Genomic DNA, 72,089 nt, shown 5'->3' with positions numbered 1-72,089 from the left:
ATTTCATATTATGTAAATTTCATATTATGTATATGAAATTTCATTTTATGTATATCTTACCATAATAAGAAATTAAATGGAAGAGAGAAAAAAGGAAAGGAAAGGAAGGAAGGAACAAAGAAAGGGGTAGAATAAGGGGGGCAGAGGGAAAGAGGAGAGAAAGATAGAAAGGAGAGAGAATTCCCTGGCTTGAATCCTAGTTAGGTTACATATTATATGTAAATTTTTTTAGAAAGTTACTTGACCTTTCCCAGTCTCATTTTCTGCTTTTTAAAAATATCTAGTTTTTAAGTTTATTTAAATTTTGTATTAAGTATGTATGTAATTTATCAGTCATCATACTAATGAACAAAATCAGTTGTTTCAAGATTTTGTGGTAACTTACAAACATAAAATGGCACAGTAAAATTAAACCTATATTTTAATGTGTTTGTACACAGCTTGATATAGAGAACACATTTCATATTTTCTTTTGTAACACTTAAACACTTAGTTCACTAGGTGTTTTGAATTTTATTTGATCCAGAGTGGTTTACTCAATTTTACTCACTGAAATAAAAAGAGGTTTAGGAATAACTTAGAGAATTCAAACTATTGCAACGTTATCTGTTTCTAGATTTTAGTTTAATAAATGGAATCCCTTTATTTAAAAAAAAAAGTCTTCAAGAAGATTATGATCTCCACAAAGTTATGTAAGAACTAAAATGGAAGACTCCCAAGGATGAACAGAGAAAGAATTTGAATATTCCTAGGACAAATATAACACTGTGGTACTGTGCTTGTCATTAAGAATACACAGAAAACAAAATATGACTGTATCTTCCAAAACTCAAAAACACTGAACCAACTGGGAACCTGAAGAAGTGAAATAATGTTGTTAGCAGCCTCCAAAATATCAGATTCTTCAAGATTAACAGAAATCTCTACAGGATGACTGTGGGGAATAACTTGCCAGTGACACTCAGAGCCAAAAATGTATTGAATATGTCAATGTTGTCTTAAAGTTATTCTTTATTTTAATTCAGGCAAAAATGCCAAATTCTTATTGAAGAAAACCCATTTGTAAAATTTGCATCTTATTCCTGGAACAATTTAGCTTTTTATTGCCACTGTTTACATGAAATGTACTATGATAAAAATGGCTTTCATAAAAGTTGCAAACTTCCAACCACCTGCTGTGTGCTGACAGCAGTAGCTGCAATTCTGCTCCTACAAAATAATATTCAATTGCAATATCTACTATCAGATCCACAAATTGTTTTCTTAGGTTATGTGGTTTCGTTGGAATACGACCATACTTACTAATTCTCCTTTGCCATCTCTCAGTCTTCCCAGCATTATTCTCCTTGATTGATTCCAACGAGGCATGGGGCAAGCAGAAATGAGATCCTGTTTGGAAACCTCATTTTCCTGGAGTTCACATGGGGAGCAGCAACTGGAAATTGTAAAGTTTGGAGAATCTGCAGATGGAAATATGCCCAATGATAGAAAGTTCACTGTAATATGGAAATGCCCTCCTGCCAGTTCAGGTGTTTCTGTGCCATTTTGCAGGCAATGTTTCAGTACAAAACTTGGAGTTGATGGACTGAGATGTCAGAAAGAAAGGGCTTAAGAAGCCCCCAAATTAATTTGGTGGGAGGAAGTACTTGTATGGATAACAAATATTTTCTCCATATACCAAGGCATCTTATTATTTAGAGGAAATGAAGAGGAAAAAGAAAGGGAGGGGTAGATTATCTTCAGTGAAATTTCTAAAGCACAAATCCTCCATTGGTGATCACAGAGCAGCAGTTAAAGTGACATATGTCCCAAGGGATCCTGAAGCCAATAAAAATGGTTTCAGCAATCCAAGAATATGTGCCTAGATGCATATGGGGAGACCACTGGGAATGGTACTTGCCCTGTTTAAAGGATGCAATTGCTTCTCAGCTCCTGCCCATCATTGCCAAATTAGTATGAGCCCACATTCCAGATCCTCAGATATTTTTTCTTCTTTTATAAGAAGCCAGGAATTTTTAATTTTATGTAAAGTATTCCAAAATTCCAAGCTAAAGGTCAAGGCAGCCTGGGTGCTGTAGCCGGAGAGTAGAGTCTTTATGGTCACAGAATAGAGAAGAGTAAAGAATATATTTGCTGCTTCCATGTCCTGGCTACTGTAAATAGTGCTGCAATGAACATTGTGGTGCATGACTCTTTTTGAATTATGGTTTTCTCAGGGTATATGTCCAGTAGTGGGATTGCTGGGTCATATGGTAGTTCTATTTTTAGTTTTTTGAGGAACCTCCATACTGTTCTCCATAGTGACTGTATCAATTTACATTCCCACCAACAGTGCAAGAGGGTTCCCTTTTCTCCACACCCTCTCCAGCATTTATTGTTTGTAGATTTTTTGATGATGGCCATTCTGACCAGTGTGAGGTGACACCTCATTGTAGTTCTGATTTGCATTTCTCTAATGATTAGTGATGTTGAGCATTCTTTCATGTGTTTGTTGGCAATCTGTATATCTTCTTTGGAGAAACGTCTATTTAGGTCTTCTGCCCATTTTTGGATTAGGTTGTTTGTTTTTTTTGATATTGAGCTGCATGAGCTGCTTGTGTATTTTGGAGATTGATCCTTTGTCAGTTGCTTTGTTTGCAAATATTTTCTCCCATTCTGAGGGTTGTCCATCAACAGATGAATGGATAAAGAAGATGTGGCACATATATATAAAGGAATATTACTCAGCCATAAAAAGAAATGAAATTGAGTTATCTGTAGAGCGGTGGATGGACCTAGAATCTGTCATACAGAGTGAAGTAAGTCAGAAAGAGAAAAACAAATACTGTATGCTAATGCATATATATGGAATCTAAAAAAAAAAAAAAAGGTTCTGAAGAACATAGGGGCAAGACAGGAATAAAGATGCAGGCATAGAGAATGGACTTGAGGACACAGGGAGGGGGAAGGGTAAGCTGGGACAAAGTGAGAGAGTGGCATGGACATATATACACTACCAAATGTAAAATAGATAGCTAGTGGGAAGCAGCCGCATAGCACAGGGAGATCAGCTCGGTGCTTTGTAACCACCTAGAGGGGTGGGATAGGGAGGGTGGGAGAGAGACGCAAGAGGGAGGAGATATGGAGATATATGTATACGTATAGCCGATTCACTTTGTTATACAGCAGCAACTAACACAACAATGTAAAGCAATTATACTCCAATAAAGATATTAAAAAAAAAAAGAATATATTTGCTGGATTGGAGGGTGTGTGTATGGGGGGGTGACAGGAAACAAATAATGAGGAAAACACATACTAATTTCTCATTCCTTTAAATGGTAAGGTGTACTTTCCATCTCCACCTTCCTGGAAGAAAAAAGGAAGCCATTTATAAAGAAATTCAACCAATATTTGAGGAAGTAGATATTACAAGCCCAATGAACAACATATCTTAAGGCATGGGTATTTAACTACCATAATAAGTTCCATAAAATATAAATATTTCAATATAGCTAGAGAATAGAAGGAGCTTATAAAAGAATTCAAAAAGGAAGGAAAGACCAGGTCATGATTAGGAGTCTGGGTTCCATCCTGAAGGGGATTCATAGCAATAAATTTGTGTTTTAGAGAAGAGCTAAATCTGCACATTATATGTGCAAAATACCCCAAGGTGAGCATGCTAATGCAGATAGACTCGTTTAGATCTGAAAGGCAGACCACCTTCAATACCCTTGAAGGATCCACGAATTAGTCTAGGGCCCCAGCCTCTTGTCTGTGATTCCTATAGGAAATTGGACAAATAGCATGCTGATGTCAACAGAATCTGTTCACTCAAAGTGTCCTGATCTTTGTCATCTCAATATGTCCTAGTTCTGAGTGAGTCCTGTGATGTGCAACCAAATCCTAGTCCTTTTCAAGATGACTTTCTTTACACACACACACACACACACACACACACACACACAGCACAGAGTGCATTATTCAAAGTATGACAGTGTGTTTGTGTGGTAAAATAATAAAATGTATAAGTAAGCGACGTGCTGTTGGTATAGTAGGACAAAAAAAGAGATGTAGGTTGGCATGGCTTGAGAAGTCTTTTCAGAGGAAGTCAGAAGTGAAACAGAGCTTAAAGAATAAGAAAAAAATTAATTAAATGAGAGAGAAATAATTTTCAGGCAAAGAAAAGTTCATGAAGAAAGATTTGGAGTGAGGGTTGAGTAGGCACAAGGAGGAGATATGTAAGGTTCTTAGGAGAGTGACCAGAGCATTGAAAGTGTTCGATAAATATTAGTCGTAGAGTCAAAATCAATTATGTTGAGGTTTTTGGGTAGTAAAGTGTGCTGGGACATCCTGAATAGTGCAACATGAGGAGACTGATAAAATGTAGATCTGGGCCCTCCAACCTAAACCTGCATCTCTTGGGGAGAAGTCTAAGGATTTGAATTTTAAAAAGATATACATAATTACAGCATATCTGCTGAAGTTTAATAATTAATCTATTATGAAAAGCCTGGAACCAATTAGTGACTAAAGACTAATGCATGAAAATAAATCACCTTGTTTCTATAAATAAGAAGTTGATGGTAGCAGAGTAATCAAGTGAAATAATGTGGTTTTGGTGTTAGGCAAACCAAGGCAATTGGATTAATTTTTATATTTTGGTTCCCTCATAAGATAAAATAAAACAGATAAAATTATTGTTTAAATTATATTAAAGAATATAATAATATTTGCCTGTAACTTCTGAATGAAGGTGAAACGAGATGTGTCTCTTGCATATAAGTGGGTATTAAATAGGGGTTCATTATTATTTGGGGATATTTTGTGTGAAATAAATGATAAACAATATTTAGGAAAAATTAATTTAATATTAATATTTTAATATTTAGGGAAAATGTTAAATGATTAGACTATTTAATGGGCTACTCTTTTTTTTTGCCACACCCTGTGGCTTGTGGGATTTTAGTTCCCTGACCAGGGTTGGAACCCAGGCCCCAGCAGTGAGAGCGCTGAATCCTAACCACTGAACTGCCAGGGAAGCCCTAATGGGCTACTCTTTTAAAGTTACACCCCCTCCATACCATCTTGCTATTTAGAAATTAGACAATAGTTGAGTTAGAGCCTAAAATCAAAACATTTCTCAACTGTTAGAGTGGAAAGGATTAGTTTCCATTCTTTTCCAGCAAAATTTAACATTGAGAGTATTTGAAGTACTATTATTTCCCTAAAGTATGGGATCATTTTAGGATATAAATCATATTTTACCCAGAAAAGTTCAGATCCACTTTAAACCTAGAGTGCCAGTTTTCTTTGTTAGATTTAATTCTAAAGATAAAAAAGAATATGTGAAGGCTCTGAATATTAAGCAATATAAAAAAAAGTCCTATTAAATTTTCATCCATATCCCATTGTCTGTTAGAAAATTCTCCATACTGGACTACACCATCTCTGTTAAGTGTTTATATATTTTCTATTTCTCTCTGCACTTCCCCAGGCTTCATCTTTATAAGGCCAAAACAAATGTTCAATTCTGTTTAAAAATAATGAGAATCAAGGTTGACTAAGTAAGATCTAACTGGTTTTAAAGATTGAAGTCAGTAAAAATTCTAGTTACTTTGAGTACATTTTAGTGACAGATTAGCCAAAAATCATTAGCCAGTTAACTTGTCTATTGATTGAATAGAATGCTATTAATTCTTATTAATAGAGAAATAAATCAGCTTTTTTAAAAAGAAAGTTTGGACAAAGGGAGTAAATGTGGCAATATTGTATGTTTTCCTAATTTCCACTTCGAATGTACTGGACCAATGAAGGGGATTGATTGTATTTCAAGTACCATGAACATTATCTAGTTCCCATATCCTGAGTACTGTAAGCCATAGACTCCAGAGGAAATTTAAGAAACTTCAAATTTTCACAGAAATCCAGGAAGATTAATTCAAGTCAGGTAGCCTGGTCAACACCTTGTACATGACCAGGAAATAAGAATGCATTCAAGCGATATGACTCTGTGAACTCCACTGGGAGAAGAGAGATTTCACCTGAAGTGGGGAGGGGGGCATGTATTGCTTGCAATGAACTGTTGAGCTCTTCTATATCATGGCTTTTTATAGTCTTTTGGGGCCACAAAAAGACTGAAAGTCATGATTATTAATAACAAAATAATTATAATAACCTGGTTCAGTATTGCATGTAAACATTTCATTGGATTATTTAAAACTTACAACAAACTATATCACTGATTACTATGTTTTAGGGGAAAAGTAAAACATTAATAGCCAGCATGCAATGGGTTAATGGCAGGGATGGAAGAAAACTGTAGAGAAGATTCAGAATGTGTCTTTGACCTTTGTGACTCCTCTGGATCCCCAAACCATATATGACAAGTTTTGTTACACAGCAAACATCAGTTTGCTTATTTTTAAAAATACTGCAATGGCTACTTCAAGATGTTACATCAAGATGAATAAAACAAAGTACGTAGCAGAACACCTGATTCACAGTATATGATGAATAGTTTAATTTCCAGTTCTATTCCTTTCTCTTCTGAGGAAAGTTATGTCATTCTCTCTTGCTGCATTTTAGTTTGCCTTGTACTTCTCATGGCATTAACATTGTCAAAATTTTATTCAGCACAGATTGGAGACCAGTCCTTGTGTTAAATCTTAGCTCAGCCACATAGCTAGTTAATACCAGACATGTTATATAATCTGAGACTCTTGTTTTAGTTGTCAGCAAAACAGCAGTAAATGAAAGAACATGAATAAAAGTAGAATTAGCAGCATCTTAGTAACTCTTTATACCCAGCCTCACCTTGCAACCTTCCACTGTTACCATCTGTCACATCTGTGAGTAGCCCCATATGCAAAGGAATTGAGTATTAACTAATAAATAAGATAATTAGTTTTCTTTTTATATGTTAGCTACTAACTCATTTTTTCAGATGTTATGTTATTATTTCTTTGCTAAAATGTAAATGTTACAGCTAATCATTCAGATGGTAAGAATTTCGGACTCCAATCTGGGGTGCTGCAAAGGGTAAAAGAGGGTTTATTAGGAAACACACTATGTGATTGGTGATTAGTTAATGTTGCCTCCTGGTGAATTTGAACTTTAGAGTGGAAATATCACTGGATAGAAAGTGGGATGGCTGTGTAAGAATTGATCTTCAGGGAAAGACAGTGAAAAGTAAAGACTCCTTTTGAGTGTTTTCTGGTTCCTAGAGAGCCTAGGAATGGTAAGTGCCTGGGTTTCCATTAAGGAACTGAACAAAGAGGCAGGGAAGACAGCCATAATTTGACCATCTTCACAAGAAAACAAAAAACAAAAACATTGTTATTCGTCCTTTGCAAATCACTTGATATGATATGATTGAAAGAGCAAGTTCTTGTGCATCAAGCACAGAGAATGTGCTTGAAACCATGCTCCACTATTGTGTGACCTTGGTGAACGTACTCTTCCTGTGTAAGCCTCCTCATTTAGGAAGACTCAATCCTGGATGTGTGTGGAAGGGGGAGGGGGGAGGGGATGATGTCAGCAATATGGCAGAGTAGAAAGACAATATTCACATTTTTGAAAATTTGATTAAAATGTGTCCTAGTGTATACTTTTAAAAATTCATTTTATTTGGAATCAACTAGGTTTTTCAAGTCTAGATATCCATTTTCTTCACCACATTTGGAAAAAATATTGGCCATTATTTATGTAAAAACCTTCTATCCCTTTCTTTGTCTCTTCTGAGACTCTCAGAATGCATATCTTGGTTCTTTTAATGGTATCCCATAAATACCTTAGGGTTTCTTCACTCTTCTTCATTGGACACATGCTCTACTCTTCTCTTCCCACTGAGGGAGAGTCTGACAAGTTATATTGGCCTTTGTAATATGTACGCCAGGTCCCCTGGAGCAATAGCATTCTGCCCAGACCTATTTTATTCTCAACAACTCCCCAGGCCTCTGGTTGTCCTTACCAGGGCTCTTAGCAAAATGGAAGTAGTAAAATTTTTCCTTTTAATTATTAGGAAGGCTCAGCCCAAATATAATGATACACCCTACGCAATGCCTGAGACATGTTAAATACTCATACAGTTTGGACTGTCTCACCTAACTTTTCTTTATTTACATGTGCCAAGAAAGGGGGCTGAACCTAATTTTTTTCTTTTTTTACTTTGTATTTATTTATTATTAGTTTATTTATTTATTTATTTTATTGAGGTATAGTTGATTTACAATATAGTGTTAGTTTCAGTTTACAGCAGGGTAAATTCATTTTTTTAAAAATGAATTCATAGTGGTTCATTTAAAAAACTTTATTTTTTAAATGAATTCATAGTGGTTCATTTTTATTTAAAAATTTTTTGGCAGATTATATTCCATTATAGGTTATTAAAAGGTATTAAGTTAATGGGTATAATTCCCTATGTTATATAGTAAATCCTTGTTACTTATCTATTTTATGTATAACAGTTTGTATCTATCAGTCTCATATTCCTAATTTGTCTCTCCCCTGCCATCTCTTTGGTAACCATAAGTTCATTTTCTATGTTTGTGATTCTGTTTCTGTTTTGGTATATATATTCTTTTTTTTTGGATTCCACATATAAGTGATATCATATAGGGTTTGTCTTTCTCTGACTGACTTATTTCACCAATCACAATATTCTCTAGTTTTATCCATGTTGCTGCAAATGGCAATATCCTATTCTTTTTTATGGCTGAGTAATATTCCACTGTATATACATATATCACACCTTCTTAAGTCAATCATCTGGTGATGGGCACTTGGGTTACTTTTATATCTTGGCTCTCATAAATAGTGCTGCTATGAACATTGGGGTGCATGTATCTTTTCAAGTCAGAGTTTTGGTTTTTTTCTGTATTTTAACTAGGAGTGGAATCGCTGGATCATATAGTAATTCAGTTTTTAATTTTTTGAGGAACCTCCATACTGTTTCCCATAGAGGCTGCACTGATTAACATTCCTACAAACAATGTAGGAGGGTTCCCTTTTCTCCAAGTCCTCTCCAGCATTTATTATTTGTACACTTTTTGATGATAGCTATTCTGATCAGTGTGAGGTGATACCTCATTTTGGTTTTGATTTGTATTTCTCTTATAATTAGAGATGTTGAGCATCTTTTCATGTGCCTGTTAACCACCTATATGCCTTCTTTGGAAAAATGTCTATTTAGATCTTCTGGACATTTTTTGAGTGGGCTGTTTGTTTTTTTGAGGTTGAGTTGTATGAACTGTTTGTATATTTTGGATATTAACCCCTTGTTGGTTGCATCACATTGCAAATATTTTCTCCCATTCCATAGGTTGTCTTTTTGTTTTGTTGATGGTTTTCTTTATATCTGAAGTATCTGGAACAATCTCTAGTACTCATAAAAGATCTCTTAACTAAAATATGTAAAAACTCTCATTTATTAAAATCAACACTCTTAGATATGGGCTAATTTTGGCCATGATTGTGGAAGGAAATGGAATCAACTTTGCAAATTCATTTCCTTTGTTGACTTGTCTGTTTGAATGCTCTACAAACAATATGTCGTTTAGTCCTTACAACAAACAGATGTGGTTGATATTAAAGTTTTTGTTTTTCTTATGAATGCTCAGAAAATTTTTGATAATTCCTTAATTTCACTTAAAATTTGCATACTATATACTTTAATATCTTAGAATTTTTGATCAATATACCACTAAAAACTTCATTCTAATATTTGGGAAATAATTTGAAATAAAATTTTTATTCATAGTGAGTGCTCCCCTCTTGATATTTTTCCTCTTCATATTCTCAAGTTCATTCAGTCAACTCTTCTTGAGCGTTTTCCTCTAAATATTTTACAAACTCATTCCCTTTTCTCCCATTTTATTATCAGTAAGCTGATTCAGACTCTGTCATCTTTCTCCCACACTTCTTGTGTAGCCCTCAAATCTTGGCCCCTTTACATGCAGCCTCACTCTCTCTAATTCATCTTCAATACTTTTCCCAGTGTGTCTTACATAATAAAAATCATGAATAAAACTGCTAAGTGATCCTCTTCCTTTGGAAATAAGTACTCTTATCTTTAGAAATCACCTCTTCTGGATTAGACTATGAACTGTTTGAGAAGGGATTTTTTTTTTTTAATTGAGGATATGGTATTGAAGGTTATATTTGGGATTTGGAAGCAGATAAAATATATTTGTACCTGAATTCAAATACTCAACCCCACACTAGCTGTGTGTTCTTGAATAAATTGCAAAGTTTTATTGTCCTCACTCCCTGGCCCATTATAAATAGAGACGATAATAGAATCTACCTGTCCAGAGTTTAACTATGCTACTCCATCATATTGTTGACTTGGCATTCATATTGCTTGGCTAAGTGGTCTGCTGGGGCCTTACAATTACATAGCCCCTCATATAAGTGCATGATCTAGATAGCAGCTCACAGAGATACAAGTAAATGTAAGCGCCCAATGTGACTTCCCTACAGCCTTTGGGATAAAAAGTCTTCCCTACCTTCCAGGGCCTTCCCCTCTGTGCTTGTTAGATAGGACCCCCATGGAGCTTATCATACCTGCACTTTTGATTTGAATTGACCAGTCCAACCTTAGACTGAGAATTCCATGGCACTCCACCCATAGAGATTAATAAAGACATGTGCCCTGGACCCTGCCACTGTCTCTGACTACACCTTTGCCTTGACCTCCCTGTGTGGCCCCTCAAGACATGCCTTGTACTTTCTCCAGAACCAGTGAGTAGTAAATTCTCTATTTCATTTCCTTGTGGTCTTTTGTTGAACCCAAACACACCATCTGACACCCTGGGGCTCTATTTAACTTAAATGTTAATTTAACAAAGATCACAGCACTACCTAATAAAAGTTTTGTAATAGTTAAGATGATTCACATATCACCATAGAAGACTTTCTGACACACCAAAAATTTAAATAGGTATTAGCTGTCATACTGTAATTCTGGCTATTAGAATAGTGAGTCACAATATGGTAATGAGTGGCACAGCTTTGGGATACAACAAGTTTTAGAAATAATAAATATAGATATAGTAGCCTTCATAATTGAAAAAAAATAATAATCATGTCTACTTCTTCAAAGTACTCGAGTATCCAAGCATATAATTGCTTTATGATCTTAGAGAAGTTGTCCCCATTTACCCTCTCTTTTCCAATTCTTTTATGTGCACCTTTATTCTATGGAAATAAGCTCAAGTGGCTGGCTCAGAATTAGGATAAGAAATTGAATCTCGGGGCATTTCATTACTACATAATCTTCAAGAGTGTTATTCACTAAGTTCAAGCTTTACAAAGAATTATCTCTTAAGTGATTAGATATATGTTTACTAAACTTAAGGAAGCATATTTAAAAAAAATTTTTCTCCAGGAAAAATACGAAATAATAAAAACAAAAACAAGAAGGTTAAGAATTGAAGAATACTGGTGTAGATAGTGGAAATACACCGCAGTAAGAGAGAGCCACATAAATCACCAAAATTGCATGCTGACTTCTGTTAAGTCTCAAAACTATGATAATTATTAGGCTTCTTAAAAAATTATGCCATTCTCATTGTGTGATTGTTTTTGTTCCTGTTCCATAACTATTATCTCTCTGCTCTTTGGCAAGTAATTCAAACCTTTGAGGCTTGACTTTGTAATCATACTCTCTAGAACTTCATTAGATTCAGTTTTGTGCCTGTCCTAAAAATGGTACTTTTTAAAAGTGTTGCTTCCCATCTACTGAAGATCAAATGCAGCAAAACCCTCTGACCTTTGAAAATGTGGGTGTAATAGTCAGATTGAAGGACAGAAATCAAACAGGAGATGGATGAAATAAAATCTGTTTTATGACAAGCATTGATCTTTTCTGTAGCTGCAAATTCCCAGGAAAGTTTTCCTTGATTTCCAAGGTCATTAAACAACAGAATAGAGACAAAGTCAAACTAACTCTATCTGCATTCTGGGTGAAGATTTTCCATTAGTCTGGCAGCTCAACTACATATCAGGTGTGTGACTTTGGGAGAACTTTTCTTTCCTCTTTAAGAAGAGTGTGACTGTTCAGTTTGATAATTTTTTTCAAAGGGATTTCTATTTCTAGGATTACAATTTAGGAGCTGGTCTATGGCAAGGGTTCCAGGAGTGATTAACAACATTTTGGATACCATGTCCTATTGGAGAAGAGGAAAGAGGGCATGTAGTAGGCAGAAGGAGGGTGATTGATAAGCATGAAGAGATTGGTCTATGTCTCCTACTCCTCCCTCCAATCTTATAAATTGGTTTTATGGCTTGTGCATGTTGCTTTTTCAAAGCATTTATAACTCCCCTACATAAGCAGAAACATGTGAAGGATGTTCTTGAGAGATTCAGAATTATTGTCATAAAGAAGAAAGTGTTAAATGACTCCGTCCTATGCCAAACTCCTCTCTCCTGGGTACAGGTCTTCATGGGACAGGCCATGACTCAGAGTATGTGGAAAGGATTGTGGAGATCTGGGTCACTAGTGTGTGTTGAGGGGAGAGTGTGCTAGGTAGTGCTGAGGTCAAATTAACATAGATGATAGTAGGGAAAGGGAAACAGATGTGGGCTTCATTGCCTAGGAGCAGAGCCAGATGGGTGTTGGAAACCCCAAAAAAGATGAAATCCAAGGACTATATGTAAGATTGGGGTCTCAACTATTAGCTCTTAGCTGTGTGATTGCTTTGGTGGGTAAAGCAGTTGGATGGATACAAACTATAATTTTATTGATATAAAGTTATCTGGTAATTAACTATAAAATATCTCTTCACCTGTAAAAAGTATTGTCTGAGAGGCATCCTGTTTCCCAGCGGATCCTCATTTAAAATGCAAATGCTTTAGCTTATCCCATCATTTTTATCCATTTCTTTTTATGAGATCAAAACACAGAATAACTATTATTATGGAAACACCACCAGACTTGGGGCCAAAAAAGAGATCTACCAGGTACTAGCTATTTGACATTGAGCAAGTTAATTCACCTCTATTAACTTATGTAATAATGGGTGTTATAGTGTTTTTTTCACAATAATAGATATTAAAAGCTACTATTATGTTTACTACTACAGAATTGGTATAGTCAACATATTAGGTGAAACTTTGAAAGAAAGCAGATATGATTGTACAGGACAAGGCATTAGTTGGGTGAGAAAGAGGGTGCATTACTCTAGCCAAGAGCTAGAGAAGACAAGATGGCCAGAGAAAGACCAGGAATGTGTCAGGAGGGAGCAGCAAAGGTGGTCTTGAAACCAAGCAGGACCCTGTGAGGCTCCTGGGCATGAAAGCCTTTCTGTGTCCCCCATTTCTTATTTGTAGGAAATAGGCTTCAGCTTCTATGATTTTCCCTGAGTTCCAAAGGGCAGGTTCAAACAGTTGCTAATCAGGGAAGGAAGGGGATGCAGAGACAAGGCAGGAGCAGGAAAGAAACAAGAGTGCAGCCTTGGGGCAGGGTCCTGGTTCCCCCTCATGGGATACACATAACAACATCTTTGAGTTCTTCTGCAAAACAAAAACCCCCACCTAATAGAAGTTAACTAGTTGGTAAAGCATTCTTCATTCCAGAGAAGGTCACAGTTTGATAACCTCGAGAACCAGAGAAGTTCATCAGGAGACCATTTGAGGCCAGATTAAAGGAACCACAAAGCTCATCAGGAGACCACCTGAGGCCAGATTAAAGAAGTGCAGGCCCTGCACACACCCTGATGCTTATCAGCAACCCCACCCTTGAACCATTGCTATAAAACTCCTCACTAAATCCCCCTGGGTTGGGACACAGTTTTTGAGGGCAGGAGCCTGCTGTATCCCCCTTGGCCTGGCAAAGCAATAAAGCTATTCCTTTCTACTTCACCCAAAATGCTGACTCCAAGATTCAATTCAGCACTGGTGTGCAGAGGCCAAATTTTCAGCATCAGTCTTACAGTGAATACATTGCAACTTCCAAACTCATGGTCATTCTGTCACATATTTCTTTCAGTTTGACCTTGGACCACAACTGTCTCATAGAGTGACACTGAAGAATTGAGTTTGCCATATTTTGGTTAATATGCAGCTCTAGTCTTTGACATTATGGTAAGAAGTTTCCTGTATGATAGTCTAATAGTTTTACTTGAAAAAAACTGGAATCCAATTTCTATCTCTGCATTGACCTTCGGGATGTCCATTAGAAGTTAAGCTGTATATTGTTTTGGAGAGTTGGCAATAAATTAAGAGATAAGAGTAAGGTACTATAGTTAAAAGAGAAAATAGTGAGTGAGCAATAGAGTAATTTCATTCTGTGGTTCACTCCTCCATATATCCTTCAAACACTAATTAACAAAAGCCATAGATTTACCTTGCTTGATGGAACAGTTCAATTAAAGTTCAGCTATAGTTTAAGACTAATGAGTGGTTTAAGACTGGAGATTTTGTGACAGGACATCATTTTTTTTTTTTAATTTATTTTTATTTATTTATTTTTGGCTTTGTTGGGTCTTCATTTCTGTGCGAGGGCTTTCTCTAGTTGCGGCAAGCGGGGCCCACTCTTCATCACCGTGCGCGGGTCTCTCACTATCGTAGCCTCTCTTTTTTTTCTGCGGAGCACAGGCTCCAGACGCACAGGCTCAGTAGTTGTGGCTCACGGGCCTAGTTGCTCCGCGGCATATGGGATCTTCCCAGACCAGGGCTCGAACCCATGTCCCCTGCATTAGCAGGCAGACTCTCAACCACTGCACCACCAGGGAAGCCCCCAGGACATCATTTTAATATTTGAGGGAGATGAAATAAAGGGCAACCAATTCTCTGTCATAATGGGCTTATTTATAATAAATCCTTAGGAAACCTCATTTCAGTTTACCTGCACTCTTTTTTTTTTTTTTTTTTTTAATTTATTTTATTTATTTATTTATGGCTGTGTTGGGTCTTCGTTTCTGTGCGAGGGCTTTCTCTAGTTGTGGCAAGCGGGGGCCACTCTTCATCGCGGTGCGCGGGCCTCTCACTATCGCGGCCTCTCTTGTTGCGGAGCACAGGCTCCAGACGCGCAGGCTCAGTAATTGCGGTTCACGGGCCCAGTTGCTCCGCGGCATGTGGGATCTTCCCAGACCAGGGCACGAACCCATGTCCCCTGCATTGGCAGGCAGATTCTCAACCACTGCGCCACAGAGAAGCCCCCAGGACATCATTTTAATATTTGAGGGAGATGAAATAAAGGGCAACCAATTCTCTGTCATAATGAGCTTATTTATAATAAATCCTTAGGAAACCTCATTTCAGTTTACCTGCACTCTTAATGAATAGCGAGCAAGTATATTTTTCTAAAGGATAGTATTGGAGTCACTCAATTTCTTCCAATGATATTTGGCACTTCACGCTATCTGAACTTAGAATGTTCACTAGAAATATCTAGTGATAATAATCATTCAATACTCATGTAAAAATGTCTAGTATTTAGCAGTTCTCTTTCTTTCATTGTGGATCCAGGTAATAAGGACTCTCCATCAAGAGTTAGTGATAGTGAGGAAAGCAGGAAGTCATAAAGAATTAATAGTGAGGAAAAGTTGTTGTTGTTGTTTAATATTGTATATGCATAGAAGAGAAAAGTCATGGAGGAAGAAACACTTGTGTTGGAGTTTGGAAGATGAAGTATAAACAGAACTTTATGAACATTATGGAGAGCAGGGAATAGGAGGGCAGGAGACAGAAGTAGGAAAGAACATTTCAGCAAATGTAAAGGTGGATTAGAAAAGACAACACAGAACATGGCAGCAGACTCAATTAATCCTTGTTCATAAAGAATTGTTTATTCACTGTTTCACTTTTTGATAATTTTACTGATACTTTGCAAGATCTATGTAAGGCATTTATAAATTGTCTTTATTTGTTAGGTTATGTGATGTGTAACAGTGCATCATCACATGATATCATGAAAATAAATTTGATTTATCAAACCCTTGAAAATTGAATAACTATTGAATAGCTCCAATAATTGGCATCATATACAAAATCATTAAAATTGTATGTTATTGGAAAAGCTTCATGAAATAAAGGTTCAGAAAACTAAGGTCTAGTCATACCTTAAAAAGCTGGTAAATGTGATGACAGTAATTCACTCTTTTAGTAGGATCATTGTGTGGAGAGAGAGAAAAGAGAAAGAAGGAAATAATGTTTTTTGGGGTAGGTATAAAGTAAAGTGGTTTCAGAAAAGCACCCATATTGCTCTGGCCTTCATTCTTATAAGCAGGGAGTAACTGCTACACCTTAGGAAACTTCTAGGTAGAAATTAATAAAGCTGATTTATCTTCGGGTCCATAAATCTCAGTAGACATGGCATTGAGTCTGGTTAGTCAGAAGGTATGCTCACCCATCCCATCTGTGCTTTGGATATATTTCCAGTCCTTAATGCACTTTGATCATCTTATATCAATATAAAATTCTTATTTATTATGAAATATAGCTTCTATGAATACTATTTTAATTTCTGTTTTAAATTTTAAATATTTATCATTTCATGGGCTCTGATCTAGGCACACAGAACTGTAAAATGGCCAACCCAATCAGCTATTTAGTTACTGAAAATTTACATATTAAGGAAAATAAAGAAGATTTGGGGGAAACCATTACATGACGTTTAGGTGTCTATATTTGGAAGACATCAGAAAAAGAAGGTTTCTTCATTTGCTCCCACTATATCCCACCCTTTTTCCTCCACTATGTCAATACCTTTTATGACAAGGATAATGACAATATTCTTAATGTATTACAATTAAAGTTTTTAAAATAATGTCAAATAAAATCTTCTTTAAAACCTTGATCTAATGAACGGTCCATTTTATCCTTCAGAGAGGTTCTATAACTCTTTGTAGATAGCAGACAGTGATACTCTCTTTTCTTCAGTAACCAATGAAGGCTAATGGTTGCATTTAAACTAGAATTTAGATTCGCTCAGCCCTGACATTGTGCTGAAGGATATTGAACTGGCCTTTGAGGGTCATAAAATAATTACTAGTGAGAGACTGTACAACAGAGCTGCCGGCATGAGGCTCAGAATGCAAAAGAAATGTTTTTTTATAGACCCTCAGTTATGTTAATTAAAGACTAATATATTCTTTAAACTTCTTGAGGTAATACTTCTTACTATTTTGGATCCTGGTGATGGTTTTGTTTTAATACCTGAATACTGAAAAATTTTGTGGCATTTAGAAAGTGATGTCTGTATCTTAAATTGTAAGTGTGATTTTTGTTAAATTTAAACTTTTTTAATGAGGACTATTTCCTCTGCATTATCCTCAAAGAGATTATAGAAAATTGGTATAAATTCTTCCTTAAATATTTGGTAGATTCACCACAGAACACATCTGGGCCTGGTGTTTCTGTTTTCAATAATTAATTACAGATTTAATTTCTTTAATAGATATCAGTCTATTCAGATTGTCTATTCCTTCTTGTATAAATTAAGGCAGATTATGTCTTTCAAGTAATTGGTCCATTTCATCTTATGTAATCTAAAGAATTTGTTCATAATATTCCTTTATTACTGTTTTAATTTACATGGGAACTCTAGTGATGTCATATTTCATTTCTGATATTAGTAATTTGTTTTCTCTCTCTGTCTCTCCTTAGTATGGCTAGAAGCTTATTGATTTCATTGATCTGTGCAAAGAAACAGTTTTTGGTTTTGTTGATTTTCTCTACTGATTTCCTGTTTTATTTTCATTTATTTCTTCTTTCATTTTTATTACTCACTTTCTTCCACTTACTTTGGATTTAATTTTTTTTTTTTTTGGTCAAAGGTAGAAGTTTTGATGACTGATTTTAGATCTTTCTTCTTTTCTAATATATGCATTCAAACCTATAAATTTCCCTTTAAGCACTGTTTTCACTGTATCTCACAAATTTTAATAAATGTGTTTTCATTTTAATTTAGTCCAAAGCATTTTACAATTTTTCTTGAGATGTCTTAATTGATCCATATGTTATTTAGAATTTTGCTGTTTAGTCTCTATGTATTACAAGATTTTCTAGTTATCTTTTTGTTATTGATTTCTAGTTTAATTTTATTTTGGTCTGAAAGCAGATGTTGTATGATTTTCCCTTGCCAAAAGCCTGAAGAAAATTTTCTACAATATTTATTGTGGGAACCTGGTTGAGCTCTTGTTGGTAAATCTCACAAAATTGCGGGGGCCCCTCCATGATTGGGTCCCTCTGGAGTTTTTAACTCATAGTCTTCCACACTGCAGCTCCAGCAATTTGTCAATTACAGTTCAGGTTGTCCTAACCTGCCGCAAGTTCCGGAGGTGGTTTCTCCTGGTGAATCTCTGCTCCAGTAAGCTGTGATTCCCTGTATTCATCTGTCTCTCCAATCTTGGGAATAGTCTTTCCCCTATTTCTTCTCTTCCTTCATAGTTCCAGAAAGAGTTGTTGATCTTTTTGTCTGTTCACCTTTTAATTTGTTAGACTAGAGCAGTGCCTTCCACGCTCCTTTCATGTGGAACCAGAAAGTGGTTCTAATTCTTTTTTTCTTTTCCTACTTTCCATTGGATATACAAAATTCTCTTTTGTTGGTTAATATTATAATTCTATTTTCATTCTACTAATTAACCCTACTTATGTCCATTTTTCTCTGTCAAATTCTAAATGTAGCAATAGGTGTGTCTTCCTCTTAAGAGGAAAAGTATCTTAGCATTTGTCACCTCCCTTATTTCACATCTTGTGGGTATCATCTAGTTTTAGTTTAAGATTGTTAAAAACCTATTCTTTTATTGTTTTTGCCATTTTGCAAACAGTGTGCTTTCTTAAATTCTTTACTTACCATTTATTTTGACATATCCTTCTGAATTATTTTTCTAATGAGCGGAGCTATTCTTCCAGACCATTTTTCAGGATATAAAATTGTGCTTTATGATTCTGAGTACTTATATTATGGTTTATTTTTGCACTCAAAAATATTTTTGAAGTGTTATTTCTTTAAAAATAAAAAAAAATGGGGGCTTCCCTGGTGGCACAGTGGTTGAGAATCTGCCTGCTAATGCAGGGGACACGGGTTCGAGCCTTGGTCTGGGAAGATCCCACATGCCGCAGAGCAACTGGGCCCATGAGCCACAATTACTGAGCTGGCGCGTCTGGAGCCTGTGCTCCGCAACAAGAGAGACCACGTTAGTGAGAGGTCCGCGCACCGCGATGAAGAGTGGCCCCCACTCGCCACAACTAGAGAAAGCCCTCACACAGAAACAAAGACCCAACACAGCCAAAAATAAATAAATAAATTAATTAATTAAAAAAAAAAAAAAGAAGATGGCAAACACTAGCTGAACTGAAAATCATAGTAGAATTGCCAAACTTCCAGATGAGGACATAGATGAGAAAGAGAAATACAGAAAGGCATGGACAGCTCAGTGAAAGTAAGACAAAGTGGGGAGTGGGGGGAAAGATAAATCAATACTCAAATACAGAAAAATTGTAAATTTAAAGCATAAATGCATAAAACATATGTCAGTTCAAAAATGCAAATCAATGAAATTATTTCATCAAAAGACAAACATTGTGAGTCTCACTTAAGAATAAATCCAAGCGTTTGTCCTCAAAACAATGAGACTAAAAAAAAATATTTAATAAAGTAGGATGAACTAAGACATAAGGAAAATGAACTCTCCTTCACCCTTCCCAGTAAAAACATAAAAAAATCAATATCAAAACCAGAAAAGGTAGAAATTAAGGTAAAAATTTTAAATGGTACAATAAAGGATTATCTCAAATCGTGTAAAAGATGATCTGTGACAAAATATTCAAATTGATGAACTGGAGGAAGAGGCCAAAGCAGTCTGCCAGGAGGCATCAGGAAGGCTGAAAGAAGTGAAAATTTAAAAGAACATTATGTCATAGAGGTAGAAACATTGATATTTTTACAATAAAATCACCAAAGGACAGAGAAAAAAGTAAACAAAGGGGACATTTTTAAAAAAGGAAATGACTGTTAAGACATGAAAAGCCAAAAATCTCTGGGCACACAGAGTACTAAATGATAAATATGGGAAAAGGAAATATCACATGAGTGAAATTTAAGGATAACCATGAAAAACAGTATTCAAAGAAACCACAAACATTCTACATTGGAATAAGAATAAAATTGGAATAAGCCTCCCTAAAAGTAACATGCATACAGTTAACACTATTGTACTGTGAACTTAAAAATGGATAAGATGATAGAAAGACTCCTCAATAAAACCACTATTATACACACAAATAAACATTTTTTTAAAAAATAGATCCATAACTAGCTTTTTTTTCTTTTAAATATATTATTTATTTATTTATTTATTTTTGGCTGTGTTGGGTCTTTGTTTCTGTGCGAGGGCTTTCTCCAGTTGCGGCAAGCGGGGGCCACTCTTCATCGCGGTGTGCGGGCCTCTCACTATCATGGCCTCTCTTGTTGCAGAGCACAGGCTCCAGACGTGCAGGCTCAGTAGTTGTGGCTCACGGGCCTAGTTGCTCCGCGGCATGTGGGATCTTCCCAGACCAGGGCTCGAACCCGTGTCCCCTGCATTAGCAGGCAGATTCTCAACCACTGTGCCACCAGGGAAGCCCCCATTTTTTTTTTATTTTTAAAGAAATAACACTTCAAAAATATTTTTGAGTGCAAAAATAAACCATAATATAAGTACTCAGAATCATAAAGCACAATTTTATATCCTGAAAAATGGTCTGGAAGAATAGCTCCACTCATTAGAAAAATAATTCAGAAGGATATGTCAAAATAAATGGTAAGTAAAGAATTTAAGAAAGCACACTGTTTGCAAAATGGCAAAAACAATAAAAGAATAGTACAACAGCTGGCATCCAGTGGCTGGCATCTAGTGAACAGGCAGGAAGAGTTACTGACTGGAGGAGGGAGAGGAGGTGGGAGATCGTAGAGCTGAAGGATTGTCAGCAATAGGAGAGGGAGGGCAAGCTGCAATTTCACCCACACCTGATGTTGATGGTACAGGTTCTGATTCCTCCCTGGATTCAATTCTATCTACCCTCTTGAAAAAACAATCCAGTGATGTCTGGGTAGTAGCTCTTTTTTTCTCATCATAGATGACAGGGTAGCACTGGATTGCATTCTGAACGGCTGCTGCAAACTTCATGCACCGTTCTATGTTCGGGTCCTTTGCCTCAAAAACTGTGTCTCCTCAAAGAAAGAAAATCTCCGTGCCACTTCCTGCATCGTGAATCTCTTCGTTCTTCAGTTACTTCTTCCTCTAGTCTCTCTTCATCCTTTCTCTGGGTATGTTCATATCTTTGGAAGTTTGCAACTTGAAGGTTCATATGTAAGGGACTTAACTGTTTTTCAAAGTCTAAACTCAAAACATTTGCCTTTTAGCTATAGTATTTATTTAAATTATATTAAATATAATACTGATATATAGAGATTTAATTATACGATTGTATCCTAAGCTTTCTACATGGCAGCTTCTATGACATTTTCCCCCTTCATCATTTTTTGAATAGATTATTTTTATTAAACTATTTTCTTTCCATAAATTTAGAAAGTATGCCCTCAGTTATGTAATCTTTTATAGATTATTCTAAGAGTTAAAACATAAAATCTTGATAAATCCTTATCAACATACAAAATTATCTGACAATTTTTTCCTCTTCTCAGCAAATGTGAAAACAAAACATTTAATTTCATTAAAGTACCTTCAGAATTATATCACTTACTTATGTTCAGAAACGTGACAGGGAGGTCAAGAAAGTAAAGTGAGGATTTATCTAGGCGATAGTACACTCTCAAGGGGAGAGTTGGCAGGCTCAGGTGAGTAGCTTTGCCCTGAGTTTCTTTGGCAAGCTGGTTATGTGGGGTGTAGAAATGAAAGGGTGGAGTCCTCATTGGGGAAGGAGGGGCTTGAGGGTTGTATTCCCTGATTTTCATCCCAGCTCCACCTTCCTGAGGGGAATTTCTGCCCTTATTTCACCTTCATGGGACGTGTCATGGCCTCAGTGTATGATGGGAACTTCTTATCTGCAAGGTTCATTTAATTGTAATAAGAGCATAATGATCAAAAGGTTACATTCAGATTCTGGAGATTCTCCCCTTGTCCCACCTTTCTTTGTCTAGCTCTAGAACACTTATCACCCCAAAATGTGTGGTTTTCTGTCAGCCTGGAAGTTTCTGTTTTTCTTTGTCTGACCAAGGACCCTTGTTGTTTACAAGATGTGTGGTTTCATGTTATCTGGCTGGTACTCCCCTTTCTCTTCTCCTACCTAGCTACCTGCCTGCTGTAACACTTATAATTTTGCTCTTCTCAGACACATACATTTCAGAAAGCAATATTATTATTATTATTATTATTTTAATGTTCATTTAAATTTGCCTATATATTTATTATTTGCTTATTGCATGCTTCAGTTATGACCTTTGATCTGAAATTATGTTGTTTCTTCCAGAAGAATGTCTTTTAGATTGTCTTTTAACGTAAATCTACTTGTGCTAAATTCTTATTTGGATATTCTTTGATGTTTTAGATTGTATTCTTATGAAATAAGTTTGCTAAATAGAATGAATAATATTAGAACTTTAACGTGTAAAGACTTTTGGTTGTTATTATTTTGTTTTTGTCTGAGTCAAATATTAGTGTTGAGAAATAATTTTCTGATCAAACTATTTCTACTTTGAAAATAATGTCTTTTGTCTTTAACTGCTTTTAACATTTTATCTTTGCTATGTTTCTCTAATTTCACCCTAATGCTTTAGGTATGGATTTCTTTATAGTTTTCTGCTTAGGATTTACTGGGCTAGTGGACTTTTTTTTTCATTTGTTATGAAAAAATTTCAGCCATTATATCTTCAAATATTACTAACTTACTCTTTCTCTATTTTCCTCTGTGACTTTAATTCAACCCATAATAGGCTTAAACTTTTTTTTTTAATTTTTCCAGTTTTATTGAGATATAATTGACATATAACATTTGTGAATTTAAGGTGTACAACATGATGATTTGATAGATGTGTGTACTGCAAAATCATCACCACAACAAGTTTAGTTAGCCTACATCACCACACAGTCACATGTTTTCCTGTGATGTGAACTTTAATATTTGCTCCCAACAACTTTCAAATGTACCATATTGTTAAGTGTAGTCACCATGCTGTACATCACATCCTCAGAACTTAATTGTCTTACATGTGGATGAAGAATGTCACTTGCCATATCGGTAAACAAATGATGTTGTGGCCATCAAGCCATCAGCCACTGTATCCAAACTCAGCTGTGCACCCTGAGGGGATTCAGGATGGAGAAAAACAGGACACTGGCCCTAGATAGTTAAGGTACACATCAAAGGAATGATTTCAATGAGCCCAGACTCTTACATCTTCCCATACAAAGAAACGTGCTAAATTAATTAACTTGACATGTCTGGTTTTCTGTAATTAATAGTACTCTTTTGATGTTCTAACTACCTGGTTTGTGTTACAAAAACTCCTATAGATCCTGACATCTCCCTGACCTCTTCAGAGCAGCCCCTCTGAGCTAACTGGAGGCTGTCTTCCAGGCTTAAATCCTCAGAAAGTCTGCTGAATAAAAACATAATTCTCAACTTTTAGGTTGTGCTTTTTTTTTTTTTAGTTGACTTAAAACTGGACATTTGTACTCCCTAAACCTCCCATCTCTGGCAACCACAAACATGTTCTCTGTTTCTATGAATTTAGTTTTATTAGATTCCACACATAAGTTAGATCAAATGGTATTTGTCTTTCCCTATCTGCTTTATTTCACTTTATCCCATGTGTTTCTATCTTATATCCTGTATTTTATATATTTATGTCTTTCCTTGATTTATTACACATGCTTTCTGCTCATTTATATTAGGTTGCTAACTCTCTTTTGAACTGTGACTAAGCAGTTAAAAATTTGTTCATTAAGTTTTAAATTTTGGTTATTTTATAACTTTAGCTCTAAAGTATTGATTTTAAATTTCAAAATATAATAGTGATATGTTTACTGATAATATTACAATGTTGTTAAATTTCTAAGAATGCCTCCAAGATCCCCACTTCCTGGTATACACATACCTCATACTCCCCAGAACTGTGAATATGATGGATTTTGCTATGTGAGAAACAATTGATATGCCTTTGCACGTTTTCAAGATGGAGGAGAAGAACTGTGAGACAAGGAATGTGGGTAGCCTCTACATGGTGAAAAAAGAAAGAAAATGATTTTTTCCCTAGAGCCTACTGAAAAGAATGCATCACTGTCAATGCCTTGACCCTCTCTCACATTCATGGTAGTCTTAAAAATCAGCAGCCTTGCAACCAGCAGAAGAGTTAACGGGGTTTGGGACTCCTCAAAATGTCAGCATGTTTTGCAGCTCTCTGGAAAAGGCTTATTCTCAGAGCATTGTGATTTTTTGACCTGACTTAGGGCTCACTCCATGGGAAAAGTGCTGTCTCTAGGGTTTTTTCAGAACAATCAGAAAAAATTAGTAACTGTTAAAGGCAGTTACTAACATTGCAAATTTCTAAGGCCATGATATTGGGTTAGGAAACATTTTAAAAGCCTGGTCAAAAAATTAAAAGAAATACCTGAGTTATTAGATATCTATAGAGGACTTCAAAAAAGTTCTGATGTACCTGGGGTTTCTAGGAGGTCATGCATTTTTGCAGGGCAGTGTGCACGTCCAGGAGAGAACTGATATAGCTCAATCTTACACTTCTGCCTGACTTTTCTTGCTCACTTTGAGGACCTGCACAAGCAGGAAGGGAATGCTAAAGCAGAACTGTAAACATCCAGAGTGTTGAAGATGCGCCTCATCACAGTGCCCCTCATGAAAAGGTGGAACTTATTGGTTCAAGACGATTAAGGATAGTTGTGAACAATCTTTTGTTTATAAGGAAGCTAACCAAGCAGAGACTTCAGTGGTAGCATACTACAGGGAATAGAGATAGAATAGAACACAGAAAAATGGGGTCCAGAAAAGTAACTAAACAAGCAAGTAGTAAACACAACAACAACAGACTCTGGCAGTTGCATCTTATTTCCGGAGTCACCATATTTGTATTTCTTTTAAATATCCAGTTTTCAAGCAAATTATGTATGAAACACAAAACAAACCAACTGTAAAATAGAAAAAAGGGAAAAAAAAGTAATAAAATTGTGCAAAGCCACTAAATTGTGAACAAAAGAATATATATTTAAAAAGTAAGGAAAAAAGAACACTTTAATGAAGAAGAAACTTACATTGTTAATGAAGAAACCTACATTGTTTCTCAGCAGAAAAAACTTTACAATAGAAAGATGTTATTGCTCTAAAAATTGATTTAAAATTTTAACAAAATCTCAGTTATAACAATATTGGAAGTCCTAAAGTAACCTAACTTATTGCAAAAGTAGTCTGAAGGAGAAACAAACAAAATAAAAAAATGGGAAGGGGGAATAATAATTAAGAGCAATGTGAATTATTGTATCAGAAATGAAAACCTACCATTAAATCAGAGTGATTAAAACAGTATAGTGTTCACCTAGAATTTGAAAGTAGATCAAAACAGTACTGTGGTCCAGAAATCAAACTGAACATACAGCGATGTAGCATGTGTTAAATGTTGCATTTCAAAATGGTAGATATAAGATAGACCAGTCAATAAATATTGTGGGAATTGAATAGTATGGATTTGGAAAAAACATAAGTCAGGTGCATAAATTAATTATACATTAAAAATTGAGATGTAGTAAAGAGCAATTTATTTTTAATTATAAGAAACTATTATATACAGAGATTATATTATAAAGAATGGCTTAAAGAAGGACACCATGAGAACAATACAACAGTTTTAAAAACATAAAGAAAAAATACATGTGACTTCCCAAATTTAAAAAAAAAAATTGACTGGAAAAAATACTAAATAGAAAATAAATAAATGGGAAGATATTCCATGTTCATGAATAGGAAGACAACATTGTTAAGATGCCAATATTCTCCAAAGTTATATACAGATTCAATGTAATCCCAATTAAAATTCCAGCACATTTTTTTCTTGAAAAAATGGCAAAGATGATCCTCAAATTGATATGGAATTGTAAGGACCCCAAATATTCAAACTATTCTTGAAAAAGAGGAACAAACTTGGAGGACTCACACTTCCTGACTTCAAAAGTTGCTATAACAATGAAAACAGTATGATACTCACATAAGGACACATATATAGACCAATGGAATAGAATAAAAATCCTGGAAATAAATCCTCACATATATGGTCAATAGATTATTGACAAGAGTGCCAAGACTGTTCAATGGGAATTATTTTCAACAAATGATGCTGAAAAAACTGAATATCCATTTGGAAAAGAATGAAGTTGGACCCTTACTTCATACCATATAAAAAAATGTACCCCAAATGGATCAAAACTTAAAAGCTGAAGTTATAAAACTCATGCAATAAAGCAATGGGGGAAAATTCAAGACATTGTATCTGACAATTTCACAGATGTGACACCAAAATCTCAAGCAGCAAAATAAAAAGTAAATAAATTAGACTTCAACAAAAATAAAAACTTTTGTGCATCAAAGGAAAGTATCAAGAAAATTAAAAGGCATTCTACAAACTAGGAAAAATATTTACAAATCATATATATGAAAAGGATTTAAAATCCAGAGTATATAAAAATCCTCAAACTCAACAATGACAACAAAAATAAAACTAAACAAAAGAAAACAATAAAAATAGGCAGTGTTTGAGTAGACCTTTCTCTATAGAAGATATACAAATAGTAACCACTTGAAAAGATGCTCAACATCATTAGTCATCAGGGAAATGCAAATAAAAATCACAATGAAGGGGACTTCCTTGGTGGTCCAGTGGTTAACGCTCTGCACTTCCACTGCAGGTGGTGTGGGTTCAATCCCTGGTTGGGGAACTAGGATCCCACATGCCGTGGAGCATGGCCAAAAACAATCACAATGAAATGCCATGTTATATGCATTAGAATGCTATTAAAAATAAATAATAATTTTTTGGCAAGGACATGGAGAAATAGGAGCATGTGCATTTAAGATGGGAATGTAAAATGATGCAGGTGCTGTGAAAAACTGTCAGTTAGTTACTCAAAAAGTTGTACATAGAATTACCATTGATTTGGCAATGCCAGTCTTGGGTATTTAGTCATTAATTATAACCAGAATTATATAATCAGAATTAAAAGCAGAGATGCAAACACATATTTTTATAACAATGTTTATAATAACATTATTCACAACAGCCAAAAGGTAGAAACAATCCAAATGTTCATCAATAGATGAATAGATAAACAAAATATAGTATATAAGACAATAGAATATTATTACTCAGCCATAAAAAGGAATGGATTTTTGGTATATGTTACAGCATGGTTAAATCTTGAAAACATGCTAAGTGAAATAAGCCAGACATATACAATAAGGACACACATTATGTGACTCCACCTATACGGGGTAGGTAGGATAAGCAAATTCATAGGGACAGAAAATAGTGTAGAGTTTGGGAGAAGGGGAAAGAGAGAGATGGGATGTTATTGCTTAGTGGATAGTGTTTACATAGAGAATGATGAAGTTTGGGTATAGATAACAATGATGGTTACATAACGTTGTGAATGTACATAATGGAGCTGAAATATATACTTAGAGATTGTTTAAATGATAATATAAATATAATTATGTATTCATCAAAATGGAAAAATATATCTGAAAGAAACATTTTTTAAAAAGATAAGTGACAAGTTACAAGAAAATATTTTAAACATATATACAAGGTAATAACTATAATAAAATATATAAACAGTTTTCTTATATGAATAAGAATTAAACATCCATATAAAAATATAAAAAATTATATGAATAGTAAATTTAAATTAGAAGAAATGTCAGTGACCAATAAGTATATGAAAATTTGCCCATCTCATCAGTAGTTGACTCAGTAAGAATCAAAACAATGACCTGATTAAAGAAAAAGAAATAAAAGAATCAATCCAGTATTTTTTTAAATGTAGGAAAAATAGTTAATTATAGATAGCTCATGGTAGCATACATTGGAATAGCACTTTTGAATGCAGTTCAGCAGCTGTTCTAAAAATAAACAAATACATATTAAAGGAAGAGAAAAAAGAAATCAATCTGATACTCTGACCCAGCAGTTCTAGATAATTATCTTACAAACATATGTCCACATGAGAAAATGGTACATAATGAAAAATGTTTCTTGCAGCATTCTTTACAATGACAAATATACTGAATACAATCTAAAATTCCATTAGCAGAAAAAACTGTGAAAGACTGAAATTGGCATAAAAGATAACTTGTGGCCTGTCAAGCACACCCTCTAAGTTATCTCTGTCTGTCATCGTCTCTTTGAACAATTCTGTAAACTGTAGTGAACTAATAGTAGGTTCATTTACATATAAATGCAAATGAATTGAATCTATTGGATCTGTAAATATTGGCTAATTCTGTATGTATCTATAAATTCATTTTGGTGTATGTATCTATAAATTCATTTTGATGGTGTTTGTACGAGTGTGTGTGTGCGCGTGTGTGAGTGTGTTGGATTCTCCTTTGAACCAGTTCCAATACCTTACTGGTTTAATTAATTGAGGAACTAAAGAAAGTCTTTGAAATGTTTTCACTTTATGGTTGTATAAGAGTCTTTATATTACCCTTAAAAAGTTATCCTTTAACATCATAATTAGGAAATTATTATTCATCTATATTAATAGAATTTTGTTCATCTATATTCAGGAATACCAAGGAGTTAAAGGAATGATTCTGAGCTATATATTCTGTTATGGAAATTTCTTTAAGGAGTATCATTATTAAATAATTTGCTACAATATATACAATAAATTCTTAAAATTTGCATATGTGGAAGGTACATAAATTTAAATATGTAGAAGAAATACATTTACACTGCATACTGTTAACTAAGGTTGATTATATGACATCATCGGATTGGTACATATCTATGAATGGAAAATGTTGCCATTACTTTAACAATCACAGTTACCCCAGATCAGCAGGTATAAATTGGCATGTATGGCCACTCAATTCCTAAGAATTGTTACTTCTGGGAAAGATAATGTAATTTTTATTCTAGTCATCTCATTATTAAAAAAAAATAAGAATGCAGTCATTTATTCTTCTACATTTTTAAATAAAGTAAAATAGAAAACCATTTTTAACTGGCTGAGCTTAAAAGTACTGTTTGAAATGCCAGTTTGATTACATTATGGTTAATAAGTCAAATCTTTAACAATGGGGACTGATTAAATGAATTGTGTCACAACTGTAAAATAAACTATTGTATGGCTTTTAAGCATACCAGTTTTAGTAATGCTTAATTATATACAAGACACTCATTTTACAATATGAAATTAAAAAGCAATACACAGACAATATACAAATTGGGTGATTCCAAATTAAAATGCATATCTTGGGAAAAAAGTAGCTGATAACCCAGAGTAAAAAGGAAAATTTTTGTGTGCATTATACTTTTCCTATTTCACAGCATTTTCCACAATGGTCACTTATTTATATTTCAATCATTTAAAAAAAAATATTTGATAGGGCTATGACAGCTGTTAGCTGTCTTATTTAGCATCCAAAATTTTGTTTTGCCCAAACCCTTGGCCAACTAAAATAATGCTCCAACTTCCATAATCTAGCCAAATTTATTAATGGGAAAATAAAATAAGGACAAAATTATAAACATATATTGCATACTCCATGCCAAAATCAAGGTGTTTACATATCTGATAAGGAGTTTGAATATATGACAAGGTATTTACGTATATCTTGCAAAAGGATACCGAAGTTTTTTTGGCAAAAGGGAACTGTGAGTCATAATGAGTATAGTGGATTCTAGCTGCCCTAAAGATTACTTTTCAGTGACTAATTCTCCCTTTTGAAACATGCTACTAATATTTCATTGGCATATAAACTGCCGAGGTAGAAAACCTTCAACAACTTTCTCAAGCTGTCACCCAACACTTGAACAACTTTACTGATGGGGAGCTCTTTGGCTTAAAAATTGTTTATTTTATTTTTTAAAGCTGTTACAGAAATAAAGGCAAAGTGTACCTCATGACAGATTTCTCATCTTTTTATCACTGGGAAAATGTTAATCCCACTTGAAATAATTAAAAAGAGATGTGCTGTAAACTCTTTTCCACTTGTTACTCTGAATGTCTTCTCCTCAACATTAATACCCTCCATTCCACGTAGGAATAGTTTGTTCTTTCCATATTCTTATCCAGAAATATCTTCATCTTCACTGTCTGAGATAAGCCTCTTGTACTGGCTCTATGAAGAAAATTTCCCGATGTTCATGCACCTCCATGATTCAGTGAGATGCCACGTAACTTATGTATCATCTATTTCCTTCTCTTTTTCATAACATTTCCATTTTGTATTATTATTGTAAGTAACTATCAGGTTTCATACTGTGAGGTTGTAAAGAGTAATATCCGTGAGTCTGCTTTTACATTTTCAGTGCAAAATACACACGTGCTCCAACTTCTGGTGCTGGACTGAATGGACCTTTGAAATGCCTAGCAAACCTGGAGAAGCAAACGATGCATATAATTCCATCCCTCAGTAAAAAGTAATGTTCCTTTCCACCTGGAAATCCCTACCTCCGAAAGAAACCATTTAAAAATGAAGATGTTCCTTCTCTCCTCCAAATCATGAGTGCCACTGCTGGGCAAATTTGGTGTTGAGCATTGAAGGCTAATCAAAGTATCATAGCAGCTTCACTTCCCACAGCTGCCACGAAAGAATCTCTTTGACCCTGTGGGTTTCGTTGTCCTGACCACTCTGATGAATCTGCCTGGATAAACCTTCAGCATTTCGCCTCCTCCAGCTCCCACAATGTATATACTACTAACCAAAGTGACAGTAGATGTATTCAGTCTATCCTTTCTCTTCTGGTGTGTATTTTTCAGCTTTGGTGTCTCCAGCGACATGCTTCGAAGAAAATACTGAAAATTGCTTTTGAGGTGAAAGTAGTTCTGAAACAGGCTTAGGAAAAAGAAATCTAATTTTTAGAACTCAAAAGAAATATGAGAACCTAGGGACAGGACAGGAATAAAGATGCAGACGTAGAGAATGGACTTGAGGACATGGTGGGGGGAAGGGTAAACTGGGACGAAGTGAGAGCGTAGCATTGACATATATACACTACCAAATGTAAAATAGATAGCTAGTGGGAAGCAGCCGCATAGCACAGGGAGATCAGCTTTGCGCTTTGTGATCACCTAGAGGGGTGGGATAGGGAGGGTGGGAGGGAGATGCAAGAGGGAGAACAGTATGGAGGTTCCTTAACAAACTAAAAATAGGACTACTATACGACCCAGCAATCCCACTACTAGGCATATACCCTGAGAAAACCATAATTCAAAAAGAGTCATGTACCACAATGTTCATTGCAGCTCTATCTACAATAGCCAGGACATGGAAGCAACCTAAGTGTCCATCAACAGATGAATGGATAAAGAAGATGTGGCACATATATACAATGGAATATCACTCAGCCATAAAAAGAAACGAAATTGAGTTATTTGTAGTGAGGTGGATGGACCTAGAGTCTGTCATACAGAGTGAAGTAAGTCAGAAAGAGAAAAACAAATACCGTAGGCTAACACATATATATGGAATCTAAGGGAAAAAAAAAGGTCATGAAGAACCTAGGGGCAAGACGGGAATAAAGACACAGACCTACTACAGAATGCACTTGAGGGTATGGGGAGGGGGAAGGGTAAGCTGTGACAAAGTGAGAGAGTGACATGGACATATATACACTACCAAACTTAAAAGAGATAGCTAGTGGGAAGCAGCCGCATAGCACAGGGAGATCAGCTTGGTGGTTTGTGACCACCTAGAGGGGTGGGATAGGGAGGGTTGGAGGGAGGGAGACCTAAGAGGGAAGAGATATGGGAACGTATGTATATGTATAACTGATTCACTTTGTTATAAAGCAGAAACTAACACACCATTGTAAAGCAATTATACTCCAATAAAGATGTTAAAAAAAAAAAAGAAATATGAGAGATGCCAGTTATAGATGTGAGTGTGAATATGAACCAGTGAGTGTTCATATTCTAAGATTCTTTAGCGACTTAGCTTTGGTGCTTTCACAGAGACCCTCATTTAGAAAGATGTCATAGGAAGAGGCTAGTGTGAGTTCTCAGCACGCCTGGGGGGAAAATATATCCAGTTATCAGACTTTTTCATCTGTGCTAGTGATTTATCAATATAGTCTAACCAAATGCTTTACTAATTTGGAAGGTGTCATGACTTTATTTTATATCTTTTACTGCTCAGGCCAAATACTTTACTAATCATCACATGTGTTTCAACGATTGAGGCATACATTAAAATACTTGACAGGCTGCCCATTAATCTACACATTGCAGCCCCCTGTGCACTTGGCTGATGGAATTTCACATTTTATAGACCCATCTTTGAATTTTGATGATTTGGTTCAGTATTGTTAGCAGAGAATTTGCCTTCTTGGGGAATGTATTGCCCATTAAAAGCGACATGCTAAGGTGATTGGGGTGCGATTTGATTTAACAACTGAGTTTATAATTGTATACATTCCACTGATCACAAAGCTTTCTCTGGTGAAAGGGACTTTGGCTCCTGTGTGTTTATGTTATAAAAGAGCTTTCTTTCTTCTACTTTTAGACCCTAAACTGATGCAAAATATTCTTAAAGTTCAAATGAATAATATTTATAGATCCTCTGGAACATATATATATATATTTTCCTTTTTAAAAAATATAATATCTCAAACCCTACCAAGCAACACTAAATAAAGAAGTCTTCAGAAATTGGTGGTCACAAAAAAAAAAAAAAAAAAATCTTTAAATAAAATCCTCAGAACAAGCTCCAGAAGATTCTAGGTGCTACATTATACTCCCATTGGCATTATTGACTATCTTCAATATATTGCCGAGTAAATTCAAGAACTACACAACAACCAAAAAGAAAAAAAAGCAGCCTTATTTGACTTTCTTTTCTAATGTGATGTCTATTAAAATTTTGAACTTTCCCCAATCATCTTAGTCTGGAATCAACATAGCTTTAATCTTGCATGTCAACCATTCAGAGCATGACCTCCACGGTGTGCATAAATATTTATTCAACAGACATATGTTTTTGCTCCCTACTATGTATTAATCATTTGATTGAATGCAGTATCCTCAAGGCAGTGGTTGGAAGATACACACGAGAAGTTGAGAAACAAACTATCAGAAGTCAGAGTATGAATTTTTCATTACATTTAGTGGAGTAAAAAAAGGCAACACTGAGCTGAGAAAAATTAGCATCAGCAAAGGGATATTGAATGTATCCACTGTAGACTTTGAGTTCAGGTTAAGCTGTACTCTAATCTCAGTCCTGGATTCACAGAGTTACGTGACTCAGAAAAAGATTTTTAAGTCTCTCTATGCCTCAGTTTCCTTGTCTATGCATCGAATCACTCATGTTGAGCTCACAGATTGTTGTGAAGAATTAAGGATAAGAGAGACACTGTTAAATATTGAGCGCCTAAGAGTAATTTTGTTAATAAATATGTGGTTATATTCATGCTATTATTAAAAGAATGTAGAGAAAGGAAAGTTTATAGTACATTTGCATAGCCAGATGAAGTTCCATGGAAGAGATGGACCTGCTTTGGGCCTAGAGTAGACTGGTTGCTTAGTGAAATAACAGTGAGGATGCCCATATGAGGAGAAAATTATAAGTGGAGAAAAGGAAGTAAGACATTGTACATGGAGCATACAGGTTCACTGGGAATGTCTGAGATAGGTAGAAAGATAGAGATAGATGATAGATAGATAGATAGATAGATAGATAGATAGATAGGGAGATAGATAGATAGATAGAGATAGGGAACTTATTCCAAGAATGTGGGCTACACCAAAATGTAGAGAATCTAAGGAACACAGAGTAGAGTTTGTAGGTTTTCATTTCTCAAATTTGGATTCAGAACATGCTAGTGTATTATCAGGTTTCAGATGAATCATAAACAATTAATTGCTAAGAACAGTTAACATACTGATATTTTTGATAATTCACTTAAAAAGTGAGAGAATTATGATCAAGATGTAGGACTTTATCACATAACCCTAGCAAATTACTGTTGAAATTATAGCAGAGGAAGTAAAAAGGAATAAATCAATAACAGATATCTGAATGCAGTTGACTTTGGACAGAGAGATTGGGAACACGGAGTATGAGCATGGGACCACCATTTTTTATTATAAAAAAACTCTGTTTCGTTTGAATGTCAGATGAATATATCATTGCCATAAAAGCTAAATAAATAAAGAAATACAAAAACATACTTTCCCATAATAATATCATTCTTAGGAATGTTTACTTGGATGTAGTTTCTTTGAGAAAGTGCTATAGCCAGTTATGAGATGTAGTCCATAAACCTGAATATGCCCATGGAAGATGGTCTCACTTTTGTTCATCATCCTTTGTGTGTTACAGAAAAAAAAAGGCAACCACAACTCTGCTTTATAGCAATACCACATTCACTCAGCATTTATACTGAAAGCATAAAAAATGCATTTTCTTTAGTATACAAAAATTTCCCACCGTAGCCATGAAGAGCATTATATAAGGATATTCTTGGTAAGAAAATTTCAAGACTTCATAATCTTATATTGCTTCTTAGGAACTGAATGATCTACTTGTCACTATTTTTAAGTCCTTGGAAACTCTTTTCCTTTCATATGCTTCCATTTCCACAACATAATATCAGTGACTATTTACACACACACACACACCACAGATCTGTTTTAAATGAAAACTTAAACCTAAGTCCCTGAAATTATACAGGGACCCTTACTATTATATCATACATTTCTGGCCATGGTTTCACAAATTATGTACCAATAATGTGTGAGATCTTTACTAATCCAGTGAATCAACAAACATGTCGAAAAAATCTTCAAGTGGTTGTCTGAATGTGCAACGTATTATACTAAGTGCTTCACCTTTGACCAGATTCAGGTGGTGAGAGACTGTAAAGAACATTTCCTGGTTTAAAAATCTAATAAAATTTATTTGAGGAAGAGTCATTATACAATCACACAAAAATTAATCCTTCCACTCTACCCAAATGCCACTGCCTATGCGCTAGTGTCATAGACCTGACTTAATCCAAGTTCAGCCCTAAGTGCAAAACTTCTTAAATGCAAATCTGGTCAGACCCCTGCTCAAAACCTTCAATCATGCAGGATTCTTAATTGCATGAATCTGGTTAGCTTAAACAGCAAATAATTGAATATAAGTATTACATATGCTACAGAATAAATGGGGGAGACTAATGAAAGATAGAAAAATGGGTGGAACTCAAAGCTACTGTGTAGGACAAGAAGCAGGCAGTGTCATATACACTTGTTTAAAAAAGGTATGGAGATGGATATGCACCTAATAGGTACATATATACTCCAGTCACTTGCCGCAAGTAGAGTGGAACTGGCAGGGAAGGAGATGTACCATTGTGAAACCAGGTCTTCTGAGCTATAGCTCTGTTCCAGAGGAAACAGACTTCTTGACTGGTCTCTCAGTGGTGGAATAACCCTTCTTCCTCAGTGGATAAGTAACTTATGGCTAAGCAGAGATACCAATTCTCTTGGAGTTGCCCGGGGTATCTGAGGCAGAGGTGGTTATGGTAGAATCTTCAGTAAAGACACGGAGATCCAAGAATTCCAAGATGGTGATCCAAAGGCAGTAATCAAATGCCTGTTGATTAAGGGTTTCTGTAGCAACTCCAAGACTAGACTACGGCTCAGCCTGCATTTGTTCACCCCAAGAATTTCTAGGAAAATATTTGCCAGGACTCCCATCCACAGCTGCATTCTGCTCCTAGATCCTTACAGGGCATGGACAGTTAGGCAAAACTCCCCCAGGCCAGATGGATTCCTGAAGAAGCCAGAGGTACTGTACCTTGTGCTGTGGATGTGTTAGATTAGCTACTTGTGTCTCTAGCCTCCTCTGAATTAGGGTACCAATGATGAGATAAACAGCCTTCTGCATGTTTTCCATACATAGCCATCTCCACTGTTACATTAGCCCCAAGAGGAACAGATCCAGGCCTGTGTCAGCTCACAATGTCTCTGTTCTTGGATCACCATCACTGAGGTCTTATTCTGACATGGGTGCATCTGACCAGTAACCATCCACTCATCCTCTGAGAATTTGTTTAGAATCTTTTTCTGGGGCTTCTGCTGGCTGCATTTCTAGTAGTCAGTATGTCAGTATATCTAGTCAGTATATCATCATTACTATTTTATTACCTAGCTGACACTAATATTTGAGAGTGACACAGTGGCCGTGAATCACAAACACCCCATTATCTTTATGTCTTTATATTGAGAGTCAAAGCCCCATTATGGTAGGCCTGTTTGATCAAGCCAAAGGGGGTCTGGTACTATTGCATGATATGGGCAGTAGTTTCCACCAATACTGTACATAATGGAGAAGAAGTTCCCAGTAAAGAGGAACAGCTAAATAATATAAACTTGAATGAATGAATGAATAAATTAATTAATTGACTCTCCAGTGTTACATCAACATGCAAATAACTTTATGATTCTCCAGTGCTTTTCAGTCCCTTGTCAAACCTTTAAGGCTTTTCCTGCCATTGTCACTGCTTATCCCTCCACTCTATGTCTCCCCACATACCTTTCCATTCCAAACTCCAAAATCAAGCAATAATTTTGTGGTTTCATTCTGAGAGGTAGTCTTCTTTCTAAAATTCTTTCTAAGCACATTTTACTTTTGTTCCCCCAAACCACTTCAAAGACAGATATTCTGGAAACATCTACCATAAATAATTCTTATTTTATTTATCAAAATAAATGTCTCTCAAAACACTCTGTCTACTTCATGCAACCAAATGGGGGGTGTTATTTTTTTCTCAAATAGTTTTAAACTTCTAATGACTGTTTAAATTTCACTTCACATTTGAGGATATTTTAAGCTCACTATTAGACTATAGAATGAACTATTTTATAATAATGTACTTGATGAAAATGATTAGACAGTGACATTCTCCAGCTTCAAGTAATGTCTTTAATATTTTGTTGATCGTATCGCTTAATTTTATTTTTAAGAATAGTAGTTAGATCTCTATATGTGTGAAAATGGTATCGAGTTTAATAAACATGAAGCCAGAAATGAACAGATACTCCTTCCAAAGCAGTAAGAGAATTGGTACCAGGAAACAGGTATTTCCTACCTGGAAAAAAGAAAAGTGGAATATGACCATGATGTAGTCAACGTGAAAGTGAAGACATCATTAGTTTAGACACAAAGACACTAGGGCCAAAAAACAGACATGTTGGAAAGCTTGAGGACAAGCATTCAATTTTTTAAAAAATTAATTAATTTATTTATTTTTGGCTGCGCTGGGTCTTTTTTGCTGCGTGCAGGCTTTCTCTAGTTGCGGCAAGCAGGGGCTACTCTTCCTTGCAGTGAGCAGGCTTCTCATTGCGGTGGCTTCTCTTGTTGTGGATCATGGGCTCTAGGTTCACGGGCTTCAGTAGTTGTGGCACACGGGCTCAGTAGTTGTGGCTCGTGGGATCTAGAGCTCAGGCTCAGTAGTTGTGGTGCACGGGCTTAGTTCCTCCGCAGCAGGTGGGATCTTCATGGACCAAGGCTTGAACACTGTGTTCCCTGCATTGGCAGATGGATTCTTAACCACTGTGCCACCAAGGAAGCCCAGCATTCAATTTTTAATTGACTATCAGTAAGAGCAATTCAAATAAGTTTTACTAGGTAGAAAGAGCCATGACTGCATAGTGATATTTCTAGTTCCAAGGAAACATTCCAAATTTGGAGCTGAATGAGCAAAGATATTTAGAATGAGAATAATTTTTCTAATCTCTATCACAATGATACATTCTTAGCTATTTTATTTCCAAGGAAGGGACTTTGAAAAGTTCTGATATTTGCAGCCTAGACTTTCCTGGATTCAATAACATTAAAAAAAGACTTCTGAAAAAGAGTTGATTATTCATTCTTCTGTCATCTAAGAAAACCCCCTGCTACCTCTATTATTTCAGTAATTTTCTTCTGCTTTGTAACATAGCTGTTAAAATTCTGAGCCAAGCATGTTTTCTAACTATTTCTCCTCCATTAAATGTACATAACAATACTGACTTTGTAGAGTTTTGTAGAGATCAATTTTTATGCACACAGCACACTGCCTTGTGCATATTAGGGGTCTGGATGCCACATCTAACCTCTACCCCCTACCTTATTACATTATGCAGAAACATCCTTTATAGAAAATATAAAGTCATATGCTGTCCTCTGTCCATTGTAGAAATATAAGTATTTGGCTGGTTGGAGGAATTTCAATCTGTACCAATGCCTAACTTTTATAACTGAGGAAACTGAGGCCTTAAGTTATAAATTGACAGGCATAAAATGACTTGGCAAGCCAGTGGCAGAACCAATTCCTGGATACATGTTTTTCTGACATCTAAAAATAAGTAATTATTTTAAATTATTAAATTAATAACATTTTTGTAAGCATAGGGTTATTCCAGCTACTTATCAAGAATTTTTAGGAGATAGCCAAGATGGTAGCACAGAAAGACCCTGAACTCAAATCCTCCCAAAGACATCTCAAATTTACAACTACTTACAGAGCAACTACCTTTGGGAATAACCTGAAGACTAGACGAAAAGAATTTCCACAACTAAAGAAGAAACCACAAGGAGATGGGTAAGAGGGGCAGAGATATGGTATTGTCAGGACCTACACTCTTGAGTCAGCAAACCCCAAACAGGAAGAATATCACAATCATAGAGGTCCTCCCCAAGGAGTGAAGAAACTGAGCCCAACATGAAGCTCTCCAGCTCATGGGTCCTACACTAGGAAGAAGAACCCCCAGGATGTCTGGCGTTGAACCAGTGGAGCTTCTGTTCAGGAGAGCTGGAGGGCTATAGGAAACAGAGACTTCATGCTTAAAGGGTACTTGCAAAAATCTCACATGCTCTGAGTCACAGCACAGAGGCAGTAGTGAAAGGAGCCTAGTTCAGGCCCACCTGTGGATCTTGGAGAGTCTCCTGAAGAGGAAGGAGACAACTGGGCCTCCCCCAGGGACATAGATGCTGGTGGCTGCCACGTTTGGGAACTTATTCTACTGCAGTAACACTGATGCTGGCAAGTGCCATTATGTAATTCTCCCTCTAGCCCATTAGCACCAGGGAACCAGCCCTGCCCACCAAGAGTTTGGCACCAACCCCAAATATCCCGTGGCCATGCAGACAGTGGAGGAAGGGTCTGGTCCCTCCCTTCAGTGGACCAAGACCAGCCCCAATGTTCCCTGGGTTGTACAACATAGCCGTACTGAGAATCAGCCCCACCCTCGAGCAGGACAACACCAGCCCCAAGACTCCCCACCGTGAGAAGCACACAGACAGCCATGCAGGAAGCCAACATTGTGATCCAGCTGGCCTGAAGCCACCAAATGAGGCACAGATAACTTGGCCAGGGGCTAGCCCCACCTACCAATGTGCCCACAGTGGTCAGCCCCACCAGAAGAGAAGGCACACAGAGTGGGCACCCCTAGAGCACATAACTCTGGTGATTGGAGAGGACCATACTGCTAGGCTACATAGAACATCTCCTACATAAGGCCACTTCTCCAAGATTGGGAAATGTAACTGACCTACATAACACATAGAAATAAACACAGAGAATTGGGCAAAATGAGGAGGAAGAGGAATACATTCCAAACAAAAACTAAACATAACCTTAGAAAAAGAACTAGATGAAGTGGAGATAAGCAATCTACACAATAAAGAGTTCAAGGTATGATTATAAAGACTTTCACCAAACTTGGGAGAAGAATGGATGAACATTGTAAGAATTTCAACAGAATTAGAAAATATAAAGAAGAACAAAATAGAGCTAAAAAATATGATAACTGAAATAAAAAAATACACTAGTAGGAATCAAAAGTAGATTAGATGATACAGAGAAATGAGAATCACCAAGCTGAACATAAGAAAGAAAATTAAAGATGAGGATATATTAAGAGACCTATAGGACAACATCTAGTATACTAACATTTGCATTATAGTGGTTCCAGAAGGAGAAGAGAGAGAGAAAGGGGAACAGAAGTTATCTGAAGAAACAACATCTGAAAACTTCCCTAATCTGGGGAAGGAAACTGACATCCAAGTCCAGGAAGCACAGAGAGTTCCAAACAAGATTAAACCAAAGAGATCTACACCAATCACATCATAATTAAAGTGGCAAAAATTAAAGATCCAAAGAGAATCATAAGTGTAACAAAAGAAAAACAACTGGTATGTTAAAACACACACACACACACACACACATACACAAAACTTCCATAAGAATATAAACTGACTTTTCTGCAGAAATATTGCATGTCAGAGTGGCAAGATATATTCAAAGTGATGAAAGAAAAAAACAAACATTCAACAAAGTATACTCTACCCAGCAAGGTTATCATTCAGAACTGAAGGAGAGATAAAGAGTTTTATAGACAAGCTAAAGCTAAGAATTCAACTCTAAGCAGAAAAGAAAAGGTCACAGTTAGAAATATGAAAATTAAGAAAGAAAACTCTCATTGGTAAAGGCAAATATGAATAAAGTTAGACCAACCACTTATAAAGCTATTCAGAAGCTTAAAAGATAAAAAGGACAAAATCATCTACGTCTGCAATAAGTACTTAGGGACAAACACAAAAAAATATAAAATATCATGTCAAAAACATAAAATGTGGAGTAAGAGGGTTAAAATAGTAGGGCTGTTAGAATGCTTTCAAACATAAGAACACATCAACTAAAAATAATCACATTTGCATATAGGTTGCTATATATAACCAGCATGGTAACCACAAGTCAAAAAACTATAGTAAATATGCACACCAAAAAAGAGAATGGAATACAAACATCACACTAAAGATAGTCATCAAATCACATGGGAAGAGAGAGAAAGAAGAAGAAAAAAAGGAAAAAGAACTACAAAAACAATCAGAAGACCATTGATAAAATGGCAATAAATACATATCTATCAATAATTTATTTAAATGTAAATGGACTAAATACTCCATTCAAAAGACACAGAGTGCCTGAATGAATAAAACAAAACAAAACAAAAACAAAAAAGACCCTTATATATGCTACCCACAAGAGACTCACTTCAGATATAAAGACACCTACAGACTGAAAGCAAGGGGATGGAAAAAGGTATTCCATCCAAATGGAAACAAAAAAAAGCTGGAGTAGCAATAAGTATATCAGAAACTATACATAGAAACAAAGACTGTAACAAGAGACAAAGAAGGACATTACATGATGATTAAGAGATCAATGTAAGAAAAATTTATAACAATTGTAAATATATATGCACTCAACATAGGTGCAACTAAATATGTAAATGAAATATTAATAAACATTTAAAAAGAAATTGACAGTAACACAATAGTAGGGGATTCTAACATGCCATTTACATCCGTGGAGAGATCATCCAGACAGAAAAAATCAATAAGGAAATATTGGCCTTAAGTGACATATTAGATGAACTGAATATATATATATATATATATATATATATATATAAAATGAACAACCTAGAATAAATTGATAAATTCCTAGAAAAGTATAATTTCCAAGACAGAATCAGGAAAAAATAGAAAATATGAACAGACCAATTACCAGTAATGAAATTGAACCAGTATTAAGAAAAATTCCCAAGAAACAAAAGTCCAGGACAAGAAAGTTTCACAGGTGAATTCTTCCAAATATTTGAAGAAAAGTTAACATCTATCTTTCTCCAACTATTCCTAAAAATTGAAGAGAAAAGAATACTTTTGAACTTATTCTTTGAGGTCAGCATCACCCTGATACCAAAACTAGACAAAGACATCAAGGAAAAAGAAAATTACAAGCTGATATTACTAATGAACATAAATGCAAAGACTCTCAACAAAATATTAGTAAACCAAATTCAGCAATGCTTTCTAAGGATCATATACCATGGTCAAGTAAGATCTATCCCAGATATGCAAAGATGGTTCAATGTCTGCAAATCAATCAGTGTGGTATAACACATTAACAAATAGAAGAATAAAAATCATAGGGTCATCTGGATAGATGCAGAAAAAAGCTTTTGACAAAGTTCAACATCCATTTATAATAAAAACTCTCAACAAAGAGAGTATAAAGGGAACATATTTCAATGTAATAAAGGCCATATATAACAAACTCACAGCTAACATCATACTCAATGGCAAAAAGTTGAAAGCATTTCCCCTTAGACTATGATAAGGCAAGTATGCTTACTCTGGTCCCCTTCCCCTCAACACACAAGCCACAACAATCAGATGAATAAATAAGTAAAAGGAATCCAATTTGGAAAGGAAGAATTAAAATTGTCAGTGTTTGCAGATGACATGATACTATATGTAGAAAATCCTAAATATACCACCAAAAAACTATTTAGAACTGATCAATGAATTAAGTAAAGCTGTAGGATACAAAGTTAATACATAGAAGTCTGTTGTATTTCTCTACATTGACAATGAAATATCAGAAAGAGAAATTAAGAAAACCATTTACAGTTGCATCAAAAATAATGAAATACCTAGGAATAAATCTAACTGAAGAGATAAAAGACTTGTATTTTGAAAGCTCTAATACATTGACTAAAAAAATTGAAGCTGAGGGATACACATGAAAACATATACTGTCTCATGGATTGGAAGAATTAATGTTGTGAAAATGACCATACTACTGAAGGCAATCTACAGATTTAAAACAATCCCTATGGTAATGCAAAAGGCATTTTTCACAGAACTGGAAAAAGTAATTCTAAAATTTGTATGGAAGCCCAAAAGATCCTGAATGACCCAAGAAATCTTGAGAAAGAAGTACAAAGCTGGAAGTATCATTCTCCCTGAGTTCAAACTATACTACAAGGCTACAGTAATTAAAACAGTATGGTACTGATCCAAAAACAGACACATAGATCAATGGAACAGAATAGGGAGCCAAGAAGTAAACCCATGCTTATATGGTCCATTAATCTATTGTAATAAAGGAGGCAAGAACATACAATGGGGAACAGACAACCTCTTCAACAAATGGTGTTGGGAAAACTGGACAGCTACATGCAAAAGAATGAAACTGGACTACTTTTTCACACCATATATGAAAATATATCAAAATGGATTAAAGACTTAAATGTAAGACCTGAAACAATAAAACTCCTAGAAGAAACATAGGCAGCACACTCTTTGACATTGATCTTAGCAATATTTTTTTTGGATCTGTTTCTTCAGGGAAGTGAAACAAAAGCAGAAAGAAACAAAGAGACTTTGTTTAGTCAAACATCAGATTAAAAAGCTTTTGCACAGTGAGGGAAAGTATTGACAAAATAATAAAGTAGTCTACTGAATGGGAGAAAAAATTTCAAACAATATATCCAATAAGGGGTTAATATCAAAAACATGCAAAGAACTCATACGATGCAATATCAAAAAAGCAAACAACCCTATTAAAAAATGGGCAGAGGATCTTAATAGACATTTTTCCGAAAAAGACACACAGGTGGCCAACAGACACATGAAAATATTCTCAGCATCAGTAATCATCAGGGAAATGCAAATCAAAACCACAATGAGAAACCACCTTACACTTGTCAGAATGTCTATTGTCAAAAAGACAAGAAATAATGACTGTTGGAGAGGATGTGAAGAAAAGAGAACCTTGTTACACTTTTAATAGGAATCTAAATTTGTACAGACAACTATGGAAAACAGTATGGAGGTTCCTCAAAAAATTAAAAATAGAACTACCACATGATCTGGCAATTTTACTTCTTGGTATTTACTTAAAGAAAATAAAAACACTATTTCAAAGAGATATATGCACAACAATGTTCATTGCAGCATTATTTACAGTTGCCAAGATAAGGAAGCAACCTAAGTGTCCATAGATAGATGAACAGGTAAAGAAGATGTGCATATATAAATATACACAGTGGACTATTACTCAGCCATAAAATATGAAATCTTGTCCTTTTTGACAACATTGATGGATCTAGAGGGTATATGATAAATGAAATAAGTCAGAGAAAGAAAAATGCAGTATGATCTCACTTATACATTTAATCTAAAAAACAAAATAAAAACAGGCCCATAAATACAGAAAGTAAATGAGTGGTAGCTAGAGGTGGGTGGGGGGAGAAATAGGTGAAAGGGATTAAGAGGCACAAACCTCCAGTTATAAAATAAATAACCACACTGATGTCATATGCAGCATAAGAAATATGGTTAATAATACTATAATAATTTTATATAGGGGTTAGTAGATTACTTAACTTATCATGGTGAAAATTTTATAATGTATGCAAATATCAAATCAGTATACCTGAAAGCAACATAATGTTCATCAACTATATTTTAATTTAAAAAAGGAAAAAAATAACAATCTTAGTTACTTTAGGATTACTCATAGGTCCCAGCAGTTGGTGGAGATGTTTTCCCTGCCCTCCATCGGTAACTAGTTTGGATGGTGATTTTGATGATTCATACCTAAGCCACCATGACAGTATCAGAAATGATGAGTAACTGCTGGTATTTAGTTGGTAGGCACAAAATTACCTTCTTTTAACAGTTTTGCACAATTAAATACCTGTGTTTCCCTTGGTGCTTTCCAACAAGTAACCAAGACCTTGTTTATATAACTCCTTTAACCTGCCTTGACCAAGATTATTTAAACATCTTTGAGTTTCCATCTCTTCAACTGCACCTGTAAAACAGACTTAGCCTAATTTCATCAGGTGGTTGATTAGAATTCCTTTCTAATGATGTGTTTGAAAATCCTACTGCTTGGTATAGAGCACTGAACTTGCTCAGCTGATGGTCTTCTTCTTCCTCCCACGCAAGTATTATTACACTGAAGAGATTCCTGTCATTAGAGAAAGATTGGCAGAAGAATTAAGGGCTGAGCTGCAAAGTAATTGTAACTTGAGGATCCATTCCCTAAATAGTCTCAAAAAAAGAAGTATTTTTTCAGGACTAGATATTATCTGTAGCATATGCACACACCTGATATTAACTAGCTTCTCTCTGGTTCATGTTTGCCTCTTTTGTTCACTCTTCCACAGTGACCAGCCCTATGTTGTGTCCAAGAGACATGTACAGTGTTTCTGAATGTAATTTTATCCTGGATATTTTTCCTTATCCATTATTAAAAAGAAAGGGGAAAAATTCACAACTAACCTTAGGGTAATGGGTTAATTTTGTAAAGTCAGGAGTAAAATATTGATTTATACAGTAAATAAACAAAAAGAGGCAATCACATTATTGAAATCAAAGGATGAGGAAATCTCTTCATTCTAAGGTGGTCTTTGTCAATTTTACAGAGAAGTCTTTAGATCTGGCTTAAAGAATGGATACACAACTTACAGAGCCTTGGCTGAAACAATATAAAGCCCTACACTTCCACACTTATGAATCAAAAACTTTCACCTGCCAAAATAAAACACTTAACACACATCAATGTCTATTTTATGAATGAACATGTTCTATCACTGCACCTTAATTGTAAATGTGTCATAGATCTGCTTATCAATGTCCCATGCTGAAGAGTGACTTCATGTTGTCTGTCAAAGGTTTGGCTGGTAGGAGAATGAAGATGAAATGGTTATGGTATACTATACTCTGTAAAGAGTCTACGGTTACTCCTGAGGGGCCTGGAGGTGAACAGGTCCACCCTTCACCAATGAAAATCAATGTAGAACTGTTCAGTGTCTGCATCTCACGAAAATCCCGTAATTGACTTTTAAAGGATAATCTTATTAAACTTTGAATTTCTCTTTCCTACACAGTTCTATTTCACTCTGCCAATATTTAGTAGACAATATTATTTTTATAATGTCCACATTGAAATCTTGGGGAAAAACTTAAATATCTTATAAAAAGGTAGCAACAAATCAAAATGATGGCATACCCACTCAAAGGTGTGTTATAAACCATTGGAAAAGCTTTAGATAAGGACAACACCATGCAATGAAAAAAAATGCCAATATGAAATGAAAGTAAGGAGTATCAGTTGTTTATGCAAAATGATTAGTTAAGTGTATAAAGAGAACATATCTAAATTGGTAATAGCAACAGAAAGATTGTTAAAAGATTTTTCCTTCTTCATACTCACTTTTTAGTATTTTCCAATCATGTTTATAAATGTTTGTTAACTTAGAATTGAGAAATGATTGTTTTCATCCAAAATATAAAAAACATGGTTCTGATTTTTAAAGAAAATCTACAATTCATTTTTCTTATGACTTACCCCACCCCACTCTTGAGTTCAAATTTCCTACTTTTATTTTTTACAATGTTTTCATGTTTGTGTATGCTTGGTTTCGTTTCCTTTTTCTTTTGTTTTTTGGATCCAATGTTGTTGCTGTTGTTTGTGATGGGGGTATGTTATTAATAATCACTGACTTTCACAAGCCACCAAATTGCCCTTATAAGCAAACGCTCTTAGTTGAGCTTTACTTATGAATTAGATGTTAAAACTTTAATTTTTCCATGCAAAACAACTGTTTGTTCTACCAAATTTCTTCACAAAGAGCAATAATACAAGAATTGAGACCCTGACATGTTGCCCAACCTTCTCCTTTCTCACTTCTAGATTCATCTAGGTCTTGTTTCTTATCAAGGCCAAAAGGTACAGAGAGATGAAGAAGACATAATAAGGTTGATAATGTAATGATAGCAGCTAACATTATTTGTGCAATCTCTCTATGCCAGACATTATTCCAAGTACTTTATAGGTGTTATATCATTTATTGCTCTCTTTTAAAATAAAAAGGAAGAAACACTACTCTCTTTTCCTGGGCTTCATACCTGCATGTTTAGCAGCATAAAGATCTTGAGAGACAACTCCACTTATAAGTCTCTGACCTCACTTCTAGAAAGTTCAAGAAGACACTTCACTGTCTTGTTTGTAACTCACTGCTTTATTCTCCTACTATTTCTCATTTCTTCAGCCAATCAATCATTTATTAAACGTATACTATATAGGCACTGAAGGTACAGAAAATAATAATTTTAAAAAAAGAAAATGGCTGCCCTCATGGCATTTATGTTGTAAGGGAGGAAAAAATAAGTGAAATATTTAATATGTCAGAGAGTGCTGATGGCTTTACCCTGAGAAAAATACACCAGGGAAGTTGGGGGAGAGAATGATGATGTGTGGGATTTTAAATAGAGTAATTTGGACCAGTCATGCTGAGAAAGTGAAGCGTAGCAAAGACCTGAAAGAGGTGAACGAATGAGCCTGAGCCATATTACCTGGGGGAAGGTCATTATATTCAGTGAAACAGCAAACTCAAATGCCCTGAGGCAAAGCACACCCAGTAGAAGCCAGCTTTTCCTAGTGAAACCTTGAAAGAAGTGATGCTGGATATAGGCAAAGTGGGCCAGACATGAAGGCACAGATGTTTCAGGGCCCAGATTAGAGACACAGAGGCCATCAGAAGGACTTTGGTTTTTATGAGTATTTGGGGGAAACTGTTAGTAGATTTCATCCAGAGAAGTAGCATAGTTTTACATGTGTTTTAAAATAGAGTCTCTATTATGGAGGGAATAGATCACATAGGGGAAGTGACAGAAGCAGGAAGCCCAGTGGTAATCAAGTGAGTGGGTGATTTTAGGAGACTACGGTAATAATCCAATAGAGATATTATGGTGACTTGTTTCAGGAGAGTAGCAGAGAAGTGGTAGGTTCTGGGAATATTTTGAAGGAGGAGTCAAAAGGATTACTGAGAAATCAGATGTGGGGTATGATAGAAAGAAAGGAGTACAGAAAGACTAAGCTTTTTGTCCTGAGCACCTGTAACAATGGATTTTTCGATTATTTAGTGATTTTTATGAATTACCTCTCACTGCTTAAAATATCCCAAAACTTAGTGACTTAAAACAGCGCACGTTTATTATCTCACAGTTGTTCCTGGGATCACTTACCTGGGTGTGGCTTAGCTGGATCCTCGACTGACTTCAAGGTCTCTGACAGGCTGTAGTCATGGTATCAGACAGATCCATGATCTCAGCGCCAAGCTCAAATGGGGAAGGATCTGCTTCTAAGCCATATACGTGGTTGTTCGCAAGATTCAGTTTCTTGCAATTGGATTGGAGATCTCAGTTGCTCTCTGGTTGTTGACTGAAAGCCACTTTACTTCCTTCTAATGTGGATCTCTCCAACCTGACAGTCTACTTTATCAAAGCAAGCAATAGAATGAGCGTCAGTTAGTAGACAACATTTTTTTTGTAACCTAATCACAAAGGGATCCTTCTATGCATACTCTCTTAGCTAGAACCAAATTACTCAGTATGAAGAAATTATACATGGCCATAAATACCAGGAGAATATTTGGGGGGAAGGAATATTTAGATGCCTTCTCACTAACAGGATATTTTTTCATAAATCACTTTATTTGTATGTTACTCATAATAACCCTCTGTACTGATCACCATTTCAATTGTTTTAAAGATGAAGAAGATGAGGTCCTGAGACTTAAGTGATTTATCCAGAGTTACAAAACCAGTAAAAGACAGAATATGGATTCAACTACAAAGCCTAATTCTTTTCCTCTGTAAGGATGCCTCATTTTCCAAGTTTGGTTGGCTGACTACCCAAGAAATAACATTTTTTGGATAGTCAGCCCAAGAAATAAGGTAGTCCCAAGAGCCTTAAGGAATACAGACAAGTCATATTTCTCTAAAACTTGACCTGTGGCATCCTTGAGTTTTATTCTTTAAGATATCAGACATTCATAGATCCTTCTTGGACCTGATTAAAGAAGTCAATTCAATTAAATTTAATCAACATTTACTCAGATCTACTTTATGACAGGTCCTGTGCTGGACGTTAAAAATACAAAATGAGTGAGAAAAAAGAAATCCTGTCCATGTGAAGCTCAATATTATAAGAGAGAGTTTAAAGAAAGGGACATTCAGTACCCCCTGACACAGTCCTTTATGAACACTTAATTTCTTCTGAGGTTAATACTAGTTGTCACTGGAAAAAAAGGAAGTCCAGAAAAAAATCTTATCTGTCTAACTATGGATGTTCTCAGCAGAACAGTTCTGCTTAGGTCCTTCCTATATGCCTTCTCCCTCCTGCTTCATCTTAGAAAGCAATTTATATTCTCTCTTCTCTTTTGCACCCAAGCACTTCATGAGAATAGTGAAGAGATCTTAACACTTGATTTCACAAAGACCTCTTAAAGGAAACAGTAAAGACAAGGGTCTAAGAAAATCTCTAGAGAAACCCCCAAATTACAGCTAAGTGTACATGCACTTGGCATTATCTAAACCTCTTCTGATCATAATTGTGGAATAACTGAAGTTGAATGTGTTTGCTGAGGGCTACTTCTCAATTGTAATTCTTCACTTAAATAAAAGAAAGAAAATTAAAGACCAGTTGCATTATTGCTGTAGAAATGCTCTTTAAATTCATGTATATATATATACACACACACACACTGTTTACCATCTGAATTAGCAAAGATAAATATGAAGAAAGAGGAAAGATAAATATAATGATATAAATGATTTAATAGCAGTCCTTAATTGAAAGACTTTTGAAAGTGAGTTGTACCTTTTGATCTAAAAAAGTACTTTCCCAAATGACACATTTCTTTATAAAGATGCTCCTAAGAGGGCATAAGAAGTTAAATTAATAATATTTATTGTCATGACATTGAGATGCCAAAATTAATTAGAAAATGTGTTTGATCACAAAAAAACTACCTATTTTCTCCCTGTTCTCCATGATGAATTTAAATATGTACTTGATAAAGGACAGCAAAAAGGGAGAAAAAATTATGCATGACATTTTTTGAGGCTGTTACAAGGACAAGCATAATTAACAGCATATTTATTAAGAAATTCATTATATTTTCTTATTTCTTCTGTATGACCAGTATGATTTTGTGTTTGTAAAACAAAGCCATTGTTAAAGTTATATAATTAAACAAGATAATGCAGTTCTATTTATTAAATGAAACAGGCAAGTTTACTCATCTTTTGATATTCACCTGGATCTAAGTTCCATATGTATAAATCAAAGTCAGTTACTTTGGGCTGGGGAGAGATAGAGGTTGGTGGGAGAAGTGCATGAATATAGATATTCACTAGGAAGTTGACCATGAAGCCATCATCACTGGGGAAATATTTTCTGATCACCTCATCTACTCTGGTAGCTTCCAAGCACAGAACAAAATGTAATAGTTAGTTCACATAGGTTTGGTGTAGATTATCATGGTGCAGTGGCTGCTGGTAATAGTGTTATTGTTGAAAAAACTAATATGATTCTTTAAAGATGAAGTCAATTCCTCATAGTTATTTATAGAACCATATAACCATAACAGGCCAGGACAAGAGAAGAAATTCTGACGTTATAGACTAGCACATCCATTTGATTAAAGACCTCAATGTATTAAGAACTTACCCAAAGGCATAAGGTAGTTATTGTCAATGATGTTGGTTATGCATTCAGATATCTTCCTCCTGACTCTGCCAAGTGATGATGTCTTTTTCTTAGCTCATCTTTATGGGAGAGCACACTGTCTTCTCTATTCAACACTATATATGAAATCAGTGAATCTTCGTGAACAAGTGGAAATTGAAATAAAAAAAACACTGCAATACCATTTACATTAGCACCCAAGACATGAAATGTTAAGGTATAAATATATCAAGTTATATGCAATATTTATATGAGGAAAACTATAAAACTCAAAGGAAGTATATTAAAGAAGTAAATAAATGAAGTAATGTTCCATGTTCATGTATAGAAATACCAGATATTGTCAGGATGCCAGTTCTTCCTAACTTGGTCTATAAATACTACATGATCTCAGTCAAAAGTTATTTTGTGGATATTGAAAAACTAATGCTAAATGTCATATGGAGAGCAAAAGCCCAAAATAGCCAATGCAATACTGAAAAGAATAACAAAGTTGGAGGACTAACTCTACCCAACATTAAAACTTCCTCTAAAGCTCAGTATCAAGACAATGTGGGTTTGAGCAAAACAAAAACATAACAAACAAACAAACAAACAAAAACAACTCAATGGGACAGAATATAGACCCATAAAAATGTAGTCAATTATCACTGACAAAGAGGAAAAGGTAATACAATGAAGAAACTATAGTTTGTTTCAAGAAATGGTACTGGAACAACTGAATATTACATGCAATACAAATTAAAAAGGAACCTAGACACAGACTTTATGCACTTTAAAAAAATTAACTGAAAATGAATCACAGACCTAACGTAAAATGTGAAACTAAAAAACTACTAGAAGATAACAGAGAAGAAAACCTAGATGACCTTGATTTTGGTGATGAGTTTTTAGATATGACACCAAAGGTGCAATACATGAAAGAAATCTAGATAAGCTGGGTTTCATTAAAATTAAAAATTTCTACCCTGCAGAAGATACTGTCAAGAAAGTGAAAAGACAAGCCACAGACAGGGAGAAAATATTTGCAAAAGACATGTCCAATAAAAGATAATTTTCAAAAATATACAAAGAACATATAAATCTCAACAATAAGAAAACAATTTGTTAGCAAACTGAATTCAACAATACATTAAAAGAATTATATATCATAATCAAGGGAGATTTAGTCCAAGGATGCAAGGATAACTCAACATCCACAAATCAATCAATGAGATACATCACAATACCAAAATGAAAGATAAAAACTATATAATCATCTCAATAGATAAAAAAAGAATTACACAATTTAACATCCATTTATGATAAAAAAAAGAAACCTCAACAAAATGAGTATAGAGAGAAGTACCTCAACATAATAAAGGCCATATATGACAAGGCAAGCTAACACCAAACTCAATAGTAAAAAGTTGAAACTTTTCCTCTAAGATGAGGGACAAGAGAAGGGTGCCCACTTTCACCACTTTTATTCAAAATAGTATTAGAAATCCTAGCCAGAGCAATTAAACAATAAAAATAAATAAAAGGCATCCAAATTGGAAAGTAAGAAGTAAAACTGTTACTATATGCAGTTGTCATAATATTATTTCTAGAAAACCCTAAAGAATCCACCAAAAAAAAAAACTGTTAGAAATAATAAATGAATTCAGTACAGTTGCAGAATACAAAATTAGTATACAGAATTCTGCTACATTTCTATACACTAATAACAAACTATTAGGAAGATAAATTAAGAAAGCAATCCCATTTACAACTGCATTAAAAATAATAAAATGCCTAAGAATAAATTTAACCAAGAAGTTGAAAGACTTATACAATGAAAGCTGTAAGATGTTGATGAAAGAAATTGAAAAAGACATAAACAAATGGAAAGATATTCCACGTTCATTGATTGGAAAGTTAAGAGCGTTAAAAAGCCCATACTACCCAAAGCAATCTACAGATTAACTGCAATCTCTGTTAAAATTCCAATGGCATTTTAAACAGGAATAGAGCAAACAATTTAAAAATTTGTATGGAATCACAAAAGACTGCAAATATCTCAAGCAATCTTGAGAAAGAACAAAGCTGGAGGCATCAAACTTTCTGATTTCAAATTATATTACAGAGCATTAGCAATCAAAACAGTATGGTATTGGCATGAAACATACACACAGATCAATGGACCATAATAGAGAGTCCAGAAATAAACCCAAGCATATATGATCAGTTAATTTATGACAAAGGAAAAGGATGGTCTCCTCAATAAATTATGTTGGGAAACCTGGACTGCCACATGCAAAAGAATAAATCTTGAGCACTAACACCATACACAAAACTAACTCAAAATGAATTAAAGGGGCTTCCCTGATGGCACAGTGGTTGAGAATCTGCCTGCCAATGCAGGGGACACGGGTTCGAGCCCTGGTCTGGGAAGATCCCACATGCCACGGAGCGGCTGGGCCCGTGAGCCACAACTACTGAGCCTGCGCGTCTGGAGCCTGTGCTCCGCAACAAGAGGCCACGATAGAGGCCCGCGCACCGCGATGAAGAGTGGCCCCCCCTTGCCGCAACTAGAGAAAGCCCTCACACAGAAACGAAGACCCAACACAGCCAAAAATAAAAATAATAAATAAAAAATAAATAAAAAATAAAAAAAAAAAAAAAACCAAAAACATAAAAATCTGGAAAAAAAAAATGAATTAAAGACATAAGAGCTGAAAACCATAAAAATCCTAGAAGAAAACACAGGCAGTAAGCTCTTTGGAATCAGTCTTGGCAAAGATTTTTTTGGATTTGACACCAAAATCAAAGGCAATAAAAACAAGAATAAGCAAGTGGGATTACATCAAACTAAAGAGCTTCTGCACAGCAAAGGTAACCATCAACAAAATAAAAAGACAACCTACCAAATCGGAGAAAATATTTGCAAATCATATACCTGAAAAGGGGTTAATACCCCAAAATATAAAGAACTCATAAAACCCAATTTTTAAAAATCCAGTTAAATAATGGGCAGAGGATTCAAATAGACATGTTTCCAAAGAATACATACAGATGGCCAACAGGTATATGAAAAGGTGCTCAACATCACTAATCATCAGGGAAATGCAAATCAAAACCTGAGATATCACTTTACACCTGTTAGAATGGCTGTTATCAAAAAGACAAGAAATAACAAGTATTAACAAAGGTGTGGAGAAAAGGAAAACCTCATGCAGTATTTGTGGGAATGTAAATTGATGCTGCCATCCATGTAAAACAGTATGAATGTTTCTCAAAAAATTAAAAATTAGAAGTACCATATGATACAGTAATTCCACTTTCAGGTATTTATACAAATAAAATGAAAACACTAATTTGAAAAGGTATATGTACCCTCACATTAACGGAAGCATTGTTTACAATAGTCAAGATACGGAAACAACCTAAATGCCCATCAATGGATGGATGAATAAAGAAAATGTGGTGCATATATGCAATGGAATATTATTCAGCCATAAAAAATAATGAAATCTTGCCATTTTTAGTAGCATAGATGGATTGTAAGGACATTATGGTAAGTGAAGTTAGTCAAATCAGACAGAGAACAATAAATACCATATGGTGTCACGTATATGTGGAACTTAAAAAAAGATAAAAAAGAAGCTTGTAGGTACAGAGACTATATTAACAGATTTTTGGTTGCCAAAGTGTGAGGGAGTGGGCAAAATGGGTAAAGGGGGTTAAAAGTACAAACTGGAAGTTATAAATAAGTCATGGAGATGCAATATATAAAAATAATAACAATACTGTATTGTATATTTAAATATTTCCAAAAGAGTAGACCTTAAATATTCTCATTACAAGGAAAAAAATATGACTATGTGCGGTTACGTATGTTAACTAGTCCTATTCTGGTGATAATTTTGCAATATATACATATATCAAATCATTATGTTCTACCCCTAAAACAAATATAATGTCTTATGTCAATTATTTATCAATTAAAATAATGATAGTCTGACTTCTAACTGGACTTAAATATTCAAAAATGGGCATACCTATACTCCTAAGAATAGATTTATTAATTTATTAAACATTCTACCAAAATTTGACAGCAGCTAAATGCCTGACAAATTTTATGTTTCAAACCAATATTTGTCATGGCTATCAGACACAAATCTACATGGGTCCAGAGTAATGCTCTATATGACTCATTGGGAAAGTTGGCAGGAAAAAGAATATTAGTTTACTTATAGCTTTAGTTAACCTTTTCTTAGCATTTGTTCTATATGCAGGGCATGGTTTCCACAGAGTCTCAAGGTAACCTAAAAAATGCTGTTAACAGCCCATTCATAGAGACTTGAGAAACTATCGTTTAGAAGTCAAGATATATCTTGGTTATAATGACTCAAAATTATTTTAAATGAGTACACTTTGTCCTAGGTTTATAAAGCTCCAGAAACTCAGTTCCTCAATCAAGGGGAGAGTGGAAAGTGTGACTTTTAATGTCAGTCTTTTCAGTCATGACAAACACATCTTGACATTTTCAAGCTACCTCAGAATTTATGGAATCATGAGTAACATTTCATTTTTGAGGATTCCAAGTTAGTTAGTTTTTAAAATAATAGGGAAATCTATCATGGCTTTTAGAAGGCACTAGTGAGAATAATATCAAGAGTGTCTTATAAAGAAATGTCCTACAAACACACGAGATATGAATATATAGAGCAAAAGAAAGTCTATGTGCAAATATATGACCTTTGGGCAACTTTACCTTAAGAAAACTGTCAAATCCCTAGCAAAGATGGTGGACAGGGAAGTAAGTACAATCGTCCCTATTTTTCTATAGGTGTTACTCCATTATAGATTAATATTTAATGTTATGGATGAGTTATTGGGCAAGGATTACAAGCTAAAAATAGATTTTCAATTATATACTCCTCATCTCATAAGAAGCAAAGGCAATAAGAATGATATTCTGATTTAAAAAAATAATAAAAAGAAAACAAACAACCTTATTAAAAAATGGGCCAAAGACCCGAACGGATACCACATCAAAAATATAGAGATAGCAAATAAGCATATAAAAAGATGGCCCACATCAGATATCATTAGGGAAATGCAGATTAAAACAACATTGCAATACCAATACACACCTATTAGAATGGCCAAAATTCAGAGCACTGAGTTTGCCCCAAATGCTGGCATAAATGTGGAAAAACAGGAATTCTTATGCATTGCTGGTAAGAATGCAAAATGTTATATTGCCTTTGAAGACACTTCAGTGTTGTCTTACAAAACGAAACACACTTTTATTATAATATCCAGCAATAGCATTCCTTGGTATTTACCCAAAGGAGTTAAAAACTTATGTCCACATAAAAACCTACACACAGATGTTTAGAGCAGCTTTATTCATAATTGCCAATAGCTGGAAGTAACTAAGATGCCCTTTAGTAGGTGAATAATAAACAAACTGTGGTACAAACAGTGAAATATTATTCAGCACCCAAAATAATTGATCTATCATACAATGAAAATACATAAAGGGAATTAAATGCATATTACTAAGTAAAAGAAACCAACCTGAGAAGGCTTCATATGACATTCTGGAAAAGGCAAAACTATGAAGACAGTAAAAAGATAGGTGGTTGCAAAGGGTGAGAGGAGGAAGGGGTGAATCGGCAGAGCAGAGAGGATTTTAGGGCAGTGAAACTACTCTATATGATACTATTATAATGGTGGATACATATCACTATAAATTTGTTAAGCCCATAGAATGTACAACATCAAAAGTGAACCCGAATGTAAACTCTGGATTTGGAGTGATAAAGATGTGTCAATGTAGGCTCATCAATTTTAACAAATGTACCACTCTGATGGGGGATGTTGAAAATGGGGGAGACTATGTATGTGTGAGGGTAGGAAATTTAATGGGACTTCTATAAGTTTCTGCCCAATTTTGCTGTGAACCTAATACTGCTCAAAAAATAGTCTATTTTTTTTAACAAAAGACATATCTCATAAATACTAAAGCAATAAAGAAGACCACTAGAGACATCATAGATTTTCTTTTGTTCTACTTGTATCTCTTGTGTGTTTATAAGACATTCCTTTATAAGACAACCTTGATAGTATTCTTGCTAATTCTCTTTTATAACCATAAGATATTTAGAGGACTGGTTTAGGAAGTCCAACAGCCTAAAAACATCAACTCCAGAGAGAAAGAGAGAGAAAGTGAGAGAAAGAGGAAGGGGAGAGAGAGAGAGACAGAGACAGAGAGAATAGAAGATGTGGTGGGAAGAAATTAAAAAAAAATCCAGAACTTAGGGACATGAGTTTTGGGAATGCAAGAGTTCACTGAATTTCCATCATTATAGTAAAAAATTAAACATAAAAAAATGAAACCTCACATGAAAGCTCATCATAGAAAAATTGTAGACAATTAGCAATAGGGAAAAATGGTAAAAACATATAGAAAAAAGAATAAAATGCTGTTAAAAATCATGTGTATCAGGGTGGAAATGACTTTCTCAACAGCACTGGAAGGCAGAAGACAATGGACAATGCTTCAACTATTTATTTGAAGAAAACAAATGTGAGTTCAATACCAAACAAAACTTTCAGTAAATTGTGGAGTAATTTTGAGACTACAAGATTTTAAAAATTTACATTCCATGTATATTTTTTCAGGAAGTATGTGAGGTAGGTTTTATAAAAATAGGGAGTACACAAAATAAGAAGATATTGAATCTAGAAATGGATTTCTCATCTCAGAAAAAAAGGTGAAGTTTCATGTCAATGTGTAAAAGAATGTCTTAAGAGTAAAGCTGTGTCACAGGACTAGAGACCAAATAGTTGAGATTGGAATGATTCTTGCAGGCGGGCATCAAGGGTGCCTCCAAGATTTCCCATTGTGTTCAGGAGTGCTCCAAGGAAGCTCTAGTCTTTGCGAGTAAAGTAGCGGTGAACACATAAAAATTAAGTAAATAAGAATAAAGTTATTGATTCCAGGCCATTAAACATTATACAATAATGTCATCAAACTATGTCTTATGACAACTAGATTCACCTGAGACAGACAGATTTTATGCCCAGAATTGCATCATTTCATGTGGTATAGTATTCTAGTAGTCCCCAGAGTTTACCAGTTCAGATTATTAAAAAATAATTAATCTAAATTTTATTGTCACCCTGTCCACAGAATACATAGGAGTGTAGTTAGCAAAAGATTAACCAAGATCATTATGGAGAATAAGATCGCAATTTTGTTCAAATTAATTAAGAAGGCCTAAGTATATGTGTAATAGGCCATAACTATGCATCAGAAGAAACAGGCCTATAAACAGTAATTTTCTTCCAAATATCTTTTTTTTTTTTAAGTTAATTAATTTATTTATTTATGGCTGTGTTGGGTCTTAGTTTCTGTGCGAGGGCTTTCTCTAGTTGTGGCAAGCGGGGGCCACTCTTCATCACGGTGCGCGGGCCTCTCACTATCGCGGCCTCTCTTGTTGCGGAGCACAGGCTCCAGACGCGCAAGCTCAGTAATAGTGGCTCACGGGCTTAGCTGCTCCGCGGCATGTGGGATCTTCCCAGACCAGGGCTCAAACCCGTGTCTCCTGCATTGGCAGGCAGATTCTCAACCACTGCGCCAGCAGAGAAGCCCCCCAAATATCTTTTAATGTAATTTCAATTCAAATCTCAACAAGATTTAATCACAGAACTTGATATTGTGATCCTAGAATTCACATGGATGTTCAAAGGGCCAAGAATTGTCAAGACAGTTTGGGAAGGGAAGAGAGGGGGCAGAGTCTTAGTCAACGAGATATTAGGACTTCTCTAGAAGCTGTATTTCTTAAGACAATAAGCTGTTCTCAACAGTGACTGGGAAGAATTTAGAATATATTAGCATTACAGTAGAGAGCTGAGAATCAAACTCACCAATATATGGGGATCTGATATATCACTGTGATACCAGTGTAGATCAAATAGTTGTAGACAGAAATAACTATTCAATAATTGGTGTTTGGAAAGTTGGTTATAAATATGTAAAATATGAATTAAGGCTTCTGCCCCATACTATAATGAACAATCAACTTCAGGTAGATTAAGTAACTTCATATGAAATAATTAGTATTAAACTTTGACTAAAATGTAAAAAAATTAAATATCCATATTGTAGACATAGTGAAGTATTACTTAAGCAAGACAGAAAAAGCATACATCTGAAAAGAAAGGATTCAAGAAATTGATTATTTTCAATTTCAAAACTTTTTTGATACAAACCACAGTATAAAACATCTGAAGATAAGCCACTGACTAAAAAAGATGTATATAATCAAAACAAATTATGTTTTATAGTATAATATAATATAATGAACATTAAAATAATGTACACAATAAAATGATTTAGTATTAAATATATTTAAAAGTCCTATAAATCAGTAGGAAGAATATGGAGACCAACCGTTATAAGTAATTCATTCACAAAGAGGAAATCTAATCACAACCAATGAAAAATGATCTTCATTAGTTCACCCCTTTGTTTCTATGGCGTGATACTTCTCTTTTGTCATCTAGCCCTCAAAACACAAAACAAAAATCACATGTTTCGCTCTGTAAGGACTGCTATCTATCACAGTGGTACCTAAATGTTCCTGAATTTAGAATCACCTGAAACTTTTGGTAAAAAGTCAGAGTTTCCCTTCATTATTTACAGCGTCAGTGATCCTCTGGTAGGACTCAAATAAGCACCTCAGGCAATTCTTTTTGACTGTTCTTTGATTACTTTGTACCTTATCTTTCTTCTATGGGCATCAAGCCTAGATGGTGGATATTCTATGAAAGCCAGTCAGTCAATTTTCTGGATCACAAAGCACACTCCTCCTTGATATCAGACAGGCTCACAGAGTTACAGTGATAAAGTCAAAGCATGACACACCTTCAAACACAAACAGGGAAGTGACACCAATGTGTTAGAACCCCGCTCTTTGATCTTGACCAAGAAAGAAAAAAAGGAAATAACCCCAAAATCAATTAATGGGGGCAAGGAGGATGGAGCTGGAAAAGCAGGACTTGGAAAACATATAATGCTGAAAGCACAGTTGAGGAAGCTACCCTTCTGTATCATTTTGTACTTTTTTTCCCTTTCAAAGGCAATTTGATAGTTCTTTTTTTTTTTTTTTTTGCATGCATGTCACAATTCTTTTCCTACTCATCTCTACTCCTTTCTTTATGCTATTATTCCGAAAGACAAGACTGTTCGTTATCTTTGTAAATTATGGTGATTAGTACTTTATATATTATGTCTAAAGCTGAGGGCTTTCAAGCCTAGTTTATTGTCTCTGTGTAATCTCCTTCATTCCATCAGGATGAGGACTCAGGAATCCACAAAAATCATGCACCCCAGAACTGAGCATAACTGAGGGGTAATGTCATCTGTGGCCAAATCACACAGGCACACACAGACACACACAGACACACACACACGGTGCTCTTTCATGTAATGCGTAAGCTCATTTATATCTTACGTGACAGGAAATAGTTTTCTATCCCTATGTGAAATAATGCGTTTAGTAATTTGAGGGTGGGGGTGGGGAACTGTTATGTTTAATTGGGGTTGTCAGGTCTGAGTCTCTTCCCTCAGAAATTAAAATTCTTTTGTTTTAAAAGAGATCTGATTTAGTGTGCTTCAAACCACTGTCACTTAAATTTCCAATAATGATTAAAATTCTTTTCTTTTAAAATTAGAATTGTCGATGCCTTGACCTTTGAGAAGGGTTTCTTAGAAATAGGGCCTACATTTAAACTTTCTTCTTTAAAATGTGATATTGGATTTTAACTTTGACACCGTTCTGAGCACTGTTAACAATATCTGGAAAGTATTTTGAGAGATCAGTGGAAAGTTAAACATTCTAAATTTAACATGAATACACTTCTTTTTGATTTAGAAAATAAAATCAGATTTTTCAAAGTAAAAAAAAAAAATGTATCCTATGAGACAGGAAGACTGCTGATCTGTGCAGATGCTTTTTAAAATTACAAGTGTTCTGTAGTAGAAGTAGACTTTGCAGCCCTAAAGACAGACGTTATGTTCAAGTCCTAGCTTAACCACTCTAGTCTTGGAAAAGACAGTTGAATGCCTCTTCCACAGTTTTTCCATGTGGGCAAGTACATTGTAGAGTGGTTATGAAAACCAGAGATAATGCATGTACATTAACCAGCATGATACTAAAAGGTGGTCCAGAAATAGAAGCTGTTGTTATCAGGGCATGGAAACTATGTCAGTCCAAAAATCAAAAGAATTGAATATTTGTCCTTATAGTATTATATATATACATATTATATATATGTATATATATATATACCAATACCATATTGACCTAGGATATGGTATGTAAGTCAGCTCTGGGCAATGACATGTAAGGTAAGTCTTCAGACTGAGGGTGGAAGAGAGTTCTGGGAAATATTTTCATCTCAGAAAAAATGGAGTTTTATGAGGAAAAAGTCTCCTGCCATCTTGTCTTCTTGCCTCACAAATGGTATTGGTGAGGGAAGATGTTGCCTGGAGCATAGCAACCACGTTAGACTTAGAGATGACAAGGTAAAAGGCTGTGGAGGACGGAATTATAAAATAGAGACAATTGTTGCACCAGATTTGAACACGTCTGTCCTCTCTCTCAAACATTCCATGGTTTCCCATCTCACTCCCTGGAAAAGGCAAAGTCTCATGGCCTGCAAGACCCAGGTGAAATGTGCCGGCCCTTCCATCTTACCTCCCAGGCTTCTCACTAGCTTCTTCTGCTCCAGACACACAGCCCATCTTACTGTTCCTCGAATGTGCCAGGCACGCATTTGCATCAGAGCCTTTGCATCTGCTGTTCCCATTGCCTAGAGTACCTTTGCCTCACAGGTGTGCAAGATGCTCCCCCACTTGCTTCAGGCCTCTGCTCCAAGGTCACCTTCTCACATCCAATCCTGTCTTTTAGGTCCTCGGCTTCTTTGTCCTCTTGCCTCTTGCCACTCTGCCTGGAAAACAAAACCAAAAATAAACAAACCCTAGATCCTACATTCAGACTTCTTATTTAGATTAGTTGCTATGTTTGGTTCTCAGTCTTAATCTACTATATAATTCTGTTGCAGGAGCCTAATCCTTCTACAGCGTCAGAGAAGGACTTATACTCACTTTTCCAAGCTCCCTTAACTGGTAGGGCCTGGATGCACATGACCTTGTCTCAGCCGCCAACCAGATGCAGCCACCTGGATCTTGAATCTGGAGTTAGTGTCACAAAGAAGTAGGGAGGAGGGAATTCAGGTCTTCAGTGCCGGCAGCATGGTGTCTGCCCTGTTGTGGGGAAGCAGCGGCTGTAGCATCCCTGGAGGGTCAGGAGCAATGCCTCCCAGGCAGGCTGCCAGGAGAACTGAGGGGATTCTCTGTGGTCCTGATTACCTTTCCCCTCTACATCGTTCCATGCTTCCCAAGCTTGGTTCTCCAGCTTTCCTGGGGAATCTAAGAGTTCCCATTACCCTTTTAATACATTCAGACTAAGTTGGTTTCGATCACTTGCAACTGAGGATAATAATTGATACATAAATATTCTTGTGCCTAGTCTAGGAAGGTCTAAGGTGGAACTCAGGAACATGGATTCTGGAAAGATTCCCCTGGTGGTTCACATTGTCAACTAAATTTGGAGTTTCCTGGACAGGTGACCTCTCAAGTCTTTTTCACTGTTGAAATTGTTTCAATTTCTGTTTTATGCTTCTTAGATGCAGATGAAATGCCCATTTTCAAGCTCCTTAGGAGCAGAATTAGCCTTTGGTGAAAACTTTCAGTTAGCTAAATTTCCTTTAAGAATCCCTTCACCCCACCTGTCTTCCATCCCATCTTCAGCTTTCTTGTACTCAGATGCTCACCTGCTTTCTCCCAGTGCAGAGGGCCCTCCTCCCTGCCCCCCTCCCCTACCCCGGCTCCTTCACCAGAAGCCCTGTTCAGGACAGAAGGGTTTGATAGCAAACATTCCCTCTTTAGTGTGAATGTAAGCCATTTTTTCTCTCTCTTAAAAATATTTATATTTAGCTTTCTATTTCAATGTGGAAAAAATTTTATCCCTAGGAAAATGTGAACATCATAACAATAAAATGAATGGGTTTTATTTATGGATATAAAGTTTTATTCAGGAATTCAGGAGTTGGGAAAAATTTCTCTTATCCTAAACACATGTGAAGTAAGATTTCCTAAGATAGAGAATATAAATTACTAAATTTGAAACTGTTTTTAGGTATTTCAATAGCTAAAATAGATATTTAATAAAATAGATATTTCAATAGTTTGAGGAAATAAAGAATTAGCTGTTTGTATTAATTCAGATTTTGAACTAAGATAAATGAATAAATATAACAAGGACATTTATTCTGGGTCACACAGGAAAGGGTAAAAATGACCTTTTATTGAATGTATCTAGATTTGACACCAATAAATACAAATCTCCAGAAAAGACTGTGCTTCCCTTAATCATAGGGTCTCAGACTTGAAAAGGAACTGAAATGTTTCCCAGATTAGCCTCCCACTCATTTAGAAGTTTTGTGGTTGTTTTTGTTTGTTTGTTTTTAACAAAGGATCTACCAACTAGTGAATTTTGCCTTTGCGTAGACATTACTACATACTTTGTTTCTTTACACCCTCACAATGATCTTGTGAGGTAAGTAATATACATTAAGTAATATACATTAGTCAGATGAAAACCCCGAGGTTCAGAAAGTTTAATCAGTTTATGATTACACAACTTGCTAGTATCAGAGCTGGAATTCAGATTCACACCCTGAAACAAAGTGTTTTCTACTACCTTTTGCAGTTACAATTTAAGAGAGAAATGTCCAGGAGTCACCCCTGGGAATTATGAGTTTCAAGGAATAAGAGATTTGTGAGTAGAGGCCCTTGAGCCTTCATATATTTAATGATCTACTCTTCTGATGAGAAATTAAACCTTTTCCTTGATGACCAGGCTGTGGAGACACTTTGATCCTCTAGGAAGAGCTTTGGAAAACTCTCACTTATATACATATGCATTGCTTCTCACCCAAGATGAGTGCGTAGAAGGCTTTAGGACAGGGCTGCATTTCATTCATCTCCCAACATATATCCCAGTGTCTGACTCAGAGATACCGCTCAGTAAACATGCATGGAGTCCCTCACATCCAAGGCAGTGTTCCAAGTAAGGAAAATAAAAGGTGTAAAGTGGTGTGTTGATGTCTTCCTGCCCTGTGCTTTTCCAGATCTGAAGGAATTTATGTCAGCACAAATCTTTCATTTACAGAATTCCATCCGTGCTGTGTGTTCTGGTTCAGTCTTATGAGATTATGTAGAGTTCTGCAGAACAAGCACTACTTAAATAAAGTTGGGAAAGTAGGTGGGGAATCATCTCCTTCCCTTTTCCTGGAGCAGTAGCTGACAATTCTTGAAAAGTTGAGAGATGCTTGAAACCCAGTATATTGAAGTGAGATATTAGGAACTTATTCTACTTGGAATCCTCCTTCACTTGATGAACAATTAAATTGTATTCTTACTTTGAAACTGCAGAAATCAGAGAGCCCAGTTGCTCTGAGCATACTTCTTTAGAGTATCTTCTATGGCAACATTTTTGTAGGAAAGTAATTTCACCTTACTGTTGGAGAAATTCTGTCTTTGTGTATTAGCAATATGTTTTGTGGGGCATTATCCTTTTGAGGTAGGAGATAGATGGGCCCCAGGCTGAGCAGCTGCAACCAGTCTCCTGCTGACAATTTGAGATAAGATAACATCAGGACTAGAGCCCTGACATTAAAACCACATTTTTCTCATTCTTGTGGTCAAGGGGATTTCCCAACCCACACATGCACAGAGAATGTCCTCAGAGGTCAAAGGAGAGAGTGCAAACATGCCAACCTTCCAGAAACGTTTGCATTAGAATCCATCTTGGGTAAAGGATGCATGTGCACACTGGGGAGGGCCCTGAGTCAGACAAAATATGTGCATAAGCAAAATGATTGGCCAAGAGGGAACCCAGAAATCTGCCCCCATATAAGCGATTTAAACCACCCTTATTCTGCACAACTTACTCCAAGTCTGCCTGTGTGTTATTCCACATGTACTTTGCTTCTAATAAATGCTTTATCTGCTTCACATCTGTCTGTTTGCTGAATTATTTCTTCATAGAAGACAAGGGCTGAGGTCCTGCTTCAAGCCACCTCACCCCTTGCCTCCCTGAGATCACTTTGAAGACAATAAAGGACATTTTGTGAAGATACTAAAGATCATTTATAAAGTGATTTCCATTGAGAAGTCAGTAGAGTGAACACAAGCTTCAGAGATAGGCAACCCTTTGTTCAAATCTTCTGCTGACATTTACAAGTTAGGTAGTCTTTTCAGGCAGTTTAATCTTTCTGAATCTAATTTTCTGTATCCGTAAAGTTACAATAATGATATTTAACCTCACTGATATGCTAGAAAGATTAAATGTGTTTATGTGCATGTATAGTTGCTATATAATTCCTAAGATGTGCAATGCTTCTTCACCAACATTGCTTCTTCACATTGTTGAGTAAAATAACATCAAATTGTTGATGCTATGTTATGGTTAGATAGAGATAAGGCCACTTGACAGAAGGAGTGCCAATGACCTTGGGAAAGTCATTTAACCTCATAGAAACTTCAGGTTTCTCAGCTGTGAATGACAATAATAGCTTCAGAATTTCATGGTTATTGGGGAAATGAAATCAGAGTGTGTCATTCACCCAGAGACTGAAACACAGAAGCATGTAAGGAACACCTGATGTGAGCTTGCTAACTGTAGTCACAGACATCACTGGTGACATTGAGAAACTCACTTTAAAACACATCAAGTCTTTCCAAGAATACATGTATGATCTAATGGAAAAGGTCCTGGTTAGGAAGCTAGATTTCCTTCAGAGTCATTTTGACTCTGTTCCTTAATGATGTTTGTTTTGATCTTCTGCATGCAAAGGCTATAGTCATTCCACTAGCCATATGTTTATGATACTGGAGAGTCGTATCTTGTCTCATCACAGAAAGAATTCAGAGACAAGACAGGGAGGTCAAGAAAGAAAAGTAAGGGTTTATTCAAGTGATAGTATGCTCTCAAGGGGATAGTGGGCAGACTCAAGTGAGGAGCTGCCCTGAGTTTTCTTGGCAAGCAAGTTATGTGGGGTGTAGAAGTGAAGGGGCAGAGTATTCATTGGGGTGGGAGTGGTTTGGGGGTCGTATTCCTTGATTTTCATCCCAGCTCCACCTTCCCGAGGGGAGGAGGAATTTTTGTCCTTATTTACCCTTGATGGGAAGTGTCATGGCCTCGGTGCATAATGGGAACTTCTGATCTGCAAGGGCCACTTTTTGTAATGCAAGCACATTATACAACAGGTTACACTTGGACACTGGAGATTCCCCCCTTCTCCCACCTTTCTTTGCCTGCCTCCAGCACCCTGATCACCCCAAAACGTGTGGTTTCCTGTCAGTCTGGAGGTTCCTGCTTTTCTTTGTCTGCCCAAGGACCCCTGTTGTTTACAAGATGTGTGGTTTCCTGCCATTTGGCCTGTACCCCCTTTCTCTCCTCATATCTAGATATCTGCCTGCTTTAACATTTATGCGGCCTGGCTTAATATAAGTTCAAAACTGGACAATTGTCTCTCTGGGAAACTTAAGCTGAGCTTATCTCACTAGTGCTACTTCTTTAGTTACATTCTGAGTCAGCTTCTACCATCACATGAAGAAATTAAATTAAGGAACCTGACTTACTGGATAAGCAAATGTCCATTTTATTAACTTACTACAAAAGCCAATAAAATAGTAGATGCGTTGAGCAGTGGCTGCCCTTTAATCCTCCACCTGTAAAATGGGGAACTGGGTTAGCTATTTCTCTTAATGTAAGCATCTGCATAAACTTCCACACTATTTCTTTCAAGCTAGACAGAGATTGCAACTAAGAGTCTTGACCACAATTAATATTGCCAAATATTATCATAAAAGTGATTTCTAGGGTAAGAGTGTTGAGAGTTTATAAAAATAGTCATAAACAGTCTTGGTGTTTTATAAATATAAAAATAAACAGACCAGATTTTACAATTTTGGAGATACTTGAGAAAGTTTTTAAAAAAACACTGTAGTAGTTACAACCAAGCATTATAACTAAAATCTCCAGTCCAGCATGGACAGACAGTGCATCTTTTGAGCACTTTTTTGTTGTTTGTTCATTTAATCTTGCTCATATCTAACTATCTCTAGCTACAAAAGAGAAGCGAGAAGCACAGTAGCATGAGCACAGGTTTTGAAGTCGGATGTATTCTGAAATCTTGATCTGTTACCTAGTAACTGGGTAACTTTGGGGAAGTTATTTACCCTTCAAAGCTTCAGTTTCTCTATCTATAGAATCAGAATAATAGTGATTATTGAAGAAGGTTTCTGTGTGGATCAAACAAGATGATGCATTTAATATTTCGAGCTCAGTGCTAGAATATAACAGCCCAACTACTCTAAGTGTGATTAACATTTTTACTATGAAGCTAGCTAGTCATTATGAAGAAGGAATTGATAGTGGAAGCAAAAGAAGAAGGAAGAGAAGTATAAAACTAATCTAGCCAATCTACAGGTCATTCAACCTCCTAAAACAAATGTTAGTATAAGTAAAAAGGTATATTATTACAAGGTCTACTATAGCTTTCTGGGTAAGAGGCCTTATTGACACTGTGACAGACATACACAAATGGATCATTCCATTTAACCTGTGAAAAGTAACCTGTAAAAAAGCATTTGGGAGGAATCTATGGTTTACATTTCTTCTGTGTTGCTCTATTACAGAGCTGGCATTCTGTTATTAATGTGTTTTATTTGTAAGTAGTCAACATTTCTTCATGTTAAAGATGCTCTTATTTTGTTTTGATTCTTGTTGGTATCATAAACATCAGATATAACTAGTTAAATGAATTGTGTAGAATAAAGCCCTATTACAATTGCTCAAGAAAGGACTATCTTCTCAGAATTCTGACTGCCTCACCAATCACAGATGGGGATGCCTTGGGGCACCATGGCCCGTCTGCTTTGCTGACGTGAATAAACCCATGAGCAGGTTTTAAGAGAAGAAGGAAAGATAATTCCTCAGTTAAAAATGTATGGGGACCTTGAGCTTGGCAGAATACAATTACTCAATTTGGAAAAAGGCCAAGATATCAAGGTTAACCATCATGCCTGAAGACACTATATATGTCTTGGGACATTTTTAATGATCACTTTCTTTCAGTATTTCAACAGCCACTTACAATCCCAAAGCCCCCAAAGTGGGAAGCACTACATAGAAAGAGTCATTCCAACCCAGTTTGACGGGGTCTGAAGCAAATCTGGCAGGTGGTTGAAATGCTTCAAGGACAGAGATGTTCTCAAGGACCATGGTTTCTCCAAGAAAATGAAAACTCCAATCTCAGAGATGAGGCACCTTCTGGAAACCTACTCTCAAGTGTTCAGAGAATGCTCTTGGCTATTTTCTTTATTACAAGTGTGTCCAGGTAAGATGATGTCCAATGTCTCATTTGTAACTCCCCTGGGCTAGGCTTGGTAGGGGAGGATATCAAGGAAGAGCCCATCTATCAGGCTCTGCTGTGCACTCAGGTGGATCCAGAGTGACCTATCTTCTTCACCCTGTCACCTTGTCATATAGGTTATGATGTTCAGACTCGAAAAGGCCACCTTGAGGAAGAATACAGGGTATTCATCATGAGTCATATGAGGAACGTTCCATAGAACAAAATCAAAGTTCCTTAGGGACATCAGAGGCTGAACTGAAAGTTATAATTAGTCAGGAAAGGGAAAAGTAGGTACATTTCATCTGACAAACTGTACCTTGGGAGGATTATACTTGGCAAGTCATGACATTATAATCTCAAGGCATTGAGATGCTGCTGCTTGATTTCAGGTGACCTTATGTGGTTGCAGAAGGAAAGTAATGAGCCTCACCAACTGCTAGCCAGAAAGAATAAGAAAAGGAAATACTGTTTGTGTTGATTATATCTATTGATTCTCCTGGGGAGATTCATAATATTTTCCCCCAATTTTTCATGATGGGGTGTGGTGGCTGGCTTGTGCCAGGATCCCAGAAGACTGAATATTCACAGATGAGCTTCTACCGAGACAAAGGAAGCCATGACATTTGGGAAATAAGGACTCCAGGGGCATTGCACTGATCTCCAGGGAGAGTCAGAAAGACAGCAAATCCAGAGGGCCCAAAGCAGAAACTACCCCAGGACAGAGAGCCAAGAATCTGTTCCCTGGAGACATGACAGTGGACATGCTGGGATCCAGTAGGAGTGACAAAGACTGGTCCTGAGAGGACATGACTCTGAGGGGCACATGGCTGCAGAAGACTTCTTGTCAGGGATGGCAGGAATGCACATTGCGGGCATGTTACTGAACTCAGATTCTGCTGCTCACCCCTCAAAAGCCAATAATTCAAGAAGAAAGTGGCAGTAGAAAGGAAAGGTGCTTTAATCGAAAAGCTGGCAATCGGGGGAGATGGTGGACTTGTGTCCAGAGATGAACTCCCAAGACTCTATTCAACCATGACAGTTTTTAAAGGGAAGAAAGGGGGAAGAATCTCAGTGACTCATCGAGGCAGGAGGTTGGGTTCTGCATCCTTCTGCATTGCGAGCAGACTGGCTGACTGTCTCTTCAGATGTTATCTTGCCCACGTGATCTGTCTACAGGATTCCTTGGGGGGAGGTGTTGGGGGTAGAGAGCTAGTCAGTTTTTAACTGCTTAATTCTTCATTCTTACTTCTTTTTATCTAGGAAAAGTATCAACAGGTTAGACAAGACATAGTGTGCATTCAGGAGAGCATGTCAGGAGTTAGTTTCAATTGCTTAGTGATCTCATTTCTGTAATTAGGTCCTTTTAAGGTTAGAGGGAAACAGAAATGGGCAAACAGGAAAGGGGCAAAAGAGTTGCTTTCAGGCACTTCAACTTGGCTTGATATTAGACCCTATGGATAAAATAAGGTAACTGCCTGCTCAGCCCAGTGTGGTAGGTAAATAGATAAAAATTCTTTGCTAACATTTATTTTTCATATACAACATTATTTTTAAGTTTTCCAATTCCAGAAAGATTTTAAACTTCAGTTAGCATCAAAGAATATGAGCATCTTTTTAGCAGCAAATGAAAAATGTACTACAGGTTTTTCAGAAAATTGCACAGAAAGTAGGAGATTCATTTAATCACTCCAATCCCCCAAATTATTTCAAAGTTCTCATTTTCATTTTCTTTCTGTAAATGTGTACTGTTACATACTTTTAAAATCATCATAATCATCATCATCTAAAAGAAAATTGCAAGCATCAAGTGAACCAGACATCCAATTTTTAGATTCAATATTTGCTTAAATTACAGATGGTCACATATTTGGTTGGAAAAAAATTAGTATCTGCCTCTGAGGCATCACTAAATCTATTTTCTTCTCTGGTTTCTGTCCTATGGCTTCATACTAAGATTCATTCTCTGTCTAGCTCATTCTAGTGGATAGATTGGTTTGACAATAGAGCCGTTTACATAAATTAGAATTAACCGGAAGAGGAAATAGTTTGGATCTTCTTCCTCAGCTCCATGTTATGAAAATAAAGAACAAGTTATATTTTAAGTCTGAACTAGATATCAGTTCTTTTTTTTTTTTTTAACACCTTTATTGGAGTATAATTGCTTTACAGTGTTGTGTTAGTTTCTGCTTTATAACAAAGTGAATCAACTATATGTGTACATATATCCCCATATCCCCTCCCTCTTGCGTCTCCTTCCCAACCTCCATATCCCACCCTTCTAGGTGGACGCAAAAAATACCGAGCTGATCTCGCTGTGCTATGCAGCTGCTTCCCACTAGCTATCTATTTGCTTGTCTGTAAAGGTTTTAATTTCTCCGTCAAATCTGAGTGAGATCCTTGCTGGGTAGAGTAATCTTGGTTCTGGGTTTTTCCCTTTCATCAGTTTAAATATGTCCTGCCACTCCCTTCTGACTTGCAGAGTTTCTGCTGAAAGATCAGCTGTTAACCTTATGGGGATTCCCTTGTATGTTATTTGTTCTTTTTCCCTTGCTGCTTTAATATTTTTACTTTGTATTTAAGTTTTGATAGTTTGATTAATATGTGTCTTGGCATGTTTCTCCTTGGATTTATCCTGTATGGGACTCTCTGAGCTTCCTGGACTTGATTAACTATTTCCTTTCCCATATTAGGGAAGTTTTCAACTATAATCTCTTCAAATATTTTCTCAGTCCCTTTCTTTTTCTCTTCTTCTTCTGGGACCCCAATAATTCGAATGTTGGTGCGTTTAATGTTGTCCCAGAGGTCTCTGAGACTGCCCTCAAGTCTTTTTATTCCTTTTTCTTTATTCTGCTCTACGGTAGTTACTTCCACTATTTTATGTTCCAGGTCACTTATCCATTCTTCTGCCTCAATTATTCTGCTATTGGTTCCTTCTAGAGAATTGTTAATTTCATTTAATGTGTTGTTCATCATTGTTTGTTTGCTCTTTAGTTCTTCTAGGTCCTTGTTAAGTGTTTCTTGTACGCTCTCTATTCTATTTCCAAGATTTCTCATCATCTTTACTATCATTACTCTGAATTCTTTTTCAGGTAAACTGTCTGTTTCCTCTTCATTTGTTTGGTCTGGTGGGTTTTTACCTTGCTCCTTCATCTGCTGTGTGTTTCTCTGTCTTCTCAATTTGCTTAACTTACTGTGTTTGGGGTCTCCTTTTTGCAGGCTGCAGGTTCATAGTTCTTGTTTTTTTTGTGTCTGCTCCCAGTGGCTAAGCTTGGTTCAGTGGGTTTTGTAGGCTTTCTGGTGGAGGGGACTGGTGCCTGTGTTCTGGTGGATGAGGCTGGATCTTGTTTTTCTGTTGGGCAGGATTGCATCCGGCTGTGTGTTTTGGGGTGCCTGTGACCTTATTATGATTTTAGGCATCCTCTCTGCTAATGGGTGGGGCTGTGTTCCTGTCTTGCTAGTTGTTTGACATAGGGTGTCCAGCACTGTAGCTTGTTTGTCGTTTATTGGAGCTGGGCCTTAGCGTTGAGATGGTGATCTCTGGGAGAACTTTCACTATTTGATATTACGTGGAGCTGGGAGGTCTCTGTGGACCAATGTCTTGAACTTGGCTCTCCCATCTCAGAGGCTCAGGCCTGACACCTGGCCGATCACCAAGACCCTGTCAGCCACACGGCTCTAGGAAAATATAGTCAAGTTGCTCATCTAGACTTTCAAAAATATTGAGATTACAGCTCCCAGGGTGAAGTTACTTAGGCAGAAATTCTATGCCTGAGAGGGACAGCCAGAAGGAAATGGCATCTAGATACCTGTTCTTGATGAAAAGTTAGGACAGACATATAGATTGATGTCAAACATAATAATGAGATCATTTTGCATAGAATAATACTGGTGACAATATTTTTTTTCTGATAAAAAGATAAACCTGATTTTAATTTACACTAATTTTTACCAAGCTTTTAAACTTTAATTTATTAAAGAGGATCACATTTCCTTCCCCCACTTACTAACACTCATACTGTTTCAAATTCCCAAAACGGCA

General features: G+C 35.8%; 1 pseudogene across 1 annotated transcript; it reads right to left on the bottom strand.

Annotated features, from left to right (window-relative positions):
* Positions 1-25,200: 25,200 nt before the first annotated feature.
* LOC309662899 (sorting nexin-19 pseudogene) lies at positions 25,201-62,008 on the bottom strand (annotated as a pseudogene). Its single transcript has 3 exons — positions 61,935-62,008; positions 61,385-61,513; positions 25,201-36,130 (listed from the first exon to the last, which is right to left on the bottom strand). The product of its transcript is annotated as a sorting nexin-19 pseudogene (transcript).
* Between the last annotated feature and the right edge of the window lie 10,081 nt (positions 62,009-72,089).

The sequence above is a fragment of the Balaenoptera physalus genome (genome assembly GCF_965194825.1).
Source record: "Balaenoptera physalus genome assembly, chromosome: 6".
NCBI classification, from domain to species: domain Eukaryota; kingdom Metazoa; phylum Chordata; class Mammalia; order Artiodactyla; family Balaenopteridae; genus Balaenoptera; species Balaenoptera physalus.
Note: the sequence above shows the minus strand (reverse complement) of the source record. Positions and strands in the feature narration are given on the sequence as shown.